Source organism: Phoenix dactylifera, chromosome 1, assembly GCF_009389715.1.
Source record: "Phoenix dactylifera cultivar Barhee BC4 chromosome 1, palm_55x_up_171113_PBpolish2nd_filt_p, whole genome shotgun sequence".
In the NCBI taxonomy this organism is placed as follows: Eukaryota; Viridiplantae; Streptophyta; class Magnoliopsida; order Arecales; family Arecaceae; genus Phoenix; species Phoenix dactylifera.
This window is the reverse complement of record NC_052392.1, coordinates 2,732,595-2,793,995: the sequence shown is the minus strand read 5'-3', so window position 1 is coordinate 2,793,995 and position 61,401 is coordinate 2,732,595. Positions and strand designations below refer to the sequence as shown.

General features: G+C 41.4%; 4 protein-coding genes and 1 long non-coding RNA gene across 6 annotated transcripts; all 5 read left to right on the top strand.

The window, feature by feature from the left end:
* Positions 1-868: 868 nt before the first annotated feature.
* On the top strand, positions 869-1,435 carry LOC120104211 (secreted RxLR effector protein 161-like). The gene has a single exon (XM_039114938.1). It carries the CDS (start codon positions 869-871, stop codon positions 1,433-1,435), a length of 567 nt encoding a protein of 188 aa, XP_038970866.1.
* Positions 1,436-11,545: 10,110 nt separating this feature from the next.
* On the top strand, positions 11,546-15,849 carry LOC120109979 (putative disease resistance RPP13-like protein 1). 2 transcript variants are annotated; one of them, XM_039123928.1, is made up of 4 exons: positions 11,546-12,063; positions 12,235-15,145; positions 15,263-15,383; positions 15,681-15,770. In XM_039123928.1, exons 1-3 carry the CDS (start codon positions 11,716-11,718, stop codon positions 15,334-15,336), a joined length of 3,333 nt encoding a protein of 1,110 aa, XP_038979856.1. In that variant the 5' UTR covers positions 11,546-11,715; the 3' UTR covers positions 15,337-15,383; positions 15,681-15,770. The 2 variants fall into 2 exon arrangements, with proteins under 2 accessions (XP_038979856.1, XP_038979860.1); XM_039123932.1 differs by lacking the exon at positions 15,263-15,383 and having other exon boundaries at positions 15,681-15,849.
* Positions 15,850-15,861: 12 nt separating this feature from the next.
* LOC103698584 lies at positions 15,862-27,139 on the top strand. The gene is made up of 2 exons (XR_005510794.1): positions 15,862-16,258; positions 26,692-27,139. It is a non-coding gene; the product is annotated as an uncharacterized LOC103698584 (long non-coding RNA).
* A 3,899-nt stretch (positions 27,140-31,038) lies between these two features.
* LOC120104210 (putative disease resistance RPP13-like protein 1) lies at positions 31,039-31,913 on the top strand. Its single transcript, XM_039114932.1, has 2 exons — positions 31,039-31,549; positions 31,620-31,913. The coding sequence occupies exons 1-2, from the start codon at positions 31,202-31,204 to the stop codon at positions 31,911-31,913; spliced, it is 642 nt and encodes a 213-aa protein (XP_038970860.1). The 5' UTR covers positions 31,039-31,201.
* A 975-nt stretch (positions 31,914-32,888) lies between these two features.
* On the top strand, positions 32,889-34,833 carry LOC113461533 (putative disease resistance RPP13-like protein 1). Its single transcript, XM_039123935.1, has 3 exons — positions 32,889-33,738; positions 33,885-34,392; positions 34,477-34,833. The coding sequence occupies exons 1-2, from the start codon at positions 33,154-33,156 to the stop codon at positions 34,347-34,349; spliced, it is 1,050 nt and encodes a 349-aa protein (XP_038979863.1). The 5' UTR covers positions 32,889-33,153; the 3' UTR covers positions 34,350-34,392; positions 34,477-34,833.
* The last annotated feature ends 26,568 nt before the right edge of the window (positions 34,834-61,401 follow it).

Here is a 61,401-nt window from a genome sequence, read left to right as displayed (position 1 = left end):
TTAAACAAGCCATAGAAAGTATTGATTCTACTAAATGGATTGATGCCATGTAAGATGAGTTGAAATCAATGGATCAGAATGAAGTCTGGGATGTCGTTGATTTGCCCGAAAGTTGTAAGACAGTTGGGTGTAAGTGGGTCTTTAAGACCAAGCTCGACTCAAAGGGCAATGTTGAACGACATAAAGCTAGACTGGTGGCCAAAGGTTTCACTTAGAAATGAGGCATTGATTATAAAGAGACATTTTCTCCTGTATCTAAAAAGGACTCATTTAGAATCATTATGGCTTTGGTTGCACATTATGATTTAGAGTTGCACCAAATGGATGTAAAAACTGCTTTTCTGAATAGGAGTTTAGATGAAGAAGTCTATATGGACCAGCCCGAAGGTTTTTCATTAAAGGAAAAAGAACACATAGTTTGCAAATTAAAGAAGTCAATATATGGTCTTAAACAAGCTTTCCGACAATGGTATCGCAAGTTCAATGATACCATCACTTCGGTTTTAAGGAAAACGCTGTTGATCGGTGTATATACCTGAAGGTCAGTGGGAGCAAGTTTATCTTTCTGGTCCTATATGTTGATGATATATTGCTTGCCAGTAGTGATCTTGGCTTATTGTATGAAACTAAGGTTTTTCTCTCAAAGAACTTTGAAATGAAAGATATGAATGAGGCAACCTACGTGATAGGCGTTGAAATATTTCGTGATCAATCATGTGGATTGTTAGGGTTGTTTCAAAAGGCATATATAGACAGAGTTCTAGAGAGATTTGGTTTGGAGAACTGTTCAGCCAGTGTTGTTCCAATTCAGAAAGGGGATAAATTTAGTCTCATGCAATGCCCATAGAATGAATTGGAACGTAAGAAGATGGAAAATATACCTTATGCTTCTGCAGTTGGTAGCTTGATGTACGCTCAGACTTGTACCAGACCGGACATCAGTTTTGCAGTTGGAATGCTAGGTAGATACCAAAGTAATCCAGGGATGGATCACTGGAAAGCTGCAAAGAAGGTGATGAGATACTTGCAAGGAACAAAGAATTACATGCTTACATATAGAAAATCAGATAGCCTTGAGGTGATTGGCTATTCAGATTTAGACTTTGCTGGATGTGTGGATAGTAGAAAGTCAACATTTGGCTATTTGTTCCTATTAGCTGGAGGAGCAATCTCATGGAAAAGTGCCAAACAGACAAGCACTGCTTTATCCATCATGGAAGCAGAATTTGTGGCATGCTTTGAGGCCACAGTTCATAGTTTGTGGCTGCGTAATTTTATCTCGGGACTTGGGATTGTCGACTCTATTGCCAGGCCGCTGAGAATCTTTTGTGACAATACTGCAGCCGTCCATTTCTCCAGAAACGACAAATATTCTAATGGTGCCAAGCACATTGAACTTAAATATTTTGTTGTCAAGGAGGAAGTTCAGAAATAAAATGTGTCTATAGAAAATATGAGGACAAAGCTTATGATTGCAGATCCTTTGACAAAAGGTTTACAGCCGAAGACTTTTAAAGAGCATGTTGAAAGAATGGGGAGATTTTCAAATCTTCGAAACTAGCGAGTACCTTCTTGATCTTATGAAGAAGAGGCTTTTCTTAAAGACCGGACACCACTCTTTTATGTACGAGTGCCGTCTTAGTTGTAATCCATGATGTTAATTGAGGATTGTATTATGTTTATTTCTTTGACACTTAGATATAATTGATTATGTTTCTGATTTTCCTGTTCTTCAAATATATGCACATGTATGGTTTTGAATGTATGATTACAGAAATTGTCTTTGACAAAGACATAATGTTTGACCATTAAAGATACTTCTCATTTATGGACTGTGGTTAAATAATTTGCTAGTGTTGTAGTACTTGGAAGGAACTATGTCATTATGTTGATATGGAACCGCCTTGACTCGCATTAGTAAGTTGTTTAATTATGGTATTATGATGACCCAACTGACTGTGGATTAGAATGATGCGCGCCTAATGTTTATATCATTCTAACCAAAGTATGGTCATATGGGCCAAGTGGGAGAATGTTGGGTTTTGACCCACATGACCACAACATGGTCAGTTACGAGATGATTACCGTAACTGACTCCTAGAGAAGTGGAAGCATAATATCCTTGATGGTAGGATATTTGAAGGGGTCTCACTCTCTGCCCATAACGTAAACACAAAATCGGTCTCCATCACCGGGTGTTTTTGAACAGGGGCCAAGAGGGAGAAACGAAGCTTCATCATTCAGAAAAACCATGGATCCAGGTACGCTTCCCTTCTCATGATCGGTTCATGATCCTATTTATAGATGTATAACATGTGGATGAGAAGGTGTTGTTTAATATGAATGTTAAAATGAAGATACACTACAAGAAAATACATATTCAGCGACTAAGATTCTAGTTGCCGAATAATCATATTTGGTCGCCGAAACCTTTTCGCGACTAGCATACCCTTCGTCGCCGAACCATAGTCACTGAAAGGTTTTGGCGACCAATATTGTGTGGTCACCTAAGGTACACCAACAACGACCAACGTTTGGTTGCCGAAGAAAATTATCAGCGAATAAATCTGTTGTCGCTAAATAGTTGGTCGTGGAAGGTTTGTCTTCCGCTACCAAAAAAATGGTCACTGAATGTCTATCTTCCCCCACCAATAGTTTGGTCGCATAATGTATTGGAATCCATTGGCAACAAACATTTTTTGGTGGCAGAAAGTATTAACCTGTATTTAATTAACAATTCAAATTATAAGCTTAATATTTATTTTTGGGCTCGTTCCAAATCCTGTACAACCAACACAGCCTATCCAATATCCATATTGCATAATACATTTGCTCATCCAAATAGAAGTATACACAATGTTGGAGAATCCATAATCATTCATTATAAATATCATAATCTATAAGTCTAAAGTCAAGCATACTTATTAACCATACATCAAAATGTTTCATCCATACTATATGTTATGGTGATAATCATCACCAAACACATCAAAATGTAAATTAAAAATCTCAAAATATCTGATCTTGCTATTCATCCAAACAACCATCATGTGGACAAAAATATTCTTATATCAAAAATTGGATTCTACTTGTAGACAACTCCACCATGATCATCTGAACAAAAGCTATCCGTGTACCAAAAACTAGATTTCACATGCTCATAACTCCACCATGTATCTGAGAAAGCAAAAAAGAATACACAATCAATAACCACATGTGAAAAATAATAAACTAAAATTCAAGTATAAGTTCACAATGACATTTCGCTTAATTTGGTCCAAATCTCTAAATAACCTACGTAATATAAATAAGAATACATACCAACGAATATTTGTACCACCAGTTGAATACATGGCCCCATCATGATGGATAGATGACTTGTGCATTTGAGTCTTTCCCTTTAAGAACTCTATCACCAAACTTGTAAGATGTGCAATTTGCTTCTGTTCTTCCTTTTGCTCTTTCTTTTCCTCCTCACGCTCTCTCCTCTCCTTCTCCAATTGCCTCCGCAGCTCCTCACGCTCCATCTTCATCTCCTCCATCTCAGCTTTAAGTTTCTGCAACTCCCCAACATGGTCTTGTAACACACGACTAGGTGTAGAAGAAGATGAAGAGGGCTTCGGCCCATCCCCAAATCCAAGAATGTATCTCTTTATTTTTCCAAGTGCCTGCCTAAATATCTCCTCTGATATTAATTGCACACCGGATTGGTAAGATTCTTCTCGCAAGCTCAACATCTTTGACTATCAATGCAAAGGTAACAACAGAATTAAATGTATATAACCTTGCAAAAGCAGAAACTGATTTAAATGATTATTGAGATTTTAGATACCTACATGTTTCACGGCGCAAATAGGATCAATCCACTCTTTGTTCTTCTTGGTATGAGTTTTCTTATAGAATTCTAGAAATTCAAGGTTTTCAGAACCATTAAACTCCGGCGAAGGAGGAGAAGCCCTCCGCGGTGGCTGCGGCGGCGGCGAAGGAGGAGAAGCCCTCCGCGGTGGCTGTGGCGGCGGCGAAGGAGGAGAAGCCCTCCTGGGTTTCTTCTTCTCCCGCCTCGCCTCCAAATTTCCCGACGACCCCCGGCCACCTCTCCCTCTCCCTCTCCCTCTCCCTCCCGGCCTCTCCTAAATGAAATTCCAGAGGACACATACGTACCTTGGGACGCCGACGCCGAAGTGATGAGCGAACGGGCAAACGGGCGAAGGGGACGTGCAGGTGAAGGCAAGGAGTTAAAGCCGAATAGAGGAATAGAAAATTAGGGTTTGTTTGGTTTCTCACACGTCCCCTACATGCATACTTTTTTCGACTAAATTTTTTTTAGTCGCTAAATTTAGGGACCAAAATTTAGTCGCCAAAATTTTTACCTCCAGCCCGCACAAAATACTGGACTCGCGCCAACTTGGTTTTGATTTTCCGCGATCAAATATGCATTTAGTTGGTGTAGGACAATCATTCAGTAACTAACAAGGATGCGTGCAAATTTATTTTTAAGCGGATTTTCGATCATGTCCGTAGGATGTCCAAGAATTCTATATATTTCTAAGCGGATTTCCGTTCCCACGTCCGCATGCCGCGTATCCTGTCGATCCGTATATTTATTTGACAAGGAGTCAAGCACCGAGCTCGAGCTTTTAAAATTATATTATAATAATAAAAATAAAAAAGAATTTAAGTATGAAGAAAAGTTGTGGGATTGAGATTCAGTCGAAGAGACGAGGATATGCCTAAGTGAATTAAGGTGTTAAACGACACCGTTTGAAAATAAGCAGTTTTTTTTTTTTTTTGAACTTAGAAATTAACATCTTACAGGGGCTAGTACAACATCATTTGGTTTTACGGGAACCTTCCACTACCAAAAGTTTGATCACTAAAAAACTCAAACTTTCTGCCCAATTTTTTCATCGAAAAAAGGCACCATTCGTAAAAGTTTTTCTGGACTAAATTTTTTTTAGTCGCTGGAGGTGAACCTTTAAGGACCAAAATTTAGTCGCCAAAAGTTTTACCTCCAGCCCGCGCGAAATATTGGACTCGTGCCAACTTGGTATTGTTTTCCGTGACCAAATATGCATTTAGTCGGTGTAGGACAATTATTCAGTAACTAACAAAAATATTGGTCGCAGATGGCCTTATTTGCAGCGACCAAACTTTAGTCGCCAAACGTTTTACCTCCACTCCGCCAACTTGGTTTTGATTTTCCGCGACCAAATATGCATTTAGTCGGTGTAGGACAATCATTCAGTAACTAACAAGAATGTTGGTCGCAAATAGCCTTATTTGCAGCAACCACTATTCATTTAGCCACTGAAAGTGATCGCTGAAAGTGTATTTTCTTGTAGTGATATAGCATTCCCATCATATTTTTTTAATAAATTCTTCCAGCTTTATTGGTCCCCCTCCTATAATATGGATACAATATTAATATATTTATTATCGAAAAACTTTGCTTGAGGAGGTCTCTCCTGAGGGTTGTGGTAGATAGAGCTATCCGTTAGGCCGTTGAAGTCACTGAGGTTGATATGACTATTTCATCTGAGCTGGGTAGGGATATATAGGTCTCCCCCTCTGCTGCTATAGTGCCTAGGTATGTCCTCACATCCTAGGAGTTCCCACCCTCTAGCCATCTTAAGGTGAAATTTAATGGTAGTCTACCAGTTGGCGGAGGCTACATGGGTGTTGCCTTTGTGATTAGAGATCACGAGTCTAGGCTGATTGCGGCACGGAGGGCAGCGCACCTCTGAGTCATCAGTTCCGGGGACAGAACTCAGGGTCGCCTGGAAGGGAGTCTCCTATGCGAGGCGAGTTTTGGAGGCCCGAAGCACAGGGGCGGCCCAAAATATTTGGAGGCCTAAGGCGAACTCATTAGAGGAGGCCTTTTTTTATTATTATTTAAATGATGAAATTTTTTTAATAAGTATAAAAATACTTTAAAATTTTATTTAAAAATAATTTGTCTAGCTTTTTGAGAAGCAAAATTACTAATTAAACTTTTATACTCAAGATCCATTAAAATACTATTTTCAATCGATAATATAGCTAATCCATTTAATCTTTCTTGCGACATAGTTGATCGCAAATAAGATTTTATCAACTTTAATTTTGAAAAACTTCTTTCAGTAGAAGCAACTGTTACAAGTATTGTTAATAATATCCTATATGCAATGCATGCAGTTGGAAAAGAATCTATTTTTTTTATAAAATTTAAAATATCAATAGGGGTACTAGTTTTTGTTTGTAAAACTTCTTTTAAAACTTTTAACTCTGAAAACAGATCAATACCATCAATATCAGAATATTCACCATACTTTAAAAAGTTTTCAAGATTAAGACAACACTTTTTCAAATCATCTTCATTCAAAGATTTTAACTTTCTAAAATTAAACAAAAAATCAAAATATTTTCATATATGGTAAATTGTTCAAACCTATTTTGAATTGAAGAAATAGCTTGATCTACTATATATAAAAAGTAATCAATTCTAAAAGATTCTTCAGTTGATCTTGTTGTCTCATCATTACTATTTTCATCAAAATATTTTTTTCTACGAATCACACGTTTTTCACGAAATAAAGGTTTTATTTTTATTTCATTTGCAATTTCTTTAGATGAATTAAAAGCTTTCATGAATCCATTTTCCCTATAACTTTTCAAATAAGAAAGAAGACCTTTTAATTGATCTATAGGAACATCAATATGCATGTCTTCAGATTGTAAAATCTTACTAACTGAGTTAACAGCCAATATATCGTGCCAAATATTCATGCCTAATAAGAATTTAAAATTTTCAATCTCATATGTAGCTAAACATGTGGCTTCACTCTTTGTTTTATGATCTTCATTAGTTTCAGCTAATTGAACTAAGGCATCTCTTATTTTAGGAGCTTGGTTTTTAATTGCTTTGATATTTTCAATACGACTTTTCCAACATATCTATGACAAGGGTTTATGAGTCAATGTGGATATATTATTTTGTAAATTTTTTCATCATTTTGTAGAAGAAGAAAATAAAGTATAAATTCGTTGTATCACTCCAAAAAAAGATATAACCTTAGGACATGAGTTAGCAATATCGCATAATACTAAATTCAAGTTATGACATCCACATGGTTTGTAAAACGCTCTAGAATTTATATCTAATAATCTTCTTTGTACACTTTGATGTTTTTCTTTCATATTAGATCCGTTGTCATACCTTTGTCCTCTTATATCATTAACCTCAAGTTTATGTTTTTCTATTATATTTATAAGTTCATTAAAAAGGCCCTTTTCAGAGGTATCATCTACTTCTAAAAATTTTAAAAAATATTCTTCTACTTTTACTGAACTTGTTGAAGTATCTATACATCTTAAAACTAGGATCATTTATTTCTGATGGCTTGCATCAGGAGTGCAATCAAGTATTACAAAAATATATTTTGCTTCTTTAATCTTTTTAATTATTACAGCTTTAATTTCAGATGCTAACATTTGAATCAATTCATTTTGAATATGATGATCTAAATAATAATTATGAATTTCACCATGTTTAATGCGTCGAACATGTTCTTGCATTATTGGATCAAATTCTGCAATCGTTTTAATAAAACTTAGAAAATTTTCGTTAGATCTTTTCATTCTTTCCTCGAAATGCTAAATTATTTTTTGCAAGATTTTTTACGACAGCAATAATTCTAAATAGAACTTTTTTCCAATGATCCTTCTCTTGGTTTATTTGTTCTTTGAGACTTTTATTAATTATCTTATTTTTTAGCAATCTTACTTCTAAATCAATCCACCTATTCATGCTAATGATATGTTCATTAGTTGTTTCATGACTTTTAAGCTTGATACCTAGATTTTTCCAATCCCTACTTCCTTCATTGACTAATTGACTCGTGCTAGGCTTTGAATCAAATAATTTACAATAAAAATAATATACTCTATCCAAATCTTTCAAATACACTAACCATTTTTTATCATGTTTTTCACCATTAGGTAACTTACGAATATAATATATCGTAGAGAAGTGTCTATTATTTTCATCCTTAGAAATATGAAAATCATAATCTCTAATTGGACCTCTTTCTACTATTAGATCTCTAAATTTTGTATCAATCTTTTTCCATTAACCAGGATCATATAAATTTGTAGGAATAGAACTAGTTTCACAATCTTTTTCCTTGTTTATCCTATCTCCATCTGATTCTTCATTGTGCTCTTCACTAGATATTGTTTTACTAGCAATCTCATTTTTTAACTCTATTTTGGGTGCCTATTCTGTTGCTAATTTTTGAGTTGAATTTGATGTGGTGTTATATTTGTTTGTAACAACAAATCTATCTAGAGCTTCTTTTTGAGATTGAATGAGTTTATCGATTTTTCTTTTTTTTTTTTGAGTTTTTCATACCCATAATCATATTTTCTATTAGACATTTTAATCTATAAATAATATTATCAAACTAAGCAATTAAAAAAATACCACAAACAAATCAAAATATAAAAATGATAAAAATGATAAAACTTGATTGTGTCAAGAAAAACAAACTCGGGTTCCGATAAGTAGTGTTGAGAAGAGGCCGAATAGTACCGAACTCAACGGCGAGAAGAGGCCGAACCGCCGAAGTCACAACCAATCTATAATTGGACCAAAAAAAATCAATTCTAGTGTCTCTTACTTGACTAAATAAAAATTAATTGGACCAAAAAATTAATTAATAAACTAACTCAGCTGCTAATAGAGGAGAGACAGTGGATTAGATTCTCACCGGTCACCTGCCTTACTGCCTGGGATCAGTGGAAAGTGGGATGCTAACGGAGGAGTGGAGGACCCCAAGGACGGTGGACTTTGGAGCGGCCTCAGCGGAGCCGAGTTACTAAGGAGGCCAGAGCGGCGGAGCCCGGAGGAGCCGAGGACGGCGAGGAGAGCTGGAGAGGACTCCTCTCAGAGCCTCAAAGGAGATCCGGTCAGCGGCTCGCCACTCGTCGGGTCTCTCAGAGGAGGAGCATGGTGGACTTTAGAGCGGTCCGAGCGGAGCCGAGGAGGCCGGAGCTTGGAGGTTGAGGATGGGAGGAGCCGAGGACGACGACATCGACGAGGAGAGGTGGAGAGAAGATCCAGACTCCAGAGCAGAGGCGGTCCAAGAGCTGGAGAGGAGATCCGGCCGGCGGTCCAAGAGCGGGAGAGGAGATCCGGCCGGCGGCTCGCCACTTGCGACTCGCCGGGTTCTTGCCTTCTTGGAGCTGGAGGAGGAGGACCGAGGACGGCGAGGAGAGATGGAGCGGTGGAGCCTGGAGACTGAAGAGGACTCCGGAGCAGGGGCTTAAAACCGTTCTTTTGCGCTCTGCAAGCTGAGCTGCCGAGCTGAAGAATTGAAGAAGCCGAGTTGCCGAGTCTGCCGAGAACCGGAGAAGGTTCAGCAATTAAAAAGAAAACACCGGCAGGCGGCATAGAAGGGGGGAGCCGGGGAGGAAATGCCCGTTGCTTGTCGATGTTATCATAGCCGATAGCCATTGCTCAAGGCCTAGGTGCCTAGCCTGTGACCCTGTCTGTCGTCGGAGAGATGCTGAAGGGCCAAAGAGGATGCACTGTAGCAGCATACGGGCGTAGCCCGGTAGCCGTCGCCCACTCCCCGTCTGCCCAGCTATCAGTTAGCTTCCACATCCAAAAGCTGTGCATTAATTAAACAAAAAAAAAAAAAACCGAGCATGGGTGGGGGCCTTCCCTAGGCCGGGGGCCTTAGGCGACCGAGGCAAGGCTCGAGCTGGCATTGTCGAAGCATCATCCTGAAGGGAGATTCAGCAAAGGTGATTCAGCAGATTCTACAGGAGGGGCCGGAGGTGTTCGACCACCCATTTCTAGAGGATATTCGAAGGCAACTGAGGAGTATGATGCCTTTCAAGTTGTGCATGTATTTCGGAAGGCGAACAGAACTGCTGATTGGGTCGCTTCCTTTACTGCTCACTATTATAGAGAGATTCTCTGAACCCGTTTTGTATCTGTTCCTCCACTTCTGCGGAGTATTTTGTCCCTTGATTTAGATAGCAATGCTCACGCGAGACTAGTCTGAGCTGCCAATGTACAAAAAAAAAAAACTCTTCTTGATTAAAATATATCATGGTTATACTATCTCCAAATACAGATCATACAATTCATTAATAGATTTTCCCATGAGGATTTTAGTATTTCTATCAAAAATAATTGAAGCAAGTTCTTCAATTTGATCATGTATTTTAATACATATGAGATACCTAGAATTGAAAAATAAAGTTTTCCTATGAGGATTTCAGTATTTCTATCCAAAACAATTGAAGCACTTTTTCTCGTATGATCAGATATTTTAATATATATGAGATACCTAGAATTGAAAAAAAATAAAATTATTAGTATATATTTTAATATTTAGCACATTGTAAATTTCTTACCTTAATGATGCTGGTGGATTTTCCTTAATGGTATTTTCAGCCCAGGCAAGCCCTTATTTGGGGTTTTATTTTCTTTTTTATGCATTGTAAATTATTTTTTTGTGTGCTTTCAAATAAAATTTGTTATTTTTTCTTTTTAAAGACTCCGATGAAAAATCTAACTCAAATTTTTTTTAAATAAATATCAAAATTTTTCTTTTTTTTTTTGAGTTCCCAAAAGAAATAAGAAACGAACTTTTTTCGGCTTACTTTGTGCATGATTTTTTTTTTTTGTGTGCAAATTTACTTTGTGCAAAATTTTCCTTTTTGAAAAGTCCCGCTTTAAATGAATTTTTTTTATTTTTTATTTTTGAAGTGACCTTTCTAAAGTGTTCTCCTCATTTTTCCCCTTTTTCTTGTGCGTTGAGGAACAAAATCCAACTCATGGGTTTTTGATTTTTTTCCTTTTTTGTGCGTGGAGAAACAAAATTGCGGGTTTTCTTTTGCACTAATTTACTCTTACTTTTCCCCTTTTTGTGCATTGAGAAACTAAATCTAACTCATGATTTTTTTTTTTTTACATGCTAATTTAATCTCCTCTTTTTCTCCTTTTGTGCGTAGAGAAATGAATTTTATTAAGAATAGTAGATTTTTCTATGAATTTCTTTCTAATTTTTCTGAATTTTGGAGAGGGGTCAAATTTACTCTCTCCTTTCGATATAGAAAATAAGTATAGAGATCATGCAAAGCCCAATCTAGATTTACTGAAAAAAAACTTATTGCTATAATTGAAATTTTCTTTCTTCTCGTTTTAGGAAAGGGTCGTGATTGTATCCTTCGCATCAAAGATTGATGCACATTCCTTATGGACTGCTGGATTATCCATTATATACATCTTAAAGTACTACAAACATCAACATTCATCCACCATTACACATCTCAAAGCGAACTAAAGATGATTCGATGGTCTCGAGCATAGATCTCAACTTTTTTTCTTTCTTTCGGCTTTCCGTTTATTTCTGTTTCTTTTATTTTTTTTCTTTTTAATTAGTGGGTGGGAAACCTTTTTTTATTATTATTTTATGGTGTGTGCTTGTTTTTTTGGTGAGATTTTTTTGCTTGGCTTTTATAACGTTATCAATCAGGCAGCTGAAATGTGTGGACGAAAGCAGGGCAAGTGAACGACGTCTCTGCTTTGCTCGCCATTGACTTGACCCCGGCTCAGTCTTCCGGCGAACGAGATAAGGAGGAGGCGAGAAGGAAAGCCAAAGCCCTCTTCCTTGTTTGCCGTGTCTGATCCGAGCAGAGCAAGGAGGAAGCCGAGGTTGTGGAATGGCGAGCGCTTTCCTCTCTTCCATCCTATCAAAAACCAGCCATGTACTGGGCTGTGTTCGCAGATGGGCAGTCTCTCCGTCTTCATCATCGGATCCACGCAGCAGTGTCTTGGAAGATCTGAAGGAGCTGGAGAGAACATTGAGGAGGATCAAGGCAGTGCTCCATGACGCGGAGGAGAGGGAGATACGAGACGAATCCGTCAAGCTCTGGCTGAAGGAGCTTAAAGAAGTGTCTTATGAAGCAGACGACATGCTGGACGAGTACCAGTACGAGGTACTGCGAGCCCAAGTGGAAGGTCGAGCTTCCCGCAAGAGGAAGCGAGTGGAACGGGACGATCAGGAAGAGGTAAGTGCTTCTCTTTCCAACATACTGTTTTCGATTCCGGACGGCATGGGAGAAAGAAGCGTCTGAAAAAATGAGTATTTTAAAGTGTTTATCTCATCTAAAATTCAGGGGGTAAGGCTGGTTTATTTTTTTTTTAAAATAATTTTTTAAAAAAATTTAAAACTTCAACAGGTTTCAATTCCGGACGGCATGGGGGATAGAATCAGAAAGATTAGGGAGAGGTTCCATGAGATTTCGCAGGATCGGGAACGCCTCTGTTTAAGAGAGGAAGATGGAGAGCAACGGGTCCTCGAAGCTCCATACCCAGCACCAACCAGCCACATGGTGGATGAGTCGAGTATTTATGGAAGGGAACGCGACAAGCAGGAGGTAATTGATTTGCTGTTTTCCGAGGGTGTGGGAAATGGTGTCTCCGTCATTCCGATTGTCGGCAAGGGGGGACTGGGAAAAACCACCATCGCCCAGCTGGTCTACAACGACTCCAAGGTAAAAGAATATTTCGATCTAACCGGATGGCTTTGTGTATCCAATGATTTCGATGTTCCAAGGCTAACAAAGGCCATCATTGAGTCTCTTACTCGAAGTTCATGTGATCTTACACAACTAAGCACGCTTCAAGATACTCTCAAGGAAAAGCTGAAGGATAAGAGAGTGTTGCTCGTGCTCGACGATGTCTGGAATGATCAGCAAAGCCGTTGGGAATACTTAAGAAACCCCTTCGTTGGAGCAGAAACAGTAAGAATTATCATGACCTGTAGGAATGATTCGGTCGCCGAGATCATGCAGACAGTGCATCCTTATCATCCTCGCTGCTTGTCTCCAGAGCAGTCTTGGTCATTATTCAGGCATTATGCATTTGGCGGTCGGGACCCTGAAGAACAACCACGCTTGGCGGATATGGGTAAACAGATTGTCGAGAAGTGTTCCGGTTTACCATTGGCTGTGAAGTCAATAGGAAGCCTTCTGAGATATATGGCAGACGAAAAGAGCTGGATGGATGTCATACAAAGTGATGTATGGGAAGTCGACGAGAATATTAATGAGATTTTGCCAGCTCTTAGATTAAGCTATAGTCGCATGCCAGCACGTCTTAAACCTTGTTTCATTTATTGTTCCATGTTTCCAAAGGATTATCAGTTCGACAAAGATAAATTAGTCCAATTCTGGATGGCGCAAGGTTACATCCCATCTGGAGATAGAAGAAGAATGGAAGACATTGGCAATGAATATTTCATTGACTTGCAAAGAAGATCGTTCTTTGATTCCTATTGGTCTAAGTTTTTTAAGATGCATGATATGATACATGATCTAGCAAAATCTATTGCAGGAAATGAGTGCTGGGCAATTGTTGATAAGAAGCTACCCAGTCTCCCCGATAAGCTTCGCCATTTATATGTGAGAGATGAAAAGGAATTTGGGAAATCACTGCTTTCGTATAATATTAGCGCCTTACGGACCTTCTTAATACAGCCTCAGCTTGAATTTTCAGCAAAATTATGGGTTCCGAAAAGATCTCAAATAGAAATTCTAGAATTAATCAAGTGTTTGCTGCTACTAAGATGTTTACGGACTCTAGAATTTTGTTGGGAAAGGGAAGATGAGATCCCAGAGTTACTCGGTAACCAGAAGCACTTGCGCTACTTACGCATCACATCCAACAAAATTGAGAAGCTCCCTGAATCAATATGCCTCCTTTATCACCTACAGACATTGGAACTTGATTGCCCGCAACTTGTAGAGTTACCAGATAGCCAAGGCAACCTCACCAACCTACGATACTTACATATCACATCCAACAAAATTGAGAAGCTCCCTGAATCAATATGCCTCCTTTATCACCTACAGACATTGGTACTTGATTGCCAGCATCTTTCACAGTTACCAGATGGCATAGGCAACCTTACTAACCTCCACCATCTACAAATTCCGAAAAGGCAAATTCTCTGTCTACCAGCTAGGATTAGAAAACTAACAAATCTTCGGAGCTTGCTTGGATGTTATAAAGTACAAGGTGGGATAGGAATACTGAAGGACTTGCTGAACCACCAAACTCTTATCATCTCAGGGCTTAGGAACATGGTCAACATAGAGGATGCCAGGGATGCCAATCTTAAATATAAGCATAAACTCAACACGATGGTGCTAGATTGGAATGCGGTTGACTGCAACTATGATCTGAATCATGCAGAGAAATATGACAAATTACTACATCTAGTAGCTTTTTCAGAGGAAAATAAGGATGTCCCAGCCGATGAAGAAAGGGAGGAAGCCATGCTCGACTATCTCCAACCTCACGCCAACCTCAAAAAGTTGGTTATAAATGGGTATGGTGGTTCCAAGTTTCCAGAATGGGTGGGAGATCCTTTCTCCTTTGCATCACTTCAAGACATCCGTGTAATCAGTTGTGAAAAAATAAGCTCCCTTCCTCTATACATTCATGACTCTCTTGGAAAATTAGATGCACTCATACCAAAATCCACGCTTGAAGGGGTGGTCATTTCTGGTTGTCGGCAACTCACATCCATAGCAGGGCTACATCGTCTCCACTCACTTACACACCTGCATGTTCATGATTGTCCTCAACTTCAATTCTTATCAGAGGAAGGACTGCCATCTAATCTTCAAGATCTGAATATTGAGGAGTGCCAGCAGTTGACATCACTGCCAAGGATGCAAAACCTTACTTCTCTCGACTGTTTAAATATAAGAGTTTGTCCTCAACTCCGGCTTTTATCAGAGGAAGGATTGCCATCCAATCTTCAACATCTATATATTATAGAGTGCCAGCAATTGACATCGCTGCCAGGGATGCAATACCTTACTTCTCTCGAAAAATTAATTATAAAAGATTGTCCTCAACTCCAGCTCTTATCAGAGGAAGAACTGCCATCCAATATTCGATATTTACATATTGAAGAGTGCCAGCAGTTGATATCACTGCCGGGGCTCCAAAATCTTACTTCTCTTGGTGCATTAACTATTAGAAATTGTCCTCAACTCCGGCTCTTATTAGAGGAAGGACTATCATCCAATCTTCAATATTTGCAAATTAAGGAGTGCCAACAACTAAGATCACTGTCGGGTATGCAAAACCTTACTTCTCTCAAAAGATTAATTATACAAAATTGTCCTAAACTTCAGATCATGATAGAAGATTAGTTGTCATCTATGCCTGAAGTGGAAATTGTTGATTGCCCAGGATTGAGTAACTGGGGCCAAATACAAAATATCAACTGCATTCCCTTCATCCTAAATTTGAAGTACTCCAATTGATTACTTGAAGTCTTAGACGGAGTGCCAACAACTAAGATCACTGTCGGGTATGCAAAACCTTACTTCTCTCAAAAGATTAATTATACAAAATTGTCCTAAACTTCAGATCATGATAGAAGATCAGTTGTCATCTATGCCTGAAGTGGAAATTGTTGATTGCCCAGGATTGAGTAACTGGGGCCAAATACAAAATATCAACTGCATTCCCTCCTAAATTTGAAGTACTCCAATTGATTACTTGAAGTCTTAGACGATCGTACATTCTCTATTTGTTTGTTTCAAATCTTCTGTATGAAACCCATGCACTAATAGAGTTCTCTGATTCTCTTTTGCTCATGTACCAGGTCGCTTCAGGCAAGAAGCTGAGATCCGGGTTGATAGTCACGCTTATCTGCTCCCATCCACGCTTATCTGATTCTCTTTTCTTCCCAAAAATCTTAAAAATAGAATGATGCCCTCAACTCCAGCTTCCACAAGATGATCGACAGCCATCTGTTCCTCCATATGTCAAAATTGCAGGTAGCTATACTTGCATTTTGGCTAATTGCCAAATTAATTTAAATCTATTTTGAATTTTTTTTAACTAATAAGGATTTTAATTTTTTATTCTCTTTGTTTCGATACAAAATTGTACATGTGCTGGCATGGCGCACACATTGCGTCGGTAGGTGTCTCGCAAGGGTATGGGCCCAGATATCTAAATCTCTGTCAACATTAACCAAATTGCTGTCATCTTCCTAAAATGTATAATGTGTTAAATACAAAATTAGTTTCTTCTCCAACTTGATTGTTTGTTTATTGGCATTATCTTGGCACTAATTATTTTAATTTTTTTTGGAAAAATGATCTTGGCATCAATTCGTAAATGATCATACCAGATAGCACCTGTAAGGCAGTGCGTTCAGGCCACAAGCATCTTCAAGTATGGTTTCTCCACTATTGTGGTTGTCATTGTTGAAAAGTAAGGTTTATAAGACAAGAGTTGTAGCTATTGATTGCTACTTGCTATGTCTTATATCTTGCAAATTGATGATAACACAAGAAATCTTTTTTTTGGGTCATAACACATACACAGGCGTATGCATGGGCCTTAATTTTAACATGCTTATATAAAGGTCTGGAATTTAATGCATTCTTTGAACCCATTCATAAGGAACTATTAGTAGTTCAAAACACCGCAAGCACCTAATCCAATCTGAGTGGCTAGATGTTCATGGTAAGTGATAGAATCTACCAATCAATAATATGATATGATATATTGATTTAGCTGAGTTTCACAAGCTTAAGAACATTGTACATGTAATGTCCGGGCCCACAACCTACTAGGCCCAATAGAAAAATAGGCCCAGTTAAGGGTTGGGCCCAAATTTTACTGTAGCCAGTATAATGATTATTATAAAAAAAAAAAAAAAAACGAAGGGATAAGACCGACAGGGAAGGGTGACCCCCACCCCTGCTGGCAGTCGATGCCGGCGCACCGGAGACAGAGGGGGCGGCGGCCATTCCCGGAGAGGGGAGGCATGGAGCGGATGGGACCTCTCAGAGAGGGGGGTCTCATCTTCTAAACCACTATTTAAGTCCCTGCCGGCAACCCTAAGTCGGAGGCCCCCAAGAACACTGAAAGAGAGAGAGCCGAAGCCCTGGAGCCTAAGGCGGAAGAGCCCTGAAGCTCCAAGAGGAAGGAGGGACTACGAGGGGGAGGAACGGCCCAACGGTAACCAGCAAAAATCCAGGTAAGTGGCCCTTAGGTTAAATAATAAAGTTTTAGGGAGTGGAGATACCCCTCTGTAGGGTATTCTCCCCTCTGTTTCACTGATGAAACAGAGGGGAGGAGACTGGCACAGAGAGAAAGGAGACCGGCACGGGAGAGAAGAACAGGAGGAGGGCCGTGGGCCGGACCCACAGGCTGCGGGCCGGACCAACAGGCCGCGGGCCGGCCTGAGAACGGCCCAAGCCGAGCCCACGCCACCCGGGCCGAGCCCAGCCGGACTCGGCCTGCGGGTGACAGGCCCCGGCCGTGGCTGCCCTAGGGCTGAGGGGCAGCCAAGGGCCGCCGGGTCTGCCGTGCCGGCGACCAACGCGGCCTCAAGGCCGCCAGCCTCAGCCGAGCCCCACCTCTCCGCCGGCCGAGAGGTGGTGGCGAGACTCCCACAAAAAAAAAAAAAAAAAGAAAAAAAAAAAAAAAAGAGAAGAAAACGGAAGAGGAAGAAGAACAAGGAAAAGAAAAAAAAAAAAAAAAAAAAAAAAAGAAGAAGAAGAGGGGGATACTTACCGCCACGGCCTTACCTCGCCGTGGTCGGAGCCGGAGAAGTTCTCCCGAAGGAGATCGGCCTCGATCCCACCTCCCGGCTCTTCTCCTCTCCTCCGGCACCACTTCGAAGGAGAGGGAAAGGGCCGGCCTCCCACCGTCGCCGCCCCGAAGGGGAAACACCACTCCGGGCTGGTAGATCTGGCCGGGGAGGGTTCGGTGAAGGTCGGAAGGAGGAGGAGGCGGTAGATCCGGCCGGCGGAGAAGAAGAAGGCCACAGATCTGGCCGGAGGAGAAGAAGGGGAGCCGGAGAAGAGGGCCGGAAGCATGGGCTTCGGTAGAGACAAAGAAGGTGAAGAGGCGGAAGCCTCTGGAAGGGGGAGAAAGAACCCGATAACGGGTTCGCGGGTCGGATCCGAATCCGAACCCGCAACCCGTTAAGCCCAAAGAAAAAGAAAAAGAAAAAGAAAAAGAAGAAGAAAAAGAAAAAAAAAAAAAAGGGAAAGGGTTTAGCCAAATTTGACTAAATCCGAGCCCAATCAAATTGGGCTAAGTCTGGACAAGCCAGACTATAAATTAAACCAAAATTAAAGCCCAATTTAAGCCAATGTAATTAATTTGGGGGCCAAATTGATCCCGGATTGACCCTGACTCAGGCCCAAACGGGTCACAGTGACCCTAAACCCGAAATTAAACCCAATTAAGCTGGGAATTAAGCTTAGTGGCCAATCGGAAGGCCAATTAAGACTTATGAGCCCAGCCAAGACCCCAATACAGAGGAATTAGGCTTGGGCTAAATTTCAGATAGAAAAGGAAATAATATATTGTTATTATGACATGATTGTAGGTGACTTAGGACTCGTCACCAGGACGCAGGAGACCTAGGAGAAAGGCGAATCACTGTAAGTAACCTGTCCTAATCCTGTTGTGGATCATGTTATGTTATTAATGTTTCCTAAGCATTTATTTTAAGTATATATGTTTCATACATGATATGTTACAATGCATAAGTAACTTTAATGATCCCAGAAGCTATGGCTATGTATGCAACATGATAATACTGATATTATAATCATGCATGTAAGTTTATAAAGTCTTAGCTAGCCCAGAGGCACTATAATGGGCTCAAAGATGCTACTGAGAATGACTGAGCCGCCAGTGGCTGAATAGTAACTGAGCTGCCCCGCCAGTGGCTGAATAGTAACTGAGCTGCCCCGCCAGTGGCTGAATAGTAACTGAGCCTGCCCCGCCAGTGGCTGAATTGGAATTGGGCCTGCCCCGCCAGTGGCTGAATAGTAACTGAGCCGCCCCGCCAGTGGCTGAATAGTAACTGAGCTGGCCCCACCAGTGGTCGAGTCTGACTTCGCAGTAGCATCCGAGAGAATGGACCACGGCATGCCGGGGGGCACGGTTTCATATGCATATAATATGAAAATTTTGTGATTTGCACTACTGCTTTGTTTAAATTGCATACTTATTATGCCAGGATGATTATTAGATAAACATGCATGTCAGCTTCTCAAAACCCTGATTTACATGTTTAGTCTACTGGTTGATCCGGTAGGATTATGCAGGATTACTTACTGAGCCGTGTAGCTCATATCCGTTCATTTACTTTTTCTTTCAGATCCTCACCAGTGATCGCCATCAGATATGTTTTTATTTTGTTACAGAGCTTCGTATCTATGGGAGAAGCTTATATACTTCTGTACATTTGAATAGCATAGAAGTTCTGTATTTTTGGTTTCAAACTTGAAGGTTGTACTGCAAACTGTTAATATATATATAAGGATGAATCCTTTTTGGCTACCTGTTACCCCTGTATGAGGCTGCGTGCTACTGTGGGCGATAGTCGGCAATAGCACGGCCGTGTCACGGATCCGGATCCGGGGCGTGACATCTAGTGGTATCAGAGCCTTAGGTTAAACAATAGAATAACCATAAGATGCCTAAGGAAATGGGTAGTTAAGTCTCATTTAGTGAGATTCCGCATAACCGGAAAGGAAAGAAAGAAAGGATTTTATTGGTCATATCATCGGTCAATCACGAAAATTGCTTGACACAAATATTTTGATAGGTGATAATGAGCAACAAAAAGAAAGAAGTTAGAGCTAATACAAAGCCATTCTAGGGGCATGATTGTGACAGGTATGATATCAGAGTTTAAGATTTAAGACTACTAAGGATTTTGGTGTTTTGAATCAGAATGCTAGCAAGCCATGCCAAAATAAGAATAAATTATTTTAGAGATTTCTCGATGGAGTAATTTGTATTTTGGATTATGATTAAATTAGATTTTGACTGATATTAAGTGGAGTACTAGCCATGGAATGTTAAAGTACATAGTGATTATTTATGTATCAGTATATAGGTGATATTGGAAGTTTAACTTGATACTGGGTACTGTGGATGATACTTCTAGTTTGAAGTTAATTATTTTGATGGCAAGATAGGGTTTATTCATAAGTTGTTTAAGGCTTGGACAAGGAAAGGTTTTATATTCTTCGAGGATGAAATTTGTATGACAATTATGCATAAAACTATTATATAGAAAGAAAGTATATTTGAGAATGAGATTTAAGAGTTTCTCCTTGTTTACTTGGAATGTGAAATATTAGATCTTTGCAAATTATAATGCAAGATTAATATTTTGATTGGAAGTCATTTAGTAAATCCTGAGAATAATTTTCAATGTTGAAGAATATTTTAGGCTCAAATGTTCTACTATGGATAAAGTGCAGTTGTTTGTGATCCTGTGATAAATCAATTAAACGAATATTAGTTGATGTTTTGACAAAAAAAAAAAAGAAAGAATGATGATCATACGGGGTCAATAGGAAATGCGAGTGGAACCAGCAATAGAGTTTGATATGGGAACATGCCCAATAGCGCATGATGTTTCAGGAGTTTATATTTAGTGATTCCTACTGTAAGATTTGAAATAAATTATTTTATCTCTAATAGATGGGCATTATGAATTTCTGGTTATGCCTTTTGGATTGACCAATGCCCCGGCTGCATTTATGGACTTGATGAACAGAACTACCCGACACATGACCTAGAGTTGGCCGCAGTAGTGTTCGCCTTGAAACTTTGGAGACATTATTTGTATGGCGAACACTGTGATGTGTACACCGACCACAAGAGCCTGAAGTATATATTCACCCAGAAGGAATTGAATATGAGGCAAAGAAGGTGGTTGGAACTCTTGAAGGATTATGACCTGAGTATTAAATACCACCCAGGAAAGGCCAACGTGGTGGCGGATGCCCTAAGCAGAAAGTCAGTTATAAGCTCCGCCGCTTTACTCACCACTCAACCACAGATTCAGAAGGATCTCGATGAAATGCAGGTTGAGGTGGTTACCCAAACTACAAAAATTTTGCTGGCCGCCTTGAGTATACAACCAATCTTGATTGATAGAATAAAGGTTGCCCAGCAGTCTGATGAGCACATTTGTCAGCTCAAGGATGAAGTGGAGAAAGGGTTGCGACCCGAACTCCAAATGCACCCAGATGGCACTCTAAGGTTTGGCCACCGACTGTGTGTACCGGCAAATGTTGACCTAAAAAGGGAAATCATGGAAGAAGCCCACCAATCCCGTTTCTCTATTCATCCAGGCAGTACTAAAATGTACCGGGACCTTCGGGAACATTACTGGTGGAAGGGGATGAAGAGAGAAATAGCTGAGTTTGTGGCCCGATGCTTGACCTGTCAGCTAGTAAAAGCAGAGCACCAGAGGCCAGCAGGGTTGCTGGAACCAATAGAAATTCCTGAATGGAAGTGGGAGCACATCACGATGGACTTTGTTACAGGACTCCCCAAAACGGTGAGAAAGAATGATGCAGTGTGGGTGATTGTTGATCGCCTTACAAAATCAGCTCATTTTCTGCCATTCAGAATTGGTACTCCTTTAGACAAGCTGGCCCAATTATACATCGATGAGATTGTACGCCTGCACGGAGTACCAGTGAGCATCATTTCTGATCGTGACCCCCGATTCGTGTCCAGATTCTGAGAAAGCTTTCAGAAGGCCATGGGTACCGGACTGAGGCTCAGTACAGCATACCACCCCCAGACTGACGGCCAGTCAGAGCGGACAATCCAAACTCTGGAAGACATGCTGAGGGCTTGCACTGTGGACCTAGGTGGAAACTGGGATAGTCACATACCACTGGTGGAATTTGCTTATAACAATAGCTACCATTCCAGTATCCAGATGGCCCCATACGAAGCTCTCTATGGGAGAAGATGCCGATCCCCCTTACACTGGGATGACGTCGGGGAGCGGAAAATGCTAGGACCCGAACTGGTCCAGCACACCAGAGACAAGGTACTACTAATTAAGCAAAGGCTTCAGGCTGCCCAGGATAGACAGAAAAGATGGGCTGACAGAGGAAGAAGGGCCTCGGAATTTTTGGAGGGGAACTTTGTCTTCCTAAAAATTTCACCATCAAAGGGTATTACCCGATTCGGAAGACACGGCAAATTAAGTCCTCGCTACATTGGCCCATTTGAGGTTCTTGCTAGAATAGGCAAAGTTGCCTACAAATTGGCCCTACCTTCAGAGCTATCAGGCGTACACAACGTCTTTCACGTCTCCTTGTTACGGAGGTACGTCCCGGATCCCAGCCATGTGGTACCACATGAACCTCTGCAATTAAATAAAGATTTAACCTATGAGGAGGCTCCCCTGTGCATCATAGACAGAAAAGAGCAAATCCTCCGAAGGCGCACCATTTCCTACGTTAAAGTCCAGTGGACCAACCACACTGAAAGGGAAGCTACCTGGGAATTGGAGGAAGAGATGCGACAACGCTACCCTCAGCTCTTCGAGAACCAAGGTATGTTTAATTTCGAGGACGAAATTTATTTAAGGGGGGAAGAATGTAATGTCCGGGCCCACAACCTACTAGGCCCAATAGAAAAATAGGCCCAGTTAAGGGTTGGGCCCAAATTTTACTGTAGCCAGTATAATGATTATTATAAAAAAAAAAAAAAAAAACGAAGGGATAAGACCGACAGGGAAGGGTGACCCCCACCCCTGCTGGCAGTCGATGCCGGCGCACCGGAGACAGAGGGGGCGGCGGCCATTCCCGGAGAGGGGAGGCATGGAGCGGATGGGACCTCTCAGAGAGGGGGGTCTCATCTTCTAAACCACTATTTAAGTCCCTGCCGGCAACCCTAAGTCGGAGGCCCCCAAGAACACTGAAAGAGAGAGAGCCGAAGCCCTGGAGCCTAAGGCGGAAGAGCCCTGAAGCTCCAAGAGGAAGGAGGGACTACGAGGGGGAGGAACGGCCCAACGGTAACCAGCAAAAATCCAGGTAAGTGGCCCTTAGGTTAAATAATACAGTTTTAGGGAGTGGAGATACCCCTCTGTAGGGTATTCTCCCCTCTGTTTCACTGATGAAACAGAGGGGAGGAGACTGGCACAGAGAGAAAGGAGACCGGCACGGGAGAGAAGAACAGGAGGAGGGCCGTGGGCCGGACCCACAGGCTGCGGGCCGGACCAACAGGCCGCGGGCCGGCCTGAGAACGGCCCAAGCCGAGCCCACGCCACCCGGGCCGAGCCCAGCCGGACTCGGCCTGCGGGTGACAGGCCCCGGCCGTGGCTGCCCTAGGGCTGAGGGGCAGCCAAGGGCCGCCGGGTCTGCCGTGCCGGCGACCAACGCGGCCTCAAGGCCGCCAGCCTCAGCCGAGCCCCACCTCTCCGCCGGCCGAGAGGTGGTGGCGAGACTCCCACAAAAAAAAAAAAAAAAAAAAAAAAAAAAAAAAAAAAAAGAGAAGAAAACGAAAGAGGAAGAAGAACAAGGAAAAGAAAAAAAAAAAAAAAAAAAAAAAAAGAAGAAGAAGAGGGGGATACTTACCGCCACGGCCTTACCTCGCCGTGGTCGGAGCCGGAGAAGTTCTCCCGAAGGAGATCGGCCTCGATCCCACCTCCCGGCTCTTCTCCTCTCCTCCGGCACCACTTCGAAGGAGAGGGAAAGGGCCGGCCTCCCACCGTCGCCGCCCCGAAGGGGAAACACCACTCCGGGCTGGTAGATCTGGCCGGGGAGGGTTCGGTGAAGGTCGGAAGGAGGAGGAGGCGGTAGATCCGGCCGGCGGAGAAGAAGAAGGCCACAGATCTGGCCGGAGGAGAAGAAGGGGAGCCGGAGAAGAGGGCCGGAAGCATGGGCTTCGGTAGAGACAAAGAAGGTGAAGAGGCGGAAGCCTCTGGAAGGGGGAGAAAGAACCCGATAACGGGTTCGCGGGTCGGATCCGAATCCGAACCCGCAACCCGTTAAGCCCAAAGAAAAAGAAAAAGAAAAAGAAAAAGAAGAAGAAAAAGAAAAAAAAAAAAAAAAGGGAAAGGGTTTAGCCAAATTTGACTAAACCCGAGCCCAATCAAATTGGGCTAAGTCTGGACAAGCCAGACTATAAATTAAACCAAAATTAAAGCCCAATTTAAGCCAATGTAATTAATTTGGGGGCCAAATTGATCCCGGATTGACCCTGACTCAGGCCCAAACGGGTCACAGTGACCCTAAACCCGAAATTAAACCCAATTAAGCTGGGAATTAAGCTTAGTGGCCAATCGGAAGGCCAATTAAGACTTATGAGCCCAGCCAAGACCCCAATACAGAGGAATTAGGCTTGGGCTAAATTTCAGATAGAAAAGGAAATAATATATTGTTATTATGACATGATTGTAGGTGACTTAGGACTCGTCACCAGGACGCAGGAGACCTAGGAGAAAGGCGAATCACTGTAAGTAACCTGTCCTAATCCTGTTGTGGATCATGTTATGTTATTAATGTTTCCTAAGCATTTATTTTAAGTATATATGTTTCATACATGATATGTTACAATGCATAAGTAACTTTAATGATCCCAGAAGCTATGGCTATGTATGCAACATGATAATACTGATATTATAATCATGCATGTAAGTTTATAAAGTCTTAGCTAGCCCAGAGGCACTATAATGGGCTCAAAGATGCTACTGAGAATGACTGAGCCGCCAGTGGCTGAATAGTAACTGAGCTGCCCCGCCAGTGGCTGAATAGTAACTGAGCTGCCCCGCCAGTGGCTGAATAGTAACTGAGCCTGCCCCGCCAGTGGCTGAATTGGAATTGGGCCTGCCCCGCCAGTGGCTGAATAGTAACTGAGCCGCCCCGCCAGTGGCTGAATAGTAACTGAGCTGGCCCCACCAGTGGTCGAGTCTGACTTCGCAGTAGCATCCGAGAGAATGGACCACGGCATGCCGGGGGGCACGGTTTCATATGCATATAATATGAAAATTTTGTGATTTGCACTACTGCTTTGTTTAAATTGCATACTTATTATGCCAGGATGATTATTAGATAAACATGCATGTCAGCTTCTCAAAACCCTGATTTACATGTTTAGTCTACTGGTTGATCCGGTAGGATTATGCAGGATTACTTACTGAGCCGTGTAGCTCATATCCGTTCATTTACTTTTTCTTTCAGATCCTCACCAGTGATCGCCATCAGATATGTTTTTATTTTGTTACAGAGCTTCGTATCTATGGGAGAAGCTTATATACTTCTGTACATTTGAATAGCATAGAAGTTCTGTATTTTTGGTTTCAAACTTGAAGGTTGTACTGCAAACTGTTAATATATATATAAGGATGAATCCTTTTTGGCTACCTGTTACCCCTGTATGAGGCTGCGTGCTACTGTGGGCGATAGTCGGCAATAGCACGGCCGTGTCACGGATCCGGATCCGGGGCGTGACAGTACAACCATGATAAGGAATCCCAATTATGGGCAATACACGAGTTTATTAGGATATGGAGAAACTTGGAAAAAATCAGAGATCACCCTAAATAAGAATACTTGATGAAGGAGGATCCATAAAGCCGACTCAAAATAGTTGTAAAAAGGCTTGATGATTATGATAAGTATGACATGAGCTTACCAAGTTATACAATAACCAAAGCTACAGGAGTTTAGAACACATCAAAATTTGTTAACATGCATCTACAAGTATACATTTGACAAATGTGGATCTTAGGATTGGTCTTAGGATGACTGACATTCTAGGTATAACTTGCCATCTGTTTAAGCAGAACAATGTGCAAGTAATCTCCACAAATAAAGATAAGAGGATGTAAACATGTGGTCAAATGAAAGGTCGTTTACATAGCCAATTGATTTAGCTAAGTGGCTGTTTCATATAGAATGGTCTCAATTTTTGGTTACCCAAATATTAGATTCAGTCACTACAAAATAGATCATATTTGATCAGGAGGGTCATAACCAAAATATGACTTGATGCTTCATGTCCTATACCATAGTAAAAAGAGCCAAAGCAAATAAGATGAGCATCTCTTGGGCGGAAAATGTTGAAATGGATGGATGTTAAATTGTAGAATAACATGAATTGTGTGCGATGTTGGGTATGCAGATATGTCTATTGAGAAACATTCTTAAGTATCTGCATAAACAATGCAAAGGTGCATAAGAAAAATTTGAGGATAGCATGGTAAGAAAAGTAGCTAAGACAAGTTTTAAGGATCAATTACTGAACAATCGTACTGCCAAGCACTTGCTCAGCTAGCATCATCTCTTGCCATTTGGGCAAGAAGTCAAGAGTTCGATTCTGGTTGGAGTCAGCCCCCAAGGTTGTATAGAGTGGAAAAAGTGAGGAGTTAGACTAGCCTCTACTAGTCTTGAGGGAAAAAAACACTAAATAGTCATGCCATCTAAGCAAAAATAAATGGAAGGCTCCTGTGATGTAAAAGATAAAAATGTATGTTTTCTCTCAAAGAAAAAAAAATACAAATGAATGTACAAGAAACCATCTAAAGTATGTGTGTCCGGGATATTGATTCTTGAAGATGAAATTCTAGTCTCCATACCCTTTTCCTGACTTCCTGGGAAGCCCTTCAATGTTTCTCTAGCTGGTTTTTCTTTTTCTTTTTCTTCTTGGAGTTTTCTTGTTGTTTTCTTATGACCAAAAAGAAAAAATTTCTCTAGGTGCTTATTTTAAGTAAAAGCACATAATTTGTGAGATACAAAGATAAGCACATAACTAGAAAGAGAAACCAATGAAGGGGTCATACCTATGGTTCTAATTCTGCATTCTTCCATTTCCAGTGGGCAGACAAGGAGCTTTAGGCTATGTGAGACGTTGTTGCTGTCAATCTACAATTACCTCCTCAAGAATGGATTTGAAGTGAAGACTTTCTTGGTGGAATACTGTGAGTTATGCAAGGAATGGTTGGCAAATTCGTTACAGTTGTGTTATTGTTATATTTGTTGTGTTGGATATTTGCATGAACACTGGAGTTTTTTTTTTTAAAGTAAATCTAAATCCCTAGGGCTCCATATACTCTATGATCTTCCAAATGTAACTGCTGCACTTTATGATCTTAGAATACTAGAGTATGGCATCCATGATGCATGTGGTCTCGCATATGCAGAGACATGGAGCTTTGTAATTCGCACCCAACTGTAGAGTTTGCAGAACTCTGACCTTTTGTATTTAGTTGCTGTAAAACATAATGTATCTGTGGCTTCGCTAATGAAGTGGAGGTTTCTGAAATGGGAATTTATCTATCGTGTTGCAATTGCCTCTAAGCAAATCAAAGGTGCTTGAAATCTTATATGATTTGCTGCACTCGGTGCATCCTGAAGGTATGAGGATAAACCATTATGGAGACCCACAGTAGACCGAACATACTCAATGAGATCCTTTTATCATTTCATTAACAATGGTGGTGTTCTCTGCCCATATTATAGTGCCATGTGGAAAGTGAATGCACCTGAAAAGTCAAAATCTTCTCTTGGTTGTCGCCCAAAAACTGATTACATACAGTAGACGTTCTCAGAATAAAGGGATGGCAAGTTTCTTACTTGTGTTCCCACTATGGTGTAGCTGATGAGACAGCGAGCCATGTGTTCCTGCATAGCTCTTATAGCAAGAGTATTTGGTTCATGGTCAAGATTGTCTGAAAATTAAAGATCATTCTTCATCCCTATTTTTCTTGTGGATGTCTTGTAGATCGATGAGAATAAAAAAAGACGCTTCAAGAGAGGATGGGATCAGTCATTCTTGACCATTTATTGGAGTTTATGGAATGAACAAAATGCAAGAATTTTCCTGAAGAGAAGCCATCCCGTGACTCAGACGCTCAGAAATGCAGTGATGGATTCATGGATTGGGTGGCCTTATGTTCCTCATTAGAATCCAACCTGAACTGTAACATGCGCCTCCTCTTGAGGTGTGAAGATTCTCTAATTTCCTCCAAATCTTTGTTGGTATTATTTTAATTTCACTCACCCTAGTTACATAGAGTTCAGTACAATCTCAATAAAAACAAGCCAACATCTACTAGTAGAAAAGTATACCTCCAATATCTGATACTTGGTAGCCAAAATCTGCACAATCCTTGATAGGAGTTTGTTCCTCAAGCATGTACAACAAATCAACTTCATTTGTGCTCACTTCTTCCCATAGAAAGTGAGAGAAATCTGCAGAATTCAGGATACCAGACAATAAGAACCAATGCTGCAAAGCGGCTTCTAAAGAACAAAACTTTAGAAGCAACATACCATGCCGTGAATCTGTTTGCAGACTATACTCCCCTCCTGGCCATTCCCACATCTCATTACAACCATTCCAACACCAGGCAATTAAACAAAAATGTACAAAAAGTCGCTTCCTTTGGCACTTAAGAGTAATTGTAGGAAAATCAGAAAATGTGCACAATCTAAAATTTAGGAAAGTATCATGACATGATGGATCAACTAACAAACTAATAAGATCATGGGCTTCTCACTTCGGTGAATACAATGCAAGTCAATTGTCCAAAATGATTTGGTGTCAAGAAAGTTCTCTTCTCTGCTTTGGCACCCTGTTTAAGTCCCTTTTCTTCCATGTCTTTCTTGTTTATTCCTTATGCTTTATACTCTCATCTTCTCTGTAATTGAATGGTGGGAGGGGCCTCCCTTAGCCCCTCAATCCTTGTCCTTAAAGAAAAAAGAAAAAGAAAAAAAAGAAGCAGCCTACTTATTCTAAATCTCTGCTCAAAAACTGCAGCTGAATCCGTCCGTCTTTGTGCATATTGTGTATCAGATGATTGTTTTTAGCCCACAAATTTACCAGTTAGACCTCTTCTTCATACACAATATATGCAGTGACCTTTTCTGAGAAATCCCAATGGACGAGAGTTCCTTATCAATTCAATGGAAAGGCCGAAATGTAAAATGTAGCAAACATGGAGAAACTCAATTCAAATGAATCCAAGGCAGCCTTTATCCAGAATTGAGGCAAGATATGTCAATGGAAATTCTGATAATCTTGATGCAGAACCCAAATACAGTGTGCAACAGCCAAATAAATTACTTGCATTTGACACTCAAAAAATAAATTGCATATGTTTTATTTTAAACTATTGTTGACTCCGTGTTTCAGGACTTATTACCCTGAGAAGAATTAAAGTTGGAATTCAAGGGAGCTCCTTCTAATTGAGTCGCAAAACAAAGTTCATGACATCCGGTGGTTGTCATGGCGTTCCTCAAAGTAGATGATATACCAGCGACCTTTTATCTTCAACATACGGCAAACACACTATGAAAGTTGGGTTATAAAGATGCTACCTATAGGCTCAATTTTTAGGCCAAGCACACAAGGAGGATGTGCTAAGAGCCGCAAAGCTTCAGTATCTCCCAATTGACCATCTAAAACAGAAGAAGACACGAACAACAGCGACGAGCACAGATACTTCAATTCATTTTCATGAATATCTTAACCTTTTTACCCACAAATTACATGACAAATTGCATCAGCGGACTCATTTTACAGAACAATTAAAACAAGCAATAGCTGGTTCCTTGAATCTCCTCTTCTAGGACAATTAATTTACAACTAATAACTGGTTACCGTGAAGCTCCTTTGCTAAGACAATTCATTTAAAAGTAATGAGCCAGAAATATTACCTAATCACTTAAATCATCATCCAGGAAATCAAGATCAGCATCATCTTCATCAGCGGCAGCACCCATAGTGGCAGGATGAACCTCTAATGGCTCAACTATTTCAGTTAATGCTGCAATTTCTGTATGAGCTTTCTCGATATATGGATTGGCTTTTTGAAGAGAAATATTAAGAACGGATTTTTTTTTGAAGAGTCATGCTGTGAATGATTTTTTTTTTATTTTTCATTTTTGAAGTGATTTTTTTGAAGAGCATTCCTTTTTCCCCTTATATTGAGAAGAGCAGATTTTTCTATGAATTTCTTTCTAATTTTTCTGAATTTTGGAGGGGGGTCAAATTTTCTCTCACCTTCGATATAGAAGATAGGTACAGAGCTTGTGCAAAGCCCAATCTAGATTTACTGAAAAAAAGCTTATTGCTATATTTGGAATTTTCTTTCTTCTCGTTTCATGAAGGCGTCAGGATTGTGCCCTTCGCATCAAAGATTGATGCACATTCCTTTGCACCCATCGTGATGCGGAGGGAAGCGTGGGATAAAGATTCAGCCACAGCTGAACCTGCAACAGGCCTCAAACAGAGGTTCTGCAAATTCCCGAAACAGAGTTTTTTTTCCTTTCTATTGACGGCTCAAAAAACAAAGAACGTGTATTTTGATCTTATTGGGTGTATTCACACACATATTGTATGAAGCACCTGTTTTAAGCAAAAAAAAAAAAAAAAAAAAAAAAAAAAAAAACAAAACAAAGAACGTGAAGAAGGCCTAAGGTCTTTAACAATGCCTTATATGGGCTACACAACCCTAACCCTTTTAACCCAAACAAAACAAAGAAACCCACTTCAATGGGATTCAACCAGCATTCAGAAATAAAAAACAGACTCCTACTCCAACCGGGATTCAACCAAAATTCAGAAATAAAAGTAAACCAAACCCGACCCAACTTAAAACCAATTCTAAACCAACAAGGACTCCTAATCCCGACTTAATTCAAAACCAAAACATGACTTAATTCAGCAACAAAACAAGGACTCTTGGCTGGACTCAAACAAAACATAATTTCAGATTCAGAAGGACTCTTCCTTAGCATCGGCATCATCCACAGCTGGGTTTCAACCACGATCAAACTCCACGAGCAGCGCCTTCATCCCATCGCCATCTATTCCGGATTTCCAGGAATCTTCCGCGTCCAAGCACTCCTCCAAACGCTTCAGCCAAGCGGTGAATATCTATCCTGCATCACATCGGATCACAAATGTCAACATTCATCTACCAATACACATCTCAGAGTGAAATAAAGATGGTCCGATGTTCGTGGGCATACATCTCAACTTTTTTTTTTCTTTCTTTTGACTTTTCGTTTATTTCTGTTTCTTTTGATTTTTGTTTTCTTTTTAATTAGTGGGTGGGAAATCTTTTTTTTGTTTGTTTGTTTTGTTGTGTGCGTGTTTTTTTTTTTTGGTAAGATTTTTTTGCTTGGCTTTAGAAAGCTGAAATGTGTGGACGGAAGCATGCCAAGTGAACGAGGTCTCTGCCTTGCTCGTCATTGACTTGACCCCGGCTCACTCTTTCCGCGAACGAGATATGGAGGAGGCGAGAAGGAAAGTCAAACCCCTCTTCCTTCTTTGCCGTGCCTGATCCGAGCAGAGGAAAGAGGAAACCGAGGTTGTGCAATGGCGAGCGCTTTCCTCTCTTCCATCCTATCAAAAACCAGCCAAGTACTGGGCTTTGCTCAGAGATCGGCAGTCTTGCCGTCTTCATCATCGGATCCACGCAGCAGCGTCCTGAAAGAGCTGAAGAAGCTGGAGAGAACATTAAAGAGGATCCAAGCAGTGCTCCATGACGCGCAGGAGAGGGAGATACGAGAGGAATCCGTCAAGCTCTGGCTGAAGGAGCTTAAAGCAGTGGCTTATGAAGCAGATGACGTGCTGGACGAGTACCAGTACGAGGTACTGCGAGCCCAAGTGGAAGGCCGAGCTTCCCTCAATGGGAAGCGAGGGGTAGGGGACGACCAGGAAGAGGTATGTGGTAAGGCTGGTTTATTTTTTAAAAAAAAATTTAAATATTTTGATAAACTTAAAACTCCAACAGGTTTCAATTCCGGACGGCATGGGGGATAGAATCAGGGACATCAGGGAGAGGTTCGATGAGATCTCTCAGGATCGGGAACGCCTCCGTTTAAGAGAGGAAGATGGAAAGCGACGGGTCCTCGAAGCTCCATACCCCGCACCAACCAGCCACATGATGGATGAGTCGAGTATTTATGGAAGGGAAGACGACAAGCAGAAAGTAATTGATTTGCTGTTTTCCGAGGGTGGGGAAAATGGTGTCTCCGTCATTCCGATCGTTGGCATGGGGGGACTGGGAAAAACAATACTTCATTGACTTACAGAGAAGATCGTTCTTCGATTCTCATTGGTCTAATTTTAAGATGCATGATATGATACATGATCTAGCGAAATCTATTGCAGGAAATGAGTGCTGGGCAATTGTGGATAAGAAGCTACCTGGTGTCCCCGATGAGGTTCGCCATTTATTCACGAATGATGCAGAGAAATTTGTGAAATCACTACACTCGTATAACTTCAGCACCTTACGGAGCTTGTTAATATGGCATCCTTCGTCTGGATGTCCAACAGCAATTTCAGAAATAATCAAGAATCTGCCGCTACTACGGACTCTACAGTTTTGTTGGGAAAGAAAAGATGAGATCCCAGATTTACTCGATAATCTGAAGCACCTGTGCTACTTACGAATCGCATCCAACGAAATTGAGAAGCTCTCTAAATCAATATGCCTCCTTTATCACCTACAGATATTGGTACTTGATTGCGAGAATCTTGTAAAGTTACCAAATGGCCTAGGCAACCTTACCAACCTACGAAACTTACATATCACATCCAAGAAAATTGACAAGTTGCCTAAATCAATATACCTCCTTTATCACCTACAGACATTGGTACTTGATGGTTGGAATCTTGCAGAGTTACCAGATAGCCTAGGCAACCTTACCAACCTACGATACTTACGTATCACATCCGACAATATTAGGAAGGTCCCTGAATCAGTATGCCTCCTTTATCATCTACAGACATTGGCACTTGATAGTTGGAATCTTGCAGAGTTACCAGATAGCCTAGGCAACCTTACCAACCTACGATACTTTGAACTACACACATATTGTATTAAAAGGCTGCCTGGAACAGTTTGTCAGCTCCGCAATCTGCAGATGTTGGTTATTGAAGGGTGCACAAGGCTTCAAGAGTTTCCCAGTGGCATAGGAAGCCTTACTAGCCTCCACCACCTACAAATTGCGAACCGGCAAATTCTCTGCTTGCTAGCTGGGATCGGAAAACTAACAAATCCTCGGAGCTTTCTTGGATGTTATAAGGTGCAAGGTGGGATAGGAGGAGTGCTAAAGGGCTTGGTGAACCTCCAAACTCTCATCATCTCAGGGCTCAGGAACGTGGTCAACATAGAGGATGCCAGGGATGCCGGTCTTAAACATAAGCATAAACTTAAGGAGTTGTTTCTATATTGGAATGCGATCAATTGCAAAAATGATCCACATCATGACAAATTACTACATCTAGAAGCTTTTTCAGAGAAAAATAAGGATGTCCCAATGGATGAAAAAAGGGAGGAAGCCATGCTCGAGTATCTCCAACCTCACGCCAACCTCCAAATTTTGTCTATACAAGGGTATGGTGGTTCCAAGTTTCCAGAATGGGTAGAAGATCCTTTCTCCTTTGCATCACTTAAAGAAATCACTGTAAGGAATTGTGAAAAAATAAGATCTCTTGCTCTATACATTCATGACTCTCTTGGAAATCTGGATGCACCCATATCAAAACCCATGCTTAAGAGGGTGCACATTTCTGGTTGTCGGCAACTCACATCCATAGCAGGGCTGCATCATCTTCACTCGCTTAAAGATCTGAAGATATACAATTGTCCTCAACTCCGGCTCTTATCAGAGGAAGGACTGCTACCCAATGTTCGATATTTGCATATCGAGGAGTGCCAGCAATTGACATCGTTGAGGGGGATGCAATACCTTGCTTCTCTCAATAAATTAAGTATAAAAGATTGTGCTAGACTTCAGATCATGGCAGAAGATCTGCTCTCATCAATGCCTGACGAAGTGGAAATTGTTGATTGCCCTGGATTGAGTAACTGGTGCCAAATACAAAGAATCAACTGCATTGAGGTACCCTCCATCCTAAATTTGAAGTGCTCCAATTGATCACTTGAAGACTTAAACAATCGTACATTCTCAAATTATTTGTTTTAAATCTTCTATATAAAACTCATGCACCAACAGAGTTCTCTCATTCTCTTTTGCTAATGTACCAGGTTGCTTCAGGCAACAAGCTCACTACATCGAACACATGGGATAACGTAATGCATGGGTTTGACGATTTGACATCCGTTGAGCATCTTTATTTCGGTAATCATTGGAGATTTTTTCTGCGAAGAGACTCCATACCCATACTTGAAGAGCTGACCATATGGGGTTGCACGGACATCCCACCACTATTTTTCCTGCCACGGCTCACATCTCTTCGAAGCTTGGTCATAAAGGACTGTCCTGGAATCCACTGCCTGCCATCTTATCTGCTCCCATCCACACTCCAGTCCTTGGTGGTTGATAATTGTGAGGACCTAATATTTTTGCGATTGGCACAGGAGAACCTAGATGCATTTGAGGAGCTGCAGCTTATGAATTGCCCTAAGCTCGAACGGGTGGAAGGGGTGAATTGCCTTTTCTTCACAAAAATCTTAAGAATAGAACGATGCCCTCAACTCCAGCTTCCATAAGATGATCGACAGCCATCTATTTCTCCACATGTCGAAATTGCAGGTAGCTATACTTGCATTTTGGCTAATTGCCAAATTAATAATTGTACTGGCACCGACCGCTTTATTTCTTTATATGTCTTTGCAGAGGAAGTAGAGAACAAAGAGACAATTGATGATGGAACCCAGGAGAAACAAGTGCCAAACTTATACTCTCTCTTCCTTTCCGTAAGAAGCCCTCCTCAATTGGTCAATCTTGTGAGCAATCCACCTCGGCAATTCAAAGATCGATATAAGGTGGGAAGGCAATGCCAAGAGCACCACATTAATCAAAGCGATCCATCCAGCCCAAGAGGGTAGTTTTCCTTTCCAAGTTGTAAGCCTAGTACTCAATTTTTCGAGTAACGGCATCCAACAGTGCTTAGGTAGCTTTTTATCAAACAAAGAAAAGCCCAAATAGGTGAACGGAAGAGAACAAATCTTGCAGTTCATTATCAAAGCAAAATTAGTAGCCTCTTCATCTCCCATATTAAGACAAAGGATCGTGCTTTTGCTGAAATTAACTTTCAACCCCGAAGCTCTTTCAAACGCCAGAAGTATAGCTTTAACCGCAAGAAGGCTTTCCGACCATCCAGAGCAAAATGGAAGCTGATGAGGTCAAGGAAGATTGGCCTCCGGCCCGCGCGTCCAGCACTACGAGAAGATTTGCCGCCCTCCGACCTCGTCCCCATCGGTCTCAGACAGCGGTGGACACTGCTTCTCCTCAGAGGTATTGTCCGCTTTGAAGGGAGTTTCATAGTTTCTTCCCAACGCACGATTTTGCCCCACAAAAGGCACCTCTAAGGCTTTCCGACCATCCAGAGCAAAATAGAAGCGTATCATCAGCAAAATCGAGGCTTTTGATACCACTGAAGCAAGGCTAGCTTGCTCCCAATACCTTCAATAAGGCTCATCCTGCCCGCTTGTTTAAGAGCCTATACATTGTCCATCTCCTAGCTGAAATCTTGTGCAATTCCAAAACTCAGATAGATTTTTGCCAATGTCTCTGAAAATGATATTGCGTCGACATTTCGTGTGCGAAGAGGAAGTTGTCAATTATGGATCGGCCTTTAACAAAAGTTGACTGGGACTCATCGATCAGAAGGGGGAGAAAAGGTGCAAGCCTTCTTGCAAGCATCTTAGAAATGAGTTTATACAGGCTGTTTAGGAGGCTGATAGGTCTATAGTCTCTTTCCATGAGAGTGAGTGCCTTCTTTCTTCGAAACAAGGGTGATAAAGGCAGAGGTCAAGTTTCTTATCGTGAAAATCCTGAAGAAGGACCAGTTCTTGATTTGGAATGATAAAACTCGCTGCCAAAGAGCTACCTTGTGGAAGTGTGCAGTGTTACGATCACCCTCCTTGAGCCAGTGCACCTTGGATCTCCTGATACCAGAAAATCTCTTCCTTTTCATATAAGTCATCAAGACAAGATCTTAGATATCTCCTAGAATCTATTTCGACTGGGGTGAGGTCAACATATTCTTCTTTCCTGTTCAGAATCAGAACATCAAGTTCAGAAAGCAGCTTCAATGTCAGTTCTCGATTCCTGATTTTTTTTTTGAAGAAGCCGCCCAAACTTTGAGTGCAGCTCTCATCCTCCGTAAGTTCTCCACCTATTTTGCCGCAGGATTTGAGGCGTTTGTAACTCTCGCCCAGCTGCAAGAAACCACATCATCCAAATCCATTTCTTTCAGCCACCAATTCTTGAATCTAAAAAATTCTTGATGGACTGAACTGTGAGAGGCAATTAAAAGTAATGGGACAATGGTCCGAGGAGTGGGATGTAAGGGCATTCTGCATAGAGGCTGGGAACAAATCTTCCCACTCCTGAGACATCAGAAAACGTACTGTCCTGTCCGGCAAGCGCCGCCTGTTCTCTACCATTACTCCTGGTAAAATTTCTACCCTTCAACTCCAGATCGATGAGCTCCAAGGAAGAGATAAAAGTTCAAAAAGGACAACCCGTCTCTAACACTTACGAGTTTTTTCTTAAAAAAAAGAAATAGTCAAAGAAAAGATTGCTTAGATAAGTGATAGAGCTAAATGAAAGTTTGACACAACAAGATAAATTGGATATGTTTAGGAGGAAGAAAGTTGCAAAATTCGGACCAAGACATCAATGTAATTCCCCACCAGTGTCACTCTTTTCTTAATGGATCCTCGCACTAAATGCTAGGTCCAAGACATCAAGAAAAAAAAAAAAGACCAGCCCGGATTGGTGTTGGGAGAGGAAGTGGTTGGTGCGGTGAGCGTGGGAGAGAAGATCCCTGTTGTCCTGCGGCTGATTCAACGACCAAACAGAGGAGAAAAAAATAGAGGTTTGGGCTCCAAAACAGAGCTTTGCAAGGGCTTTTTTTTTCACGGGAAGAAAACAACGATCGAAGGAGGGCGGCGCCCCCTCTACAACTCTTTTTATATGGCCCCAAACTATGGCCATGACTCACCCTAAATCCCTAATCACAACCCTAATCAAACTAGACTCCTAATTCAGCCTGAATTCATAACTAAACAAACATAATTTAGGAACCAATTTAAACTAAACAAGGACTCAACCAAACTTAAAACAAAGTCTCCTAATCACGGCTCCCTGTTGCGTTCATTCTGATTCTACATCAGTCCCCTCCACTTGAACAGAACTCGTCCTCGAGTTCGCATCTCCTCAGGGTTATGGTATTTATAGATATCAGCGATATTAAAAGTCTTTGAAATTCCTATATCATCCAGGAGGTCCACAACGTAAGCATTGTTATTGATCATTTTTAAAATTCTGTATGGGCCGTACTTTCGTGGCTTCCATTTGCTGTAAGTTCCCACGGAAAATCTTTCTTTGCGCAGGAAAACCATCACATGTCGCCTTCTTGAAATTCTTTGTGCTTTCGATGTCTATCTGCCGTTAATTTGTACTTAGCATTTGTGTCCTTTAGGCGCTTCTTCACCTCTCTAACTATATAGCTTGAACCTCCTCTGCCAAATGTTCTGCTGCCACACTCTTTCTAAAAATTTTCGGTAGGCGCGCCAGATCCAATGCATGCTTTGGTGCCTTTGAATAAACAATGGAGAAAGGTGACCTTCCGATTCTACTATGGATAGCATTGTTGTAAGCAAATTCTGCTTGAGCCAAAGCATAATCCCAATATTTCGGGGTGCTCCCACAAATACAACGGATCAAATTACCCAGTGTCCTGTTAACCACTTCCGTTTGTCCATCAGTCTGAGGATGCGCAGTGCTGCTGAAATTTAATGAAGTGTCAAACATCCTCCATACAGTACGCCAGAAGTTACTCAAAAATTTCGAATCCCGATCTGATGTTATAGATTGTGGTACTCCATGCAATCAAACAATCTTTCGAAAGAACAACCTTGCAATGTGGGATGCATCTGATGTTTTCTTGCAAGGGATGAAATGCGCCATCTTGGAGAACCTGTCCACCACCACGAAGACTGAGTCTACACCTCTTTGTGCTCAGGGAAGACCCAACACAAAATCCATTGACAGATCCTCCCAAATAGCATTTGGCACATGTAGAGGCATATATAGTCCATTGTTTTGCGATTGCCCTTTCGCTGTTTGGCAAGTATAGCGCCTTTGAATAAATTTTTCAATATCTCTTCTCAGCTGCGGCCAATGATACCTTTCCATGAGACTGGCAATAGTCTTGTCCCGATCCATATGTCCACTAAGACCGCCACCATGAAGGTCTCTAATCAGCTTCTCTCACAATGAGGATCTGGAAATACATAAGAAATTGCCCCGAAATAGATAGCCATCCTGATGTTGAAGTCTCCAGTTGCTTGATGACTTGTACACTTTGCCCATACTTCTTTGAAATCCTCATCCTCTGCATACCACTCTTTCAAATATTCAAACCCCACGGCCTCTGCCTACATGGTAGTTAATAAAGCATTGCATCGGCTTAGAGCATCTGCCACCCGATTTTGTTGCCTAGACCGGTGCTTCAACACAAAGGAAAATTTTTGCAATAAGCTCACCTATCGGACATGCATTCGCTTCAAATTGTTCTGATTATTGATGTACTTCAAGGCTTGATGGTCGCTGTACAGAGCAAATTCTTTTTGAATAAGGTAATGCTCCCAATGCTTCAACGCACGGATGATAGCATAGAACTTTAGCTCGTAGATTATCCACTTTTGCCGTGCTTCACTAAGTTTTTCACTGAAGTACTCCACGGGCCGTCCCTCTTGAATCAAAACAGCCCCTATGCCAACCACAGAAGCATCACATTCCACTTCAAATAACTTCTCAAAACTCGGTAATGCTAATACGGGTGCAGAGGTTAGCTTTTCTTTTATTAACTCAAAACTTGCTTGTTGCTACCTCCCCCATTGAAATCGGCCCTTCTTCATGCATTCGGTGATGGGAGCGACGATGGTGCTGAAGTTTCGGATGAAACGCCGATAGAACGTCGCTAACCCATAAAAGCTGCGGACTTGGCTAACATTTGTAGGAGTCAGCCACTCCCGTATTGCCTTTACCTTCTCTTCATCAACATGTATGCCATCAGTCCCAACAACAAATCCCAGGAACACCAAGCGTTTTGTAACAAAATGACACTTCTTAAGATTAACAAATAACTGATTCTCCTATAAAGCAAGCAAAACTGCTCTCAAGTTCTCCTTATGCTCAATTTCATTGCGACTATATATCAAAATATCATCAAAGTAGATGATGACGAACTTGCCAATAAATGATTTTAATGCCTGGTTCATTATCCTCATAAAGGTGCTCGGTGCATTGGATAGGCCAAAAGGCATGACCATCCACTTGTAAAGTTCATCCTTCGTCTTGAATGTCGTCTTCCATTCGTCACTGGGCCGAATTCGGGTTTGATGGTAGCCGCTCCGAAGATCAATTTTGGAGAAGACCTTTACTCCTTCCAGCATGTCCAGCATGTCAGTCAAGCAGGGTATGGAAAATAGGTACTTTACCGTTTTTCGGTTGATCGCACGGCTATCCACACATGCGCCAACTTCCATCCTTCTTCAGTGTCAACAAGACTGGCACTGCGCATGGGCTCATGCTCTCCCGAATCAGCCCCTTCGTCATCAGATCTTCAACTTGCTGCTGCAAAATCTGGCTCTCCTTAGGACTCAGGCGGTAATGAGGCAGATTGGGAAGACTTGCACTAGGCACCAAATCAACATGGTGCTGAATATCTTACATGGAAGGCAGTCCATTCGGTAATTCTGCAGGGGTGATGTCTTTGAACTCCGTCAGCAATTCTTTGAACTCCTCGGGCACCTGCTGCATGATAGGCACCTCCGACCCCTTAACAACCAACACCATAACCTCTTCAGCCCCCTTGAGTTCTGCCATGAACTGCGCACCAGAAACCGCAAGGAAAGACTTCCCCTCCACTTGAGAAGTTTTGGGGGTAGGCTTCTCTTTCATAGGCACCAACAGAATTTTTCTACCCTGCCATCGGAACAGGTATGTGTTGTCTCGACCCCTAAATATAACATCCGTGTCATGCTACCATGGACGTCCAAGTAGAACATGACACGCATCCATATCCACCACATCGCACACCACTTCATCCTTGTAGTACCTCCCGATGGACAATGGCACCCTGCATACATTCTCTATTCTCGTTTCAACACCTTTCTTAATCCATCCAATCTTATACGGAGACGGGTGTCTTTCTGTCTTCAATCCCATCGCACGAACCAACGCAGAAGAAACAATATTTTCGCTGCTACCGCTGTCAATAATCACATTGCACACAGTTTTGTTGATAGTGCAACAAGTTTTGAAGATGCTATGGCGTTGCGATTCCTCTTCATTCCTCGGGGCCAATAAAATTCGCTGAACTACGAAGGAGGTCGGAACTCCCTGATCCGGCGTCGTCACCTCAATGCCTTCATCATTGGTCTGCCCCTCTTCATGATCCCCCTCCTCATGCGGCATTTCTTCTTCATCCTCAGCTTTGACTACATTGACTGACCGTTGCCTCGGACACTCGTTAGACTGATGCCCAACCTCCTGACATCTATAACATTTTATAGGCATTGGTCTCTCATAGGGGTTGCCACTACCTTTTGGGGCCGCCTGCTGCTTGCTGAAATTTTCGGCTCCTCTCGATGTGGATGTCAGTGGTGGTTGACTCGAGGTGGCCGCCCCTTCAACAGTCTTCTGCTTTGCTATGGTGGAGCACGAGGATGATGCTCTATTCATGGGCTGAAATTGGTGTGCCTTTCGTGTCGCCTATGCCTCAAGTTTTAAGGCTAAACTTGTAGCTTTCAACAGGCTCCACACCGGATATAAATCCACCTGATCTCGGATGGCCGGCTTCAACCCACCAATGTACCTCGCCACTTGCTGATTTTCTGTGTCTGACAAGTTGTTGCAGGCATTGAGGCGGTTGAATTCATCAGTGTATTCGGTCATGGTCCGGGGGCCCTGTCGGCAGTTCTGGTACTGATGGTAGAGCGCCTGCTCGTAGTCAGGCGGGAGAAAACGACCATGCAGATGTTGCTTCATCCTGCGCCAGGTGGTGATCTGCATCTTTCCTTGCCGTAGACGGTTATGTTGCAGTTGATCCCACCATGCAGATGCTCCTCCTTCAATTTATACGCGACCAACTTCACCTTCTTCTAATCTGGGATCTCCATATAATCGAAAAATTTTTCTACCTCAGCCAACCAATCCAAAAATCCCTCAATATGAAGATTACCGTTGAATGCAGGGAGATCCACCTTTAATCTGAAATCAGGGGAGCCCCTTTCACGAACGCCCCAAGGGAGCCTGTTTCTCATAGGTTCTCCATTCCTTCCCCTTGCATGGGCCCTGTTCATCCATGGATGTGGCTCGGGGACTTCGTCGACGACTGCATCTTCATCGGGGGGCCAGCCGTCAATAGCCACCCCTCCAAAAGAAAGTCTGCGGCCGACTCCATTGAACCTGTAGCCCGCTTGGCCTTGGTTCCTCCATGGACGTTGCCCTCCAAGCCCCTCACCTTCTTCATTCGGATAGCGATGGTTGAATGCCATTCGGTCTTGTTCGCCTCCGTTGAAGCCGTTTCCACCTGGGTGCAGTCGCGGTCCACCGAACACTCCATAGGCCGCATCATCCTCCCCTTCGTTGGAAGACTTCGGAGGAACTCGCTGGCAACGCCGGCGAGGGGGATCTCGCGCCGGTGCCGGTGGACCGTGAGGGAGATCCTCGTGAGCCCGCACGCGCTCCTAGTTGGGATCCATGGTATTTTCAATCCGCATGGCTTGGAGAGTTTGCTGGATATCCCGCACGGCCCCCTCCAACCCGCGGATCGTTACCCAAAGGGCTGGCACCCCATGATCGCCATCGCCGGGGTGGACGCTTGCGGCACTGTCATTCGCCAACAAAGCCAGTTGACCTTGCTCTGATACCAAATGGTGCGGTGAGCGTGGGAGAGAAGATCCCTGTTGTCCTGCGGCTGATTCAACGACCAAACAGAGGAGAAAAAAATAGGGGTTTGGGCTCCAAAACAGAGCTTTGCAAGGGCTTTTTTTTTTCACGGGAAGAAAACAACGAATGAAGGAGGACGGCGCCCCCCTCTACAACTGATAGTCAACTTTAAAGACCACGCAATAGCACGTATCTGGTAGGATAGTGATTACGGGTATCGATCCACAGGGATTGGGGTACAGTTGTTTTTCTTTAAAAATAAAAATATTTGAAAAAGAATATTTGTGAAAACTATTAAACTAAGCAATTTAATAAGAAATGCAATTAAAACGATCAGTTTGGAAGAACCTAGGGCAAGGAATCCACCACTAACATCGAGACAAGGGTTATTTATATTTTAATTTTATTCTAGGATAAGCATGCAAATTGGCTACAAGCCTAATAAGCATTTAAATAAAAATTCACAAAAGTAATTTAGGCATAATCCATCTTCAGTTGGCATGCAATGTCTACCCTAAACTAATGCAGTAGCACACCACATCTCCTTAAGCATGGACTATCTTATATTTACCTAGTGATCATGAAGAACAGTTGTACGAACATCATACTTAAAATCACAGAAATTAAATATGATTCAAAAGAAGATATTCATTAAAAACAATAAGTTCATACAACTCCAAGAATATAAAATAAAATATAAAACCGATGTCCCTTTGTTAGGGCTGCATCCAGCCCTAGAGAGGAGATCAGCCTTCCATGAAGTTGTGGGCGACAGCAGCAGTGGCACAGCAGCGGGCTTCCATTTGCATCATGATCAGCTTCTTTTCCCTCAGCACTTCATTCTTATTTTTTTTTTGTATATGGGAAGTTATTCCCAAAATATCCAAACGTCTCTCCCTCCTCTGCTTTTTTATTTCTTGTGGGAACTCCCTGAGAAGAGCCAAGCTCTTCTTCTCCCGGTGGGGAACTTGGCCTCTCAGGAGAGATGATCTCCATGGGATCCGTCTCCTCCTCCTTTTATAGCATTCACCAGCCCTCTCTCCTCCCCTATTTCGAGTGTAGATAAGGATGAACGGCTGCTGGATAAGAGCAGATCTCTTTTGATCCTTGAACGCGGAAGATATATGGGGCGGTTTGGGAGCGAATGCAAGGCTGTTCATGGGATAGAGATGAGTTGCGGAATATCCGGTCGTGGGAGGAGATGATGGTATGGACGCTGGAAGAAACGGAAGAATGGAACGCGGACACATGAACTCGTCCGTGGATGGGAAGTGACCTGTGAACTGAGATTTGATCTCATCGGAAGAGATCATCACGGATCATGGGATCCTGCCTTGGAAGCTATCCGTGAGTGCTGAGAGGAAATCTGGGAAGATGATCCACGGGATTCGGTAGCTCGGGCGTTGGATAAAAATCAGGAAGTGAAGTTCGGATGTTGGGACTCTGTTCCGAAGTAGGAGAAGGCTGTGAAGGTTGATCTCCTCCGCAGATGATGGGAAATGGTTGGGAAGAAGTGATGAACCGTGAGCTGGATGCAGTGGGATCAAACTGGAAGAAACCTTGAATCACGGACAGTTGCTAGTTTTGTTTCGGAACAGGGGAAGAGGATGAATCTTTGATGGCTGGGGCTTATCCGTGGAGGGGATGAGCTTGGGATGGTTCTGTTCCGCTGGAAACAGGGGAGCTGGAAGCTACTGATAGCGTTGGGAATTCTTGGATGAGTATTGGGAGGATGCGGGAGATCCGGGATAAGGTTGAGGAAAAGCTGGGAGGTGATGTGGAACAGGGGATGGGTGCATTCGGCTGAGAAGGAGATCGGATGAACTCGAGGGAGAAGTGGGATCCAGGGAGTTGGAATGAATTCTAGAATCGGCTGGGATGGTGTTCTCTGTTGCTTGGAGGAAATCTAGGAAGAAGGCAATCGGGAAGAGCTTGAAGATGAGGATGAATCGCGAGATATAAGGGATTTGATACATGGGGAGACTCTGTTCCTTGGATTCAGAAGGGGCGAGAGACGTGCGTGAGATTAGCGGTGGATGCGGAAAGGAGTGTAGGACACTGGGAGATGATCACGTGGACTCATGCGGATGAAGGGAAACGGATGTGATTGATCAAGTTGTTGGAAACTATTGGGACTTGGCTGGGAACATGGTTTGATGGAGCTTTGGGATTCGTGCAAATATGATGGTATGCTTTGAGATCTGAGAGACAAATAATTAAAGGGATTTTATTGTTTTTGAGATTAAAATAGAGCAATTGGATTATGTGGAAGAAGAGTTGGAACGAGTGGAAAGAAATTTAGGTGACTGAATCAGAGGGTCTTGATTTGCGGGGTGCATGCGATTTGGGTTAAGAGATCATCCTAAATCAATTCGACTTGACCTGCATCCATTAGACTCAACCATTAAATAATTAAATCAACTCGAATTACTTTTGATAATTATTAAAATGCAATGATGATGGTAACACATATTTTATGGTTAAATTTACGAAATATGCAAATTAAAATAATGATAAGTGCTATGAATAAAAGGTTAATTTATGCATTATTTAGCACTTATCACACCCCCCAACCTACATTTTGCTAGTCCTCGAGCAAAATAAAAGCTAACTCACTTTCGCAGGAATCGCGATTGCATTTACCGTATGCAATAAGGCTTTAAACCCCTAGGTGGCCCTAGTGGACGAGTTTTGTCTCGTGAGCATTTCCGGCTCAGATACCCACAAACTGCTGTCGAAAGAATTTATTTTATTGTTTTATAAAATGTAATTTCAAATGCATAAGTGCCAATAATTTCAAAAGCACACAAAGTTTTAATTACTAAATCAGCCCAAATTCTAGGTCAAGATGCAATTCAAGTTGAGGTCATTAAGTTTCCGTTGGGAGTTGTAAGACTTTTTATACTTGGGTGCTCGGTGAAATCTGGACCATACACAAGCTAAGACTTTAGATTTCCCAAAATACTGCTAAAGCTGGTAGTTTCCAAGAATTGGTCAGATAAAACCTAATCACTGATTCAAAATCATCCTATCTTGCAGAATTCCGAGAGTTGTGGATGTTTACTTTAATACCTCATGGGCTTTATCTGTAATATTCCAGTTTATCCGAATTTTTACAACGACGACTTTCACACTATCATCTTTTTCAAGGTCAATATTATTTTCTCTTTCTTTTTTTTATGCACTTTTACTCGTGTAATGATTCCTCCGTGTAACGAGCATTCAGTCAACACTCCCACACCAGATGGCATAAGGTGTTGGGCATCAAGACTCCCCTACGGACCTATGCTCGGGTTCATCATCACAAGCCCGCTAACCTTTGACAATAGGTAGCCCTTTTCGATGTACCTGACTAAATTCACTCTTTCTTTTTTTTTTATTATTTTTTTATTTTATTTAATAGCGAATTAGATAGGTATGATTCATCAGGACTCAAGGTTGCTACCAGACTTAACAACATCATGTTAAACCTAACCCTTAGAAGTGCAGGCCATACGTGTTGTGAAATTTCAAAGTAAAAATTATCTTACAACTCGCTAAAAGAATTTTTAATGAAAAGAACTCAAATTGACTTATTCCTGACTAATCATTGGGCTTTTTAGATTTTATATACTTTGTGTGATTATCATTTCAGCACTAAGGCATAGAAATTAGGTTTTTTTTTTGAAATTCACTTTTTTTTTTGAAATTCACTTGAAAATGTGAAAATGCGAAAAATTCCTTCAAAAATTCGAATCCTATGCCCCCCAACCTAGATCAGACATTGTCCTCAATGTTTTGTTTTTTTTTGAATATTATATTATTATTTTTATTGTTTTATATATTTTTTATTTTGGACGAAAATATGATGCATATGGAGGATAGAAGCATTTTACCGTAGTTGCATCAGTAATATGAGGGATCCTGTTAAGAAAATAAAAAAATGCGACAAAAAAATATGCAAAAATAACCTACGAGAATTGGGTTGCCTCCCAACAAGCGCTAAGTTTAACGTCTTCAGCTAGACGCAGTGCATCCTTATCAAATCATACCGGGTTCATGCGGGGTTCTCCAAGGAAGAAAATTTGTGGAAGACTGATTGTTAAGCAGGAAGTTGACTGCTTCTATGGCCTTGTCTATATCAAAGTCAAAATGGGCCAAGTATGTTTTCAGAGGGTTATCTGCCAAAATATAGGGAAGGGCTTCTTCTACAAGATCATCCATTTTGTCTATTTGAAAGCACTCAACTGTCCTCGTGGGTTGATCAGAGGCACGAAATATATTTAACTTGACCTTCATATTCCCAAAGGATATATTCATCACCCCAGTTCTACAATTTATACTTGCATTGGCTGTAGCTAAAAAGGGGCGCCCAAGGATCACGGGGATTTGTTTCTTAGGATTAGGCTCATGTTCCATATCAAGGACGATAAAATCTACTAAAAAATAGAATTTGTCTACCTTGACAAGAACATCTTCAATTATTCCTCGTGGTATTTTTACAGATCGATCAGCCAACTGAAGGGATACCGAGGTTGGTTTTAACTCACCTAACCCAAGTTTCTCATAAACTGAGTAAGGTAAAAGATTGACACTTGCCCCTAGATCTAAGAGTGCTCGATCAATGAAATTATTTCCTAAGACACAGGAGATGGTGGGAGCACCAGGATCTTTGAATTTTGGTGGGGTGTTGTGTTGGAGAATAGAACTTACTTGCTCAGTTAGGAAGACCTTTTTAGGCACATGTATCCTAGATTTTCGCTTTTGGGTACAAAGGTCTTTGAGAAATTTGGCATAGGAGGGAACTTGTCTAATAGCATCAAGAAGCGGGAGGTTGATTTTGACTTGTTTGAAAACCTCCATCATCTCCTCAAGTGAAGTTCCCTTTTTGCCAAAGGGAGAGGGTGAATTAAGAGCTTCAGGAAATGGGGCCTTTGGGATATGAGTTTTGGCAGAAGGTGGACTAGATGAAGAAGAAGAAGAAGGTTTTAGATTTTCATTTGACACATTTCTATCCTCTTCTTTACCTTCCTTATTGTTATCCTCCCCAATCTTATTGTCTACTACACGTCCACTCCTTAGGGTAGTCAAAGCATTGGCTTGTTCATGATGAATTGTATTTAGTTGATTTTCTTGAGCCATGTATTGTCCCCTAGGATTACTCACTGGTTGGCTTGGAAGCTTTCCTTCCTCTCGCTTGTTCAGTGCATTAGCTAGTTGCCCCATTTGGGATTCTAGCTTGGCGATAGATTGCGTGTGAGAGTGCACCAATTGTGTAATGGTGTCCAGACCTTGAAGGGAGGTCAACACTTTCTCCTCAAAGGCTGTGTTTCTATGGGGTGGAGAAGGAGTGTGTTGAAATTGAGTCGAAGGACGGTAGGGATTAATATTCTGGAATGGTTGAAAGTTTTGGGAATAAGATTGGGAAGTATTGGGAGTCTGCTGCTTCCAAGAAAAATTCGGATGGTTGCGCCATCCCGGGTTATAAGTGTTAGAATACGGATCATTATCCAGTCTAGACTGTGCTTGGGCAGCATTCACTTGTTCTTGCACAAATTCAGGAAATTGTGCTGCCGAAGGGCACTCAAAAATAGTATGAGACGGACTAGAACAGAGAGCACACACTTGTGCTTGGGGAAAGTTTGGAAGCTGTTCTTTAGACATTAGCTGGTCCAACTTGCGGGATAGTACATCTACTTTGTCAGATAGACCTATGGACTGGCTAACTTCATATATGGTTCCTTTTCTTTGAGAAATTGGGGGTGCTTGACGAGCGGAGGAGGCATGGTGGAGGGAATTTTCATTAAGGTTCTCAAACAATTGCCATGCCTCATGTTCACTTTTAAGCATGAAAGTACCCCCACAAGAAGCATCAACCATTTGACGATTTCGTTCGGATAGTCCGTCATAAAAGTATTGCACTAATTGCCATTTGGGTATTTGATGATGCGGGCATTTTCGGAGTAAATCTCTAAATTTTTTCCAAGTTTCATGAAATTCTTCCTCGTCAGATTGGGAGAAGCTCGTGATAGCACGCCTAAATTGGTTTGTTCTTCCTATGGGAAAATATTTCTTTAGAAATTCATGTTGCATTTGAGCCCAAGAGAGAATTGAATTGGATTCTAATGAATGGAGCCATTGTTTAGCTCTATCCTTAAGGGAAAAAGGAAACAGCCTAAGTTTCAGAGTATCATCAGTGAAGTTCTGAATTTTGACAGTAGTGCAGATCTCAAGGAACTCATCCAACGTCGGGACCCCACTGTTAAAAGGAGGACCCGTGAGCTATCTAGGGCACTGTTTACCCTTTGTCCTCTTCCGAAAATCCTATTCCCCACTCTCAAATCTTCTCCAATCATCTCCAAACAGTAGATTACTTCAATATCTTGGAGAAATGGGACCCAAGAGAGCCGTAGCCAAGCGATCCGGGAGAGTCTCACGATCTTGTTTAGAGCCTAGGATATGTATCTAGTTCTCATATGTATTTTGTGTTGATCATGTATTTTGAATCTTGATTGAGGAACATTGTATTTGCTTTTGTTTTTGGCATGATTGTACTAAAATGTTCCTATTTTGATCAATGAAGTTTGAATGGTTGTTATTGTGTCTTTTCCCATGTACCTATTTGATGATAACAAAAAGGGGGAGAAGTAAAGAAAGAGTAATAGGGGAGAAGTAAAGATAGAGTAAATAGAGTAACAAAAAGGGGGAGAAGTAAAGAAAGAGTAATAGGGGAGAAGTAAAGATAGAGTAATAAGAGGAGAAGTAAAGAAAGAAAGAGAAATAATGTGTAAAACAAATAAAGAAAGAGTAATAGGGGAGAAGTAAAGATAGAGTAATAAGAGGAGAAGTAAAGAAAGAAAGAGAAATAATGTGTAAAACAAATTGAAAAGCATATAGGAAAGCATATACATCCAAGGGGGAGCAATTTGCAACAATGAAAATGATCAAGTCAGAATTTGGCACGCACCTTTCACACCTCGATACATATACTGAAACTCATGTTTTATCTCAAATTTTTGGAGTTTCATCTTTAATGAATTATAAATGAAAGGGGGGGTAATTCAAAAAGTCAAATTGGCAACATTTAAATGATATAGGGGGAGACTTCACTCTTATATATGAAAAGCTGAAATTCAGCAAGTTAAACCCTTTCAAAAACTGAATTTAAGATAAGTATCAATAGGCTCATACTTTTTATTTTGTAATCATCAAAAAGGGGGAGATTGAGGATGATAGTGTTATTTTGATGATTAACAAGCAATTATCTAGAGTATATTATAAGTTAAATTGATACTTCATTTATAAGTTCATTATTCTCAGTATATTTGTATGAATTGATATAGATACATGTCTTTGTTCATTTGAATGAATCTAACCTTGAGATGCAGCAAAGTGTAGATTGAGTCGACCCAAAGGATGATTGGGTCGACCCCGACACATCAAGAAGTCATTTGGCACACTTCTGCAAAATTGGCACAGATGAACAGTGAGTTGGGTCGACCCAAGGTAAGCATGAGTCGACCCAAACTTCAAGAACCTCAAAACATGAAAGAAATATGTTCTCTGGATTTACTGAGAGGGTCGACCCAAACAGTGGTTGAGTCGACCCAAGCTTGAGTCGACCCAAACCCTGAGAGGGTCGACCCAAAGGCAAGACAGAAAGGCAGACAGAAAATGGTTCTCTGGAATTACTGAGAGGGTCGACCCAAAAAGAAGTTGAGTCGACCCAAGTGAACTTTGAGTCGACCCAAAGAATGGTTGGGTCGACCCATGGGAAGGAAGGCTGAAATTTCAAGTTTCTGTATTTTCTGAGAGGGTCGACCCAAGGAATGTTTGAGTCGACCCAAGTGAAAGTTGGGTCGACCCAAGGACAGGTTGAGCCGACCCAAGTACGGGCAGAAGCATAACGGCTAGTTGTGCAGAAATATTTTTTGGACTCCCAACGGCTATAAACGGCTAGTTTCTTCAATCCAACGGTCAGAAAGGACTATTTGGAGGTTGGAGAAGTATTTAAGAGGGAGTATTCATCAGAGGAAGTAAGCTTTGGAAAATACATCAAGTGCATTCAAGAGAGAACCCTAGCAAGGCAAGCTTCATCCAAGTGCTTCATTCAAGAATCAAAAGAAAGTGGTTGAGCAGATTCAAAGAGTCATCAAGAGCTCCATCCACCCTTGAAGAGTGAAGCATCCTTGACAAAGAAGAGAGAAGTCACATCAAGCGATAAATATTCTCTAAACTCTTCTTTGTAGATTATATTGTTATATTTGCTCATCTAGGAGTTTAAATCTTCTTCCTTTGTTTATTAAACTACTTGTAAAGGTTGGTTGGTTAGCCCGCAAAACCAACGGAATAGGTTGATTGGTGAACCCGAAAAACCAATTGTAAAGGTTCGTTGGTGAGCCCGTAAAACCAACATAGGTTGTTGGTAAGCCCGTAAAACCAACGTAGGTTGTTGGTGAACCCGTAAAACCAATTGTATAGGTTCGTTGGTGAGCCCGTAAAACCAACATAGGTTTTTGGTGAACCCGGAAAACCAAAGTGTAAAGGTTTTTGGATTGTGAGCCCGGAAAACAATCCAACTGTAATCCGCGGGATTATAGTGAATTCCCAAGGGGTCGCTTGGGGAGTGGACGTAGGTGCTAAGGAGAGCACCGAACCACTATACTTCTTGTTGTTTGTATTGTGATTTGTTTAAGTTCACTAACTCATCATTTAACACAAGTAAGATTGTTAAAATTAAAAGAAACCAATTCAACCCCCCCCTCTTGGCTTGTCACCTTGGGCAACCAGTGGTATCAGAGAAAGGTGCTCCAATAGTACTCATTGATCTCACAATCAAGAGTTAAAGATCATGACAACCCAAGTGGGATGTTCTATAGGAGAGGGACAATTAATTGATAGACCTCCACTATTTAATGGTATAAACTACACACATTGGAAAGCACGCATGCGCATTTTTATTCAAGCACATGACTACGATTTATGGAGTATCATAGTCAATGGGCTACATATAAATGCTAATCATGATAAGAAAATGGCTCAGCAAAATGCAAAAGCCATGAATATTCTATATTGTGCATTGGATGATAGTGAACTTAATAATATATCTTTTTGCATGACTGCTAAGGATATATGGAGTATGCTTGAAGTTAAATATGATTGCACTAACATTTCTAGTGAATTTGAAACTAGCTCCGAAGAAGAAGAGCAGCAAACTGAAATTGAAAATCTATGCTTTGTGGCACATGAAGATGAGGTATGTACTCGAATACAAAGTGATTTCTCATTCAAAAATCAAGTACATACTGAAGCTCAATCTGATTTTACATTTGATGAACTTCATGATGCATTTTCTGATTTATACTTAGAATACAAGAAGCTTAGTTTAAAGAATAAAAGGCTACATCTGAAAATGTCAGAGGAAAGAAATTCTACTGCTGAAATGAAAGACAAATTAAATTCTAAGAATGAACGCTTAAGATTAAATTCAGAAGAATTGATTCAGAAAAATCAGAATTTAATTAAAGAAAATCAAAACTTAAGTAAAGAAGTTAACCAATTGAAATCTTTTATTAACAAATTCACTGTAAGTTCAGAAAGATTAAAAATGATGTTTGAAAGTCAACATGCTGTTTTTGATAAATCAAGACTTGGCTGGATTTCTTTGCTCAACAATAAACCCCTAAAGAAAAAGGTTATCAATTCGCCAAGCAAACCATTAAATAAGATAACTTATTTCAAACATAAAAAGATTGGGCATAAAAACTTTACCTATGGTTCTAATACGAATAAATCAAATGGTAAAGTTATTACGTTTAAACAGATTTGGGTTCCAAAAGGAACTATATGCACTAACCCTCAAGGACCCAAGCAAGCTTGGGTACCCAAAATGAAAATATGAGGGTGTAGATATAAGTGTGCCAAGCTACCCATGGAACAAATGAAACTTTGTGGAGTGATTGATTAAAACCCTATTTGATTTTGATGAGCTCAAAGCATTAGAGTATATATGTTGTTTACTAATGAATTCAATTGAGTGTTTCAGTGAAAATCTTGTCTAAGTGTCTCAAGACTTGGTTCATAATATTTTGGATAAGTTAAGAAGTCAGTTTGAACCAAAGTCTAAGACTCGAGTCGACTCCAGAGTATTACGAGTCGACTCCAAGCGTATCAGGATCACTGGCACGGGCTCGAGTCGACTCCTGACCATTACGAGTCGACTCCAACTGAGAACAGACAGACAAACAGAAAGCATCAACTCAAAATCTGTCAGCGAGTCGACTCCTGAAGTGCGCGAGTCGACTCCGATGTTTACCGAGTCGACTCCGGAGAAGTATGAATCGACTCCAAGGAGTTACAGGCAGAAAAGTCAGAGAGCGGTTTTCGACCCTGAGATTCGAGTCGACTCCTGTGGAACGCGAGTCGACTCCGATGGTTGGCAGGTCGACTCTAAAGATAGTGAGAGTCGACTCTCAGCAGTACACAAGGCAAAAGTCAGAGAGCGTTTTTCGGACTCTGAGATTCGAGTCGACTCCCGCATTGCACGAGTCGACTCCGAGACACCGCGACCCCAAAGAAGACAGAAGACCAATTTGCTGTCTCTGAGATTCGAGTCGACTCCCAGACAGCTCGAGTCGACTCCAAGGCAGCGCTTCACTAAAAACACAGAAGACTAAGTTTTGGAAACTGAGAGCCGAGTCGACTCCGGAACAGTTCGAGTCGACTCCAAGACTGGACGAGCCAAAAGACAGTAGATCGAGAGTTCGGGCTCTGAGCGCCGAGTCGACTCCCAGGATTGTCGAGTCGACTCGAGTGGACCAAGTTCAAAAATAGATCCACGGACTCCATGGGATGAGCCGACTCCGAAAATGCCAAGTCAGCTCCAGAAGTTGGCGAGTCGACTCCGGGTCAAGTCGAGTCGACTCCCAGTCAAAGCGGCGACTTTAATTCAAATCCGGAACAGTTGCCGAGTCGACTCCAGAAAAGCATGAGTCGACTCCCACTACAGCCGAGTCGACTCCTGATCGCGCGAGTCGACTCCAACTCACCAACGGACATATTGTCAGGCTGTGTAGAGTGTGCAGAACGGGCAGAAAAAGGTCTCTAACGGCTAGTTTCCGTGGGGGATGGCTTAAATAGCCACAGAAGACTGTAGCAAGGTAGAGAACAACCATTCCACTCAAAGTAATCAAGCTTTCAATCTCTGCAACCTGGTTTTCAACGGAAAAGAGGGAAGAGCAACATTAACTGCATCCACCTACTTCTTCCCAACATTGAAAGAGATCTCCTCCTGCATTCAAGTCGACCAGACATTCAAGAGGAGACCCGAAGTTCAAGAAGCCCTACTCTACTCCAACTCAAACGTGTTTGAGGGCTTCTAACTTCTCTTTTGTTTATATTGTTATTTATCTGCTTTTGAGAAGCTGTTTTTCTGTTACTCCTTTTTACTTCCATCTTGTCTTTGCTTGGTTCAATCGGGGGATTGAATCAAGGGTATTGAGGTTGGTTGGTGAGCCGAGTGTAAAACCAACGTGTAAGGGTTCAATTGTGATCCCGGGAAAACAATCGGGTTGGTTCTAGTCGGTGAGCCTGGAAAAACCGACCGAGTTCGTTGTGAGCTCGTAAAACAACAAGTTTGGTTGTGAGCTTGGAAAACAACCGGCTGTAATCCAAGGGGTTATAGTGAATTCCCAAGTGAGACTTGGGGAGTGGACGTAGGAGCAAGGGTTAGCTCCGAACCACTATAAAACATTGTGTTTGTGATTGTTTGTCTCTCTTTATCTCTCGCATTTCATTCACCGCACATAGAAACTAATTAATCATCTCACAAAAGCATTAATTAGTTATCCACAAAAGTTTTAATAGCCAAATTATTTTAAAACCCAATTCACCCCCCCTCTTGGGTTGTCTATCTGGGCAACAAGTGGTATCAGAGCCTAAACTCTTCTACCCTAAGAGTCAAAGATCAAAATGACAACCCCATTTGGATCTTCCCACATTGAGGGTCAGTCCACCCAAAGACCCCCATTCTTTAATGGATCTGACTACTCATATTGGAAGGCTAGGATGAGAATATTCATCCAAGCCCAAGACTATGAGATGTGGACCATTGTAGCAAATGGGCCATACATCCCATCCATTTATGTAGAGGGGGTCACTGTACCCAAACTCGAAAAGGATTGGGATGAACACGACATGAGAAAGGCACAACTCAATTCTAAAGCAATGAATGTGCTTTACTGTGCACTAGATAGGAATGAATTCAATAGAGTCTCTACTTGCAATTCTGCAAAAGAGATTTGGGATAGACTTGAAGTGACCCATGAGGGCACGAATCAAGTCAAAGAATCCAAAATAAATATATTGGTTCATAAGTATGAACTATTTAAAATGGATTCTAATGAAACAATCACTTGCATGTTCACTAGATTCACTGACATTGTCAATGGCCTAAAAAGCCTTGACAAAAACTATACTAACAGTGAGCTTGTCAGGAAGATTCTTCGATGTCTACCAAGGTCATGGGAAGCCAAGGTGATGGCAATCCAAGAAGCTAAGGACTTGAACAAGCTTCCACTTGAAGAGCTCCTTGGATCCCTAATGACTCACGAGCTAACCATGAAGCAACACAGCGAAGAAGAGTCCTCACATAAGAAAAAGGTAATAGCTCTTAAATCCACATCATCTAACAAAGATTTGTCTTGCAGTAGCAGCAGTGAAGAAGAAGATCATGAGGGAGATGATGATGAGGCTCTTCTTGTGCGCAAGTTCAGAAAATTCATCAACCACAAGAAGTCCTATCATCAAAGGAGAGGCCCCTCAAATTTCTATCGCAAGGATAAAGGTAAGGAAAGGGAAAATGAGGGGATTGGATGCTATGAGTGCAAGAAGCCGGGACACATCAGAGCTGAGTGTCCCTTACTTAAGAAGGGCAGCAAGTACAAGAAGAAGAAAGCCCTTGTCACCACCTTATCGGACTCCGACGCATCATCTTCATCATTGGATGAGGAACAAGAAGAAAAGGCCAATTTCTGCTTCATGGCCAACGAAAATGAGGTAACATCCGAAACGCATCTAGATTTTACTTTTGATGAACTTTATGATGCATTTAATGAACTAATGATTGAATATAAGGCTATAAACATTAAGAATAAAGAGCTAAAACTAGCTAATCAAACTTACATACATAAATATGATAAACTAGTTAAGGATAAGGACTGTATCACCAAAGAAAATCTAGAACTTAAGACAAGCAACCAACTCTTAATTAAAAAAACTAACACCTTAAGTAAAGATAATGAAAAACTAACTAAGAAAATTTCAGAACTTAAAAACAATAAACAAATCTTAAACGAAAATCTCATAAAAGACTTGAATACTCTAAAAACGGAAAAACAAACTCTAACTAAAGAACTTGGAAAATACAAACCTTTGGTTGAGAAATTTACTTATAGTTCTGAAAAATTAAATATGATACTTAATAGTCAACGTGCAGTATTCAATAGAGCAGGTTTAGGATATAAACCTAAAAATAAGCAAAAACTTCTTAGTAACTTCTTTGTTAAAGCAGGAGAAAGTAAAACTAAGAAAATAACCTGTTTTTGTTGTGGAAAATTAGGACATAAGGCAAATGTGTGTAATTATAGAAAAGGAAAAACAAAAGAAAAAATTAAAAGGGTATGAGTTCCAAAAGGAACCAACATGACTAACCATGAAGGACCCAAGAAAACTTGGGTACCTAAGATTACATGATTTGCTTGTGTAGGAGTGTCTTGCAGCCAAGGTCAACAAAAATTGCTGGTACTTGGATAGTGGCTGCTCAAGACACATGACGGGTGACAAGGATCAATTCTTCACCCTTGAAGCTAAGAAGGGAGGTGCTGTGACTTTTGGAGACAATAACCAAGGTCACATCATTGGTATAGGTAAAGTTCAAATTACCCCTTCTACTTTTATTGATAATGTTCGATATGTTGATGGTCTTAAGCATAATTTATTAAGCATTAGTCAATTATGTGATAGAGGGTATAATGTTATGTTTAAACCATCACTATGCATCATAACAAACCCAAATGATAATAGTTTAGTTTTTAAAGGAATAAGACGTGGGAATGTGTATGTTGTAGATCTTGAGGATCTTGCCAAACACAACCCATGCTTAGTTGTTAATGAAACTAAGGACAATGATGCTAGTTGGTTATGGCACCGTAAGTTAGGTCATGCAAGCATGGACACAATATCTAAACTAGTTAAAAGAGATTCTGTGATAGGTTTGCCAAAACTAAGATTTGAAAAGAATAAAATATGTGAAGCTTGTCAATATGGCAAACAATCTAGGAACTCCTTTAAATCCATAAAATGTGTCTCTACCTCTAGACCTCTAGAATTATTACACATGGACCTATTCGGACCAACTAGAACAACAAGCCTAGGTGGAAATAAATATGGTCTAGTCATTGTAGATGATTATTCTAGATACACTTGGGTTATGTTCTTAGCGCATAAAGATCAAGCTTTTTCAGTATTTAAAAAGTTTCATAAGGAAGTAACCAATGCTAGAGATACTACATTAATAGCTATTAGAAGTGACCATGGTACCGAATTTGAAAATCATTTATTTGATGAGTTTTGTAGTAAAAAGGGAATAACTCACAATTTTTCTGCACCTAGGACACCACAACAAAATGGAGTTGTGGAGAGGAAAAATAGAACTCTAGAGGAAATGGCTAGAACTATGTTATGTGAAAGTAACCTCCCTAAGTACTTTTGGGGAGAAGCCATTAATACTTCTTGTCATATATTAAATAGAGTTTTATTGAGACCCATTATAAAGAAAACACCTTATGAACTTTGGAAAAACAGAAAACCAAAGGTAAACTACTTTCATGTTTTTGGATGTAGGTGTTTTGTTCATAATAATGGGAAAGATAATCTAGAAAAATTTGACTCAAAATCTGATGAGGCTATATTCTTGGGGTACTCTACAACTAGCAAAGCCTATAGAGTCTTTAATAAAAGAATCCTAGTTATAGAAGAATCTATACATGTTGTATTTGATGATTCTAGTGACATCTCTTCTAGCAAGAGAGTTAATTTTGATGATGATGCTGAAATTCTTGAAGAAAAGATAGATGAGATGACATTACAAGATGATAATCAAAAATTAATTGAAGGTGCATCATCAAGCCAAGAGGCTATTGTGGATCATGGACTAACTAAAGCTTGGAGGTATGCTCACGGGCATCCTAAGGAATTAATTCTAGATGATCCATCTCAACCTATTAGGACTAGGGCATCCCTTAGGAACTTAAATAATCATCTAGCCTTTGTCTCTCATTTTGAGCCCAAACACATAGAAGAAGCTGAAAAAGATGTAAATTGGATAAATGCAATGCAAGAAGAATTAAACCAATTTACTAGAAACAAAGTATGGAATCTAGTTGAAAGACCTACTGAATATTCAATTATAGGTACCAAATGGATTTATAAAAATAAACTTGATGAAAATGGTACTGTAATAAGGAATAAGGCTAGATTAGTAGCCAAGGGTTATAATCAAGAAGAAGGTATAGATTTTGATGAAACCTTTGCTCCGGTAGCTAGACTTGAAGCAATTAGACTTTTACTAGCTTTTGCATGCTCTAAGGACTTTAAGTTATTTCAAATGGATGTAAAAAGTGCATTTTTAAATGGGTATATTAATGAGGAGGTATATGTAGAACAATCTCCTGGTTTTGAAAATTATCAATACCCTAATCATGTTTATAAATTGAACAAAGCACTTTATGGTTTAAAACAAGCACCTAGAGCATGGTATGAGAGGCTTAGCAAATTCCTATTAGAACATGAGTTCTCTAGGGGTAATGTAGATACTACATTGTTTCTAAAGAAGAAAAACAAAGATATGTTGTTAGTACAGATTTATGTTGATGATATTATTTTCGGTGCTACTAACAATCGTCTCTGCGAAGAATTTGCTAACTTGATGCAGAGTGAATTTGAGATGAGCATGATGGGAGAGCTGAATTACTTCCTTGGACTTCAAATCAAACAATCTGAAGGAGGCATCTTCATCAATCAAGCCAAATACATCAAGGAGATGCTCAAGAAGTTTGATATGGAGGGAAACAAATCAATCAGCACCCCCATGAGCTCATCATGCAAATTAGACCAAGATGAATCAGGTAAATCTGTAGATCAGAAACTATATAGAGGTATGATAGGATCTTTATTGTATCTTACTGCAAGTAGACCTGATATCATGTTTAGTGTTTGCATGTGTGCTAGATATCAGGCTAATCCTAAGGAATCACATCTAATTGCAGTAAAGAGAATCTTTAAATACCTAATAGGAACAAAGAATATAGGGTTATGGTATTCTAAAGAATCTAGCCTGAACTTAATAGGTTATACAGATTCAGACTTTGCTGGATGTAAACTTGATAGAAAAAGCACCAGCGGGTCATGTCAATTCCTAGGAGAAAACTTAATATCATGGTTTAGCAAGAAACAAAACTCGGTTGCATTATCTACTGCTGAAGCTGAATATGTTGCAGCCGGGAGTTGTTGTGCTCAAATCTTATGGATCAAACAACAATTAGAAGATTATGGCATTAAACAAGATAAAATACCCATTAATTGTGATAATACAAGTGCCATTAATCTAACTAAAAATCCAATTCAGCATTCAAGAACTAAACATATTAAGATAAGACATCACTTCATAAGAGATCATGTACTGAATGGTGATGTGACACTCCAATTTGTTTGTACTGATGATCAATTAGCTGACATTTTTACAAAACCCCTAAGTGAAGAGAGATTTAGTGTGCTTAGGAGGGGATTAGGAGTGATTGATCCATCCTAGTGGTAGTTTCCACTAGATTCATTGATTTTGATGATTAGATTGTGGTTAAAATAGAGTTTCTTTTCAATGATCATCAAATCAGATCATAATTTAGTGATTTTCCCTCATTCGGCACGAACATAGCATGATTTTTAGGTGCGTGCCAAAGTTCGAGACGACTCGAGTAAGTTTCAGAGTCGGCTCGTAAGGGGGAGTCGACTCGCGCTTAGTCGGGAGTCGACTCGAGGTCGATGGCAGCAGAGGTGGAGTCGACTCGCATACAGTCGGGAGTCGACTCGCGCATAAGGAGAGTCGGGGTCAATAGGCGCATAAGGAGAGTCGACTCGCGCATACTTTGGAGTCGACTCGAGGTCGAGTCGACTCGCGACTCAGAGGAGTTGACTCGCAGTCGGAATCCGACTTTTTAACCCTAGCTCCATCGTTTTCAAAACATTTCTATTCTCCGCCGCCACTGTTCACAAGCCCTAGAGCCGACTCCTAGGTCGTCCCCGGTCGTCCCCAAGCTTTTTCCGTCGACTTTTCACCGTCCATTAGGGCTTTTCCGCCCATTCTAGGTCACTATGCCTCGTAAAGCCGTCGTCCGGAAGAGGCCCCAACCCGAGGCCGGTCCCGAGAGGCGCTCCAAGGCTCGGCACGATCCCGCGAGGTCACAACCTCCGGCTCGTTCCCCGCCGAGGGCGGTTCCGCGAGGCCGTGCGCCGGGAAGGCGGTCTCCACCGGGAGATACGTCGATTTCGACTATCTCTCCCGGGAGGGCTTCACCATAGGTGAGAGATTGCGTGTCCAGGGCTTAGAGTATTTCCTTACATTAGATCTCCCCACTTACCCTGGATTAGTTAGAGAGTTTTACGGTACCGTCCATCGGAGAGATGGGGGTATCGAGGGCACGGTAGCCGGTGTCCCTCTGTTCGTTACGGAGGATCTTATTGCCCACATCCTCCACCTTCCACAAGTAGGGGTGGCTCCCACACACCCCGAGGACAGGACTGAGGCCCTTACGGCCATACTAGGATATCCTCCTCAGTCCCCTTTAGACGAGGTATCCGCTAGCTCACTTCCTGTTGAGGTGCGGATCCTCCTGAGTATTTTGTCTAGGTCCATTTTTCCGAAGACTGGCCGCTTCGATTTTGTGTCTGAGAGGGACCTCGCCCTTATGTTTTATATTCTTCAGGACACCCCAATCAACTTCCCCAAACTCATTTATAGATATCTGTGTGAGCCCCTAGATAGACCTAGGCTCACCCTCCCCTACGGTATGATGTTCACTCTGTTGTTTAAGGAGTACGAGATTCCCATTCCTGAGGGGGAACCCTCTAAGGCGTTGCGATGGACTGATCGCATGCGTCCGGGGACCCTACACAGGATGGGGTTTCGGAAGGTAGAGGGAACATGGGTTAGGAAGTCATCCACCTCCACACATACCTCCAGACACTCTCCTAGCCCTGAGCCAGATTCTGACTATCCTGACTTTCCCTCCACTTTTGCTCCTACCACCTCAGCCGGACCTTCCTCCTCAGCTCCACCACCTATGGAGGTCCGGATCGCTCCTGAGCAGCTCCTGGAGTTGCGGCAGGAGATTGTTAGAGACCTGCGAGATGAGCTACTTCGGGAGCTCCGAGGTTCAGTGCCAGCTCCCACTCCTGCACCCACATCTTCTGAGTTGGTCCCTTCCTTGACAGCCGTGACTGACATGACGGCCCATGTACGGGAAGAGATCTACAACGTGAGGAGTTTGATTCAGGCTCAGTTCTCCAGTATGAGTGAGGTCACGGGCATCACTCGAAAGATGCGCGATGACATCCGGAAGGACATGAGCACCACTACCCAGGGGGCCGAGCGCTTGTCGAATGTGCTCATCGACAAGCTGGACGCACTGCAGAAGTCGGTCCTCGAGCTCGATACGACACAGAGCATGGCCATTCAGGCCGTGATCCGACAGCTCGAGAACGTCACCAATGCGGTCCAAGCACTGGTTGAGCGCATGCCTCGGGGAGCCACATCCTCGAGAGGAGGAGATACATCCTTGAGAGGGGGAGCCACATCCTCGAGAGGAGGAGCTACATCCTCGAGGAGACCGTAGCTGCTTTTGTGTTTTATTTTGACATGTACTGTTTTGCTTTACTTATTGTATTCTCAAATGTATTCACATACACATCAATACAATGAGTAGACATCTTATCTTCATTTCTGTGCAATTTGATCTATGATTGATTGTGTGTTCTGCTTACCTCCTTTTTTTTTTTTTTTTTTTGATACGATGACAAAAAGGGGGAGAAATATTGAATAGATATGTAAATGGAATCAACATAAAAGAAATCAAAATGAGAATCAAAAATTAAAACATAATTTGTTCTTAGTGGATTTGGTACCTCGAGGCTCATTATCTCTCTTTTGGGGCTCCTAATGGAGTAATCTCCAGAATCTATTCAAGGGATATTCAGAGATTAGCTGAATCCAACTCAAGAACAAATTGACAGATTTTTCCTCTAAATACCAAAATTTAAAATTCAAAAACTTCAATATACTAAAAGAAAATTCAGAGAATCAAAACATAGTAGAATGCATATGTTGAGGGGGAGAATCTGAATTTTTAAGAAAGCCAAATCATTAAATATATATAAGCCAAACAATTGATTGCATGATATGAAGGCTTATATAATTCCAAATGAAAGGAGGAGCTTTAACTCCAAAATTTATTGTTTCACACCTTTCAAGCTTGGATATATTAAATTACCAGACATATGAATTCATTTATGGATTTTATTTCCTTGTTTATTGAGCAATTC

Excerpts from the sequence above, each read along its gene's own strand:
- LOC120104211 (XM_039114938.1), top strand. The coding sequence starts at position 869 with ATGGAAAATATACCTTATGCTTCTGCAGTTGGTAGCTTGATGTACGCT.
- LOC120104210 (XM_039114932.1), top strand. The coding sequence starts at position 31,202 with ATGGCGAGCGCTTTCCTCTCTTCCATCCTATCAAAAACCAGCCAAGTA. Across the intron at positions 31,550-31,619 it reads TAGGGGACGACCAGGAAGAG|GTTTCAATTCCGGACGGCAT; the intron begins GTATGTGGTAAG and ends AAACTCCAACAG.
- LOC120109979 (XM_039123928.1), top strand. The coding sequence starts at position 11,716 with ATGGCGAGCGCTTTCCTCTCTTCCATCCTATCAAAAACCAGCCATGTA. Across the intron at positions 12,064-12,234 it reads AACGGGACGATCAGGAAGAG|GTTTCAATTCCGGACGGCAT; the intron begins GTAAGTGCTTCT and ends AAACTTCAACAG. Across the intron at positions 15,146-15,262 it reads ACAACTAAGATCACTGTCGG|GATTGAGTAACTGGGGCCAA; the intron begins GTATGCAAAACC and ends TTGATTGCCCAG.
- LOC113461533 (XM_039123935.1), top strand. The coding sequence starts at position 33,154 with ATGGATGAAAAAAGGGAGGAAGCCATGCTCGAGTATCTCCAACCTCAC. Across the intron at positions 33,739-33,884 it reads AAAGAATCAACTGCATTGAG|GTTGCTTCAGGCAACAAGCT; the intron begins GTACCCTCCATC and ends CTAATGTACCAG.